The 71,743-nt window shown below is 43.0% G+C and overlaps 4 protein-coding genes and 1 long non-coding RNA gene across 7 annotated transcripts; 3 read left to right on the forward strand and 2 right to left on the reverse strand.

Moving 5' to 3' along the window:
- Positions 1-23,813: 23,813 nt before the first annotated feature.
- On the reverse strand, positions 23,814-24,891 carry LOC127342344 (uncharacterized). The gene is made up of 2 exons (XM_051368278.2): positions 24,717-24,891; positions 23,814-24,615 (listed from the first exon to the last, which is right to left on the reverse strand). The coding sequence occupies exons 1-2, from the start codon at positions 24,722-24,724 to the stop codon at positions 24,027-24,029; spliced, it is 597 nt and encodes a 198-aa protein (XP_051224238.1). The 5' UTR covers positions 24,725-24,891; the 3' UTR covers positions 23,814-24,026.
- A 3,086-nt stretch (positions 24,892-27,977) lies between these two features.
- LOC127342348 (peroxiredoxin-2F, mitochondrial) lies at positions 27,978-31,714 on the forward strand. The gene is made up of 5 exons (XM_051368286.2): positions 27,978-28,228; positions 28,340-28,369; positions 29,247-29,405; positions 30,077-30,171; positions 31,429-31,714. The coding sequence occupies exons 1-5, from the start codon at positions 28,034-28,036 to the stop codon at positions 31,532-31,534; spliced, it is 585 nt and encodes a 194-aa protein (XP_051224246.1). The 5' UTR covers positions 27,978-28,033; the 3' UTR covers positions 31,535-31,714.
- Positions 31,715-31,746: 32 nt separating this feature from the next.
- On the forward strand, positions 31,747-34,293 carry LOC127342347 (uncharacterized). The gene is made up of 6 exons (XM_051368283.1): positions 31,747-32,475; positions 32,584-32,802; positions 32,887-33,177; positions 33,559-33,720; positions 33,825-33,908; positions 34,039-34,293. The coding sequence occupies exons 1-6, from the start codon at positions 32,446-32,448 to the stop codon at positions 34,144-34,146; spliced, it is 894 nt and encodes a 297-aa protein (XP_051224243.1). The 5' UTR covers positions 31,747-32,445; the 3' UTR covers positions 34,147-34,293.
- A 6,556-nt stretch (positions 34,294-40,849) lies between these two features.
- Positions 40,850-43,117, reverse strand: LOC127342350 (uncharacterized). Its single transcript, XR_007876590.2, has 3 exons — positions 42,497-43,117; positions 41,701-41,914; positions 40,850-41,277 (listed from the first exon to the last, which is right to left on the reverse strand). It is a non-coding gene; the product is annotated as an uncharacterized lncRNA (long non-coding RNA).
- Positions 43,118-45,295: 2,178 nt separating this feature from the next.
- Positions 45,296-47,869, forward strand: LOC127342345 (uncharacterized). Of its 3 annotated transcripts, XM_051368280.1 has the most exons (6): positions 45,296-45,384; positions 45,459-45,668; positions 45,881-46,177; positions 46,373-46,534; positions 47,367-47,450; positions 47,592-47,869. In XM_051368280.1, exons 1-6 carry the CDS (start codon positions 45,355-45,357, stop codon positions 47,697-47,699), a joined length of 891 nt encoding a protein of 296 aa, XP_051224240.1. In that variant the 5' UTR covers positions 45,296-45,354; the 3' UTR covers positions 47,700-47,869. The 3 variants fall into 3 exon arrangements, with proteins under 3 accessions (XP_051224240.1, XP_051224242.1, XP_051224239.1); XM_051368282.2 differs by lacking the exon at positions 45,296-45,384 and having other exon boundaries at positions 45,392-45,738; positions 47,367-47,495; XM_051368279.2 differs by lacking the exon at positions 45,296-45,384 and having other exon boundaries at positions 45,394-45,738.
- The last annotated feature ends 23,874 nt before the right edge of the window (positions 47,870-71,743 follow it).

A 71,743-nucleotide genomic window follows, 5' to 3' on the forward strand; every position in this document is an offset into this window, starting at 1 on the left:
TCTAACAATGAAGGTTCTACTTCCTCTAGTACTTGTGTTGTTACTAACCATGTAGAGGAAATCAAAGAGCTCAAGGCTCAAGTCACTTCTTTGAAGAATGACTTGGTAAAGAGTCATGAAGGGAAATGCAAACTTGACACGATGTTAAGTGTGCAACAATTCCCCAATGATAAGAGTGGACTTGGATTCAAATCCAACAACAAGAACAAGTCCAACAACAACAACAAGAAGAAGAAGAAGGGCCAAGTACAAGTCAAAGACCCGGCCAAGATTGTTTGCTTCAAGTGCAAAATTGAAGGGCATCATGTTAGATCTTGCCCTTTGAAGAAGAAGCAAAAAGGGAAGCGGCCTCAAGCTCAAACTCATATTCAACCTCAAGTTGAAGAAATGCCACTTCCCAAGAAGAATCAAGCCAATGCTCCTATTGTGGAGAAATCTAGTGAGAAGAAGGAGAAGAAAAGAACTTGCTACATATGCCGCGAGAAGGGCCACATCTCCTCCTTTTGCACTATTGGTACCTCATCCAACTCTATCACCGTTGATGATGTTTATTCTCTTCGTAAGGATGATGGTGGCAATGTATTTGCCAAATTTGTTGGTGCTCAAAGTGGTGTCAAGAAAAGAACCATTTGGGTTGCCAAGCCTATTGTGACTAACCTCTTAGGACCCAACTTAGTTGGGGACCAACAATCCAAAACTTGATCAATAGGTGCTTGTTGGAGGGCATTGGAGACTTGGCTACATCATGAAGAATTAAGGGATCTTCATCATTTATATTATATCAAGCCAAGTCTTTTGATTATCTTGCTACTATCATATATTCAATGTTCCTCCTTGCGGTAACATGTTCTCAACTCATTTATATTGAAAGTTACTCGCCCCTTTGCATGTGTTAGTTTTTGTTCCTAACATGTGTTTGTATATGTTGTGATTCCTATTTGATTTTCTTGAGAAATCAAGTCTATGCATGTTGGGTTGCACACCATGTATTTTTGTTTGTGTATGAGCCACTTTGCATCTTGTTGTATCTTATATGGCTCTTATGAGCGATTAATGGACTATCCCATTTTGGGGGAGTGATATTTCTTTGGGAATTTCATGATCCTAACAATGTGTGTACATGAGGAATATCACTTAGAATTGATATTGCAAGATTATCTAGTCTCTATGTGGTATGTCATCTTCATGAGAAATTCAAATTCTAATGTCCATTAATATCTCTAGTTGGATCTTATTTTGCCTCTTGTGAAAATAAAATTCCTTATCACATTATGGGGGAGTAATAAGCTTTGTGCATATTACAAGCCTAGAAAATGTGAACATTTGAGGTTGTGTCACATAGAATTGATACCATAATTTATCTCTCTCCTATGTGGCATGTTTGCTCAAACAAGCTCCAATTTGCTTAAATGGCTTCATTGCTAATATATTTGTGGATCTTATTTGTGAAAGTTTTTCTTGGCATGGTTTTTCACAACGTGTCCCTCAATATATTTTTGGAAAACCATGTGCTTCAAGTCATACTATTAATTGCTTTGCATGTTGGATGAATACTATTAATTGCTTTGCATGTTGGTATGAATACTATTAATTGCCTTGCATGTTGGTATGACTAAATGAAGCTATAAGGAAACTATCTTTGCATGATGGTTAACTCTTATATTTTACCATTTGCTTTGATCGTTGTAAATATGATCTTATGTTTACTTACAAACTACCACCGGGAAATATTTCCTAATACCTCTTGTCCTAGGACAATTGGTAATCATTTATGAGGTAGATATTTATTGATCATATCTACATTGGCTCTTGTGTTTAAATTGCCTTATTTATTGCCATGAATTTGTTGTGCTTTTACTCCCATGTGTCTTCCTTGCATCTTATAAATCTAATTTGTCTATTCAAACTTTCTTAGCATTTTTGTAGATATAGGTAGCGTGATGATCCTAGTTTTGTGCATTTTGTATTCATATGCAAAATCCTAGATAATGCACTAATCTTGGGGGAGCTCTCCTATATTTGTTATAATGCTTGATATCTCTTGAGCATTATCAAAATTTGGTTTTGGGAGACATAAATTTTCTTTTTGGTACTTTGTTCCATCTTAAAAAGTTTCGAGGGTTTGGTTTATTTGTTGGAACCTTGCTCTCTTGGGAGTTGGTTATCTCATTCCTTTGTGTTTAGGTTTAATTAGCTTCTTATAATGAGATAATTCTTTGAAGTAAATCTTGTGTTGATTTGATTCTTTGATATAGTTTGGACAACCATTGTCTCTTGATTTATTTTGTGTTTTGTCCAAATTGTATCTCCATTTGGTCCTTGAAAGTATTGTGCATGCATATTTAATATATGTATATCTTATGGCATGTGTCACTTTCATTGATCCAATATATAGGGTAAACTCCATCAAATCCTAATTTGGCTAAGATATGCATGAAATTCAGTTTCATATCTATATGCACATAGAATTGTGGAGTTTGTCCTATATGTTGTAGTGTGTCTAACTACTTCGGACCCAATTAGTTTGGGGACCATTTTGTACTTACCTTTGTGTTAGGTACAATGGATATGCATTGGATGCTTGTCTCACTCTTGGAAAGAAGTGGTGACTCAATGGTAACTTGAGGCAAGCTAGGATGGTCAACGAACACATATCTACTACATCCACACCAATGCTATCTTGGTAACAAGTATCTTCTCATGCATACTTTTTTTGTATCCAACCTTATGGTTGCATCTTGGCATGAATCTCTTGATTTGCAAATGTTGTGCTTCTTGCAAAAGTCTTAATGAAACCTCTTTATTGTGAATATGAGTAATTTGAGATGAGTGCATTTGTTGGGAAGTATTTTAAATCATGCTCATGATTCATCCATCCCAACTATGCCTATCTAGCAATTTTATTGCATATCAATTCCTCAAGGCTCTCACATGTGCAATATAGATGAAAGTGCAAATTTAGCTACTTCTTTTGGTATCCTCGTTTGTGATACTTGTTGCCTTTCTCAAATGCATCCCAACTATCTTCTATCCCTTGTTGATATTTGTGATGTATTTTAGTTGTTTGTGGTTGAAGTTCATGAATGTACAATAAGATAAAATTGAGCCTTTGGCCATGCTATTAAGCAAAAATTCTTATTGGTATATTGCATGACTTCGTCTTGGATATCATACTATTTTTCTTGCGTATCTATTTTGTGTGTGCATGTTTCTTTGTGGATAAATATCTTTGTGATATTGCCCAATTAGAGAAACTTATACACATAAGAGATGATACATCTCCTTTTGATATCTTATTTATTTATTGCGTGTTGATTGGTCATGCTAAGCAATATAATTCATTGAAGACTATGATGATGCTTTTTGCTCATCCTTGTAATAGTCTTATAATATGCTTTATCATGCCTTTCACATATTCTCTTGGTTGAGCCTATTATTATGGTGCATGTTACTTGTTTCTCAACCATTTGTTTGTTGCAAGTGTTAAGCTTAATTTTATATCTATGATCTATTGCAAATATTTGTGTTTTAAATGGTAATGAGGGAGTGAGGATTCCATGTTATGCATATTGTATTAAAATACAACATTTTAATTTATACATATACCTTGGGGAGCTTCCTCATTTTATTTAAGGCACTATTTTGTGGTAATCATTAGAGTTTGATTCACTTGGTATCTTTTGTTTTTTTAATGATATTATGGGAGTGATGATTCCATGTTTGTGCACTTTATACTCCAATGCAAATTGTCTAGTTTTGTGCACAAACCTTGGGGAACTTCCTCATATTATGTAGAGAAATCTTCTTGATCTTATCATAATATCTATCTTTCTTTTGGTATCTTCTTTGTGGTTCATTTGGTTGCTTGCTTCATTTGTTGAAGCTTCTTGACTTTGTTATCTTTTTGCAATCTTTGATCCTATCTATAGTGTGATTCCTTACGAATATTCTTCATTGGATACGTGCATTTGATTCCACTCAAATTATGAGAAATGCACACGCTATGGAGGAACTCTCGCTATATTGGCCTTCTAAATTTTTCACCCATTTCGGCAATTGGTGCCAATGGGGGAGAAGTTTGGAGGGTTTAAGGGAATTTGGTTATGTCTTTGCTTTGTGCTTAAGCATGTGCCTTTATTGCATTGCATCTTGTTGCTTTGCATAGTTGAATATTTAGAGGAAACTCCACTAGGTTTTGAATGCCAATATATGCAATGAAAGTCAAGATCATTCACACATGCATATACTATGGGGGAGTTTGATCTATATATTCAACTTGTTTGTTACTTAAATTCCTTATATAAACCCTCTCAAAGAGATTGTCATCAATTACCAAAATGGGGGAGATTGAAAGTGCATGGAGCCCCCATGTGTGGTTTTGGTAATTAATGACAATCCCTATGGACTAATGTTTGCGTTGAGTTATATTTGTAGGAGTTGTCCATAGGCAATGCTTGAACCATATGTTGGCTTCAAGTTTGCAATAAGAAGAAATTGATGAAGGATATCAAGTGTCAAGTATGTCTTGAAGATGAAGATGAAGTGAGCCCTCAAGTTATCTCAAGACATCAACATGATGAAGAATGAAGAAATGAAGTGCAAGTTCAAGATGAGCCAACTCGAAGAGATCATATGCTTGAAGCTTGCCATCCATATGGTGTTCATGGATATGTGAAGATGCACCGAAGAAGTAGCTCTCCCATAGTGGAGTATGGGGGAGCATTTCGGATGACTTCATCAAGCAAGCACAATCAAGAAAGGCGTTCCATCTTGTTGCGGTTAAGACCGTCATCATCAAGCTCAAGTGGAATGCGCAAGGTTAAGGTTTGCTCTTGATAGGGTTTCTTTCTCACCGGTCTCATGGTGTAGTTGGAGACCGGTTTATAGTTTAGTTGCCGTACTATCAAGGGGGCTCTCGAGTGAGTAACTTGATCGTATCCTTCGGAGAGCTCAAACCTTTGCATCCTTGCATCATCTTTCTTGGTTGTTATTTGGATCTTATCCATGTGATGTTTTAGAGCTTGTGATTATTCTCATGACAAGCTCTAGTTCATCAAGAATGGTTTTTTGTTTGGGCAACTTGTTGCATTTTCGAGGTTGGAGGTTTTACCGGTATGTCTTTCTTAGATGGGTCAAACCTTTCATCATTTGTTTCTATACTCCTTTGCTGGACTATGATGGTTCCCTGCATGATCTTGTAGAGCTTGTTACTAGCTTCGAAACGAGTCCAAGATCATCAAAATCGGAGTCCAGATACTCAAGTTATGCTTTCTCTAAGTTTGCCCAAAAAGAGGAGTTTGGGCTGAGCGGTAGTACCGCCCGAGCACGAGCGGTAGTACCGCCCGTGCACGAGCGGTAGTACCGCCCGAGGTACCGCCCGTGGTACCGGAAATAGGCCATGCCTCACAGTATGTTTCCAGGGTATTGGGACATGCGGCCGGTACCGCGGCCGGTGGTACTGCTCCGGCCCGGCCGGAGGTAACGCTCAGCCACGGCCGGAGGTACCGCTCCCCCTCCGCGCGCTCAGCACACACGGGCGGTAGTACCGCCCCTTGCTGGCCGGTACTACCGGCCACAAGTCGACTGGCCAGCCCCAACGGGCAGATTTTGGGGTCTCCTTATGTAAGCCTTATTTCCTCTCTCTCTCTCTCTTGGCACTTCTTCTTCAACCTTTGGCTCTCCACCATTGTTGCATCTTGAGAGCTCCTCCTCTCCCCCAATCCCTCCATGATTCTTGCTCAAATTTGAGGAAAAGAGAGAGGTGGTCTAGATCTATATTTGCACCAATCAAATTCCCCTCTTTGTGAGGGAATCTCTAGATCTAGATCTTGGAGAGAAATTTTGTGTTCCTCTTCTTATATTGTTCTTCCTCTCTTATTCCCCCAATAGCTTTAGTAGCTTTGTTGGAATTTGAGAGTGGAGGATTTGGGCATCTTTGTGGTGTTCTTGCCATTGCATTTGGTGCATAGGTTTGAGTTCTCCACGGTGATTCGTGGAAGTGAAAGCAAGAAGGTTTTTACTCTTGGGTTCTTGGAACCCTAGACGGATTCTAGGCCTTTGTGGCGATTTGTTGGGAGCCTCCAATTAAGTTGTGGATGTGTGCCCCAAACTTTGTGTAAGGCCCGGTTTCCGCCTCGAAGGAAATCCCTTAGTGGAACCGTGACCTAGGCCTTTGTGGCGAGGGTCACCGGAGATTTAGGTGAGGCGCCTTCGTGGCGTTCGGTGTGTGGTGTGAGTACCGCATCTTGGGGTGAGGCCTTTGTGGCGTTGGTGTGCATCGAGCAACCACACCTCAAGGTGAGCCTCTTGTGGCGTTCGGGAGCACTAAGCAACCGCACCTGTCCACCGGAGATTAGAACTCGCAAGAGTGTGAACTCCGGGATAAATCATCGTCTCCCGCGTGCCTTGGTTATCTCTATACCCGAGCTCTTTACTTATGCACTTTACCTTGTGATAGCCATCATGCTTGAAGTTATATATATCTTGCTATCACATACTTGCTTGTATTGCTTAGCATAAGTTGTTGGTGTACATAGGTGAACCTTTGCTTAGAATAAGTTGTTGGTGCACATAGGTGAACAATAGTATATAGGTTTTGGGCTTGACAAAGTAAACGCTAGTTTTATTCCGCATTTGTTAAGCCCATCTTGTGCTAGAGCTTTTCATTTTGAAAACATAGAAACAATTTTGTCAACGGTAGTAATAAATCATATGTGTTATGTATAAGATATCCTATAAGTTGCAAGCCTCATGCATAGTATACCAATAGTGCTCGCACCTTGTCCTAATTAGCTTGGATTAACACGGATTATCATTGCATAGCATATGTTTCAACCAAGTGTCACAAAGGGGTACTTCTATGCCGCCTGTATAGAGGTCTAAGGGGAGAAAGTTCGCATTGGATTTCTCGCTTTTGATTATTCTCAACTTAGACATCCATACCGGGACAACATAGACAACAGATAATGGACTCCTCTTTAATGCATAAGTGTTCAACAACAGTTAATATTCTCATAAGAGATTGAGGATTTGTGTCCAAACTGAAACTTCCACCATGATTCATGGCTTTAGTTAGCGGCCCAATGTTCTTCTCTAACAATATGCATACTCAAACCATTTGATCATGAAAATCACCCTTACTTCAGACAAGACGAACATGCATAGCAACTCACATGATATTCAACAAAGGTAAAAGTTGATGGCGTCCCCAGAAACATGGTTACCGCTCAACAAGCAACTTATTAAGAAATAAGACACATAAGTACATATTCTTCACCATAATAGTTTTTAATGCTATTTTCCCATGAGCTATGTATTGTAAAGGCAAAGAATAGAATTTTAAAGGTAGCACTAAAGTAATTTACTTTGGACTGGCAGAGAAATACCATGTGGTAGGTAGGTATAGTGGACACAAATGGCATAGTTTTTGGTTCAAGGATTAGGGTGCACGAGAAGAATCCCTCTCAATACAAGGCTAGGCTAGCAAGGTTGTTTGAAGCAAACTCAAGTATAAAACGGTGCAACAAGACTCACATATGAACATATTGTAAGTATTATAAGACTTTACATCGTCTCCTTGTTGTTCAAACACCTCAAACAGAAAATATCTAGACTTAGAGAGACCAATCATGCAAACCAAAATTTAACAAGCTCTATGTAATTCTTCATTAATAGGTGCAAAGTACATGATGCAAGAGCTTAAACATGATCTATATGAGCACAACAATTGCCAAGTATCAAATTATTCAAGACATTATACCATTTACCACATGCGGCATTTTCCGTTTCCAACCATATATCAATGAACGAAGTAGTTCAACCTTCGCAATAAACATTAAAAATAAAGCTAAGAACACATGTGTTCATATGCAACAGCGGAGCGTGTCTCTCTCCCACACAAAGAATGCTAGGATCCGATTTTATTCAAACAAAACAAAAATAAAAGCAAACAGACGCTCCAAGCAAAGTACATAAGATGTGACTGAATAAAAATATAGTTTCACTAGAGGTGACCTGATAAGTTGTCGATGAAGAAGGGGATGCCTTGGGCATCCCCAAGCTTAGATGCTTGAGTCTTCTTGAAATATGCAGGGATGAACCACGGGGGAATCCCCAAGCTTAGACTTTTCACTCTTCTTGATCATATTGTATCATCATCCTCTCTTGACCCTTGAAAACTTCCTCCACACCAAACTCGAAACAAACTCATTAGAGGGTTAGTGCATAATTCATATATTCAGAGGTGACATAATCATTCTTAACACTTCTGGACATTGCACAAAGCTACTGAAAGTTAATGGAACAAAGAAATCCATCAAACATAGCAAAACAGGCAATGCGAAATAAAAGGTAGAATCTGTCAAAACAGAACAGTCCGTAAAGACGAATTTTTATGGGGCACTTAACTTGCTCAGATGAAAATGCTCAAATTGAATGAAAGTTGCGTACATATCTGAGGATCACGCACGTAAATTGGCATATTTTTCTGAGTTACCTACAGAGAACCCTGCCCAAATTCGTGACAGCAAGAAATCTGTTTCTGCGCAGTAATCCAAATCTAGTATTGACTTTACTATCAAAGACTTTACTTGGCACAACAATGCAATAAAATAAAGATAAGGAGAGGTTGCTACAGTAATACCAACTTCCAAGACTCAAATATAAAACAAAAGTGCAGAAGTAAAATAATGGGTTGTCTCCCATAAGCGCTTTTCTTTAACGCCTTTCAGCTAGGCGCAGAAAGTGTGAATCAAGTGTTATCAAGAGATGAAGCATCGACATTATTACCTCGGGCTTTACGCCTACCCTTCTTACTCTTTTTCTTACTCTTTGGTTTAGGGAATACATGGCCGCCTCCCGGTGTAGAGGTGAATTTTAGGGTGCCTTTTCCCACATCTATGATTGCTCCCAATAGTTTCAGCAGGGATCTTCCAAGTGTGATTTGTCCTGTTCCTACACATTCAATAACAAGATAATCAGTGGATACCGTTCTTCCAAGAATGGTTGTGAACACACCCTTAGCTATTCCCTCAGGAATTATAACAGAGTTATCAGTGAGAGTTATTCCTTCTCCTCCTTCAGTAAGTCCCCAAAGTGTCAAAGATTCATAAATACTCTTAGGCATAAGGCAAAATTCAGACGTAATATCACAACGGGCATAAAAAAATTCACCACCAATAGTAACTTTAATAGTAGGGTCCCACATTGAAGGTTCAGAGTTTACTAAAACATGATCAAGGCGCTCACGAATCTGACTATACCTTTCTTTCAAGCAAGATGTATTTGTCTCAAGAGTGTTTAATCTATTATAAATGCTAATAAGAACTGAATCAAAGTTATTAGCTGAACTATGTGATGCAACCAATTTTTTTTATGGCATTAAAAGTTTGATCACCATTGCAATGAAGGAAATCTCCTCCCACTACAGCATCTAAGGCATATCTATAGCGAATCATAAGCCCAAAATAAAAATTACTAAGGAGCAGACTTAGAGTCATTTGAGGTTCAGCTTTATGATAAGAATCAAAAATTCTAGACCAAGAATCTTTAAAACTCTCCTCATCCCCTTGTTTAAAAGTAAAGATTAATTCCTCAGGTGAAGAAGTAACAGGTTCAGAGCTAGACATGATATCAAAACAAAGTAAATGCAAGTAACTAATTTTTTGTGTTTTTAATATAGAGAACGCAAACAAGATAGTAAATAAAGTAAAGCTAGCAACTAATTTTTTTGTGTTTTGTTTTAGTGCAGCAAACAAAGTAGTAAATAAAATAAAGCAAGACAAAAACAAAGTAAAGAGATTGGAAGTGGAGACTCCCCTTGCAGCGTGTCTTGATCTCCCCGGCAATGGCGTCAGAAAATTAGCTTGATGCGTGCAGTTAACACATGTCCGTTGGGAACCCCAAGAGGAAGGTGTGATGCGTACAGTAGCAAGTTTTCCCTCAGTAAGAAACCAAGGTTTATCGAACCAGTAGGAGCCAAGAAGCACGTTGAAGGTTGATGGCGGCGAAGTGTAGTGCGGCGCAACACCAGGGATTCCGGCGCCAACGTGGATACTGCACAACACAATCAAAGTACTTTGCCCCAACGTAACAGTGAGATTGTCAATCTCACCGGCTTGCTGTAAACAAAGGATTAATTGTATAGTGTGGAAGATGATGTTTGTTTGCGAAGAACAGTAAAGAACAATTGCAGTAGATTGTATTTCAGATGTAAAGAATGGGCCGGGGTCCACAGTTCACTAAGATAAATAGCATGTTGGGTGAACAAATTACAGTTGGGCAATTGACAAATAAAGAAGGCATAACAATGCACATACATATATCATGATGAGTACTATGAGATTTAATCAGGGCATTACAACAAAGTACATAGACCGCTATCCAGCATGCATCTATGCCTAAATAGTCCACTTTCAGGTTATCATCCGAACCCCTTCCGGTATTAAGTTGTAAACAACAGACAATTGCATTAAGTATGGTGCGTAATGTAATCAACACAAATATCCTTAGACAAAGCATCGATGTTTTATCCCTAGTAGCAACAGCACATCCACAACCTTAGAACTTTCTGTCACTATCCCAGATTTAATGGAGGCATGAACCCACTATCGAGCATAAATACTCCCTCTTGGAGTTACAAGTATCAACTTGGCCAGAGCCTCTACTAGCAACGGAGAGCATGCAAGAACATAAACAACATATATGATAGATTGATAATCAACTTGACATAGTATTCAATATTCATCGGATCCCAACAAACACAACATGTAGCATTACAAATATATGATCTTGATCATGATAGGCAGCTCACAAGATCTAACATGATGGCACAACGAGGAGAAGACAACCATCTAGCTACTGCTATGGACCCATAGTCCAGGGGTGAACTACTCACACATCGATCCGGAGGCGATCATGGCGATGAAGAGCCCTCCGGGAGATGATTCCCCTCTCTGGCAGGGTGCCGGAGGCGATCTCCTGAATCCCCCGAGATGGGATTGGCGGTGGTGGCGTCTCTGGAAGGTTTTCCGTATCGTGGCTCTCGGTACAGAGGGTTTCGCGATGAAGGCTTTAAGTAGGCGGAAGGGCGGAGTCGGAGGAGTCACGGGGGCCCCACACGCTAGGGCCGCGCGGGCCCCCCTTAGGCTGCGCCGCCCTAGTGTGGCGGCGCCCCGTGGCCCCACTTCGTTTCTCCCTCGGTCTTCTAGAAGCTTCGTGGAAAAATAAGCCCCTGGGCGTTGATTTCGTCCAATTCCGAGAATATTTCCTTACTAGGATTTCTGAAACCAAAAACAGCAGAAAACAGCAACTGGCTCTTCGGCATCTCGTTAATAGGTTAGTGCCGGAAAATGCATAATAATGACATATAATGTGTATAAAACATGTGAGTATCATCATAAAAGTAGCATGGAACATAAGAAATTATGGATATGTTTTAGACGTATCAAACGCCCGTCATCCATCCCTGTGCCTACAGTATTTTAATCCTGCTGTTTACTATAATCACTACTGCTGTCTTTGTTACTCTGCTGCTGTTATTTCACTACTGCTACTGCTATAAAGCTGACATTATCGATAAACTCTTGCGAGCAAGTCTGTTTCCAGGTGCAGCTGAATTGACAACTCCGCTGTTAAGGCTTTCAAGTATTCTTTGTCTCCCCTTGTGTCGAATCAATAAATTGGGTTTTACTTCCCGCGAAGACTGTTGCGATCCCCTATACTTGTGGGTCATCAGGACTATTTTCTGGCGCCGTTGCCGGGGAGCATAGCTTTATTTGGAAGTTCACTTGGATTGATATTGTTCGCTGCAAATTCTCCATCATGGGTAAACCTCGCGATACTAAAGTCGCCAGATTACCATCCACTACAAGAAAAGGTACAACTCTGAGTACCTCTGCTGCTCTTGATTCACCATCTGTGATAAGCAAACTTGTTTCACCACCACAAGCTTCACATGCTGGTACTTCTGCTAGATCTGAAAGTTCCTCTTATAATTTTGATGATGCTTCTACTGTACTTGATAATGATGGTTCGTTGGGATCTTTTCTAGATGCTACAATTGCTAGGTCTAGACAAATTGAAAATACTGAAACTCCTAATGAAAATGCTGCTACACCTGTTAATTCACCTGAGTCTGTTGAATACTCTAGTGATGATCCTGATGAAGATTATGTGGAACTTGATGATGATTTTATTGATCAATGCAATGCTACTACTGATGCAAGAAAAATTAAAAAGCTTCTTGCACAACATACCGTTAGATATAAGCTATCTCCTGATCCTAAATTTGCCACATCTCCTATAAACATTAAGGATAAGGATTATGATTTTTCTCTTGATCTATCTCATATATCTATTGTTGAGAAAACACCTTTTTGTGGTACTGAAAAAGAAAGTGTTGTAGAACACATGATTGAGCTATCTACTTTGAGTAGCTTGTTTTCTGATGATGTTAAGAAGCGTACTTATTTTGTTGCTAAAATTTTCCCTTTCTCATTAAAGGATGATGCTAAAACTTGGTATAATAGTTTGCCACCTGATTCTATTAATAGTCCAAAAGAATTGCTTGATGTTTTCTTCCGGAAATACTTTCCTGCTAGTGCTCAACATATTGCTTTGCAGAGAATTTATAATTTTGATCAGGAAGATGGAGAGAAATTGCCTGAGGCTTGGGCGAGATTTTGCTCTCTTATTAGAGCTCGGCCTGAACATGATTTGGAAAAGCATGATTTACTTGATATATTTTATAGTGGATTAACCATTGAGTCTAGGGCATACCTGGATAGTTGTGCTGGTTGTGTTTTCAGGAAAAGAACTCCAGACGACGCTGAAGAATTATTGGCTAGAATAGGCCGGAATCATGATGATTGGTCTACACCTGAACCAACCCCGACACCAATATTGAAGAAGAGGGGTTTAATTAAATTAAATGATGAAGATATGAGGGAAGCCAAGAAGTCTCTTAAGGAGAAAGGTATTAAATCCGAAGATGTGAAGAATTTACCTCCCATAGAAGATTTATGCAAGATAACTCCCCCTTCATCCATGATTGAGGTACACTCTCTTGAACGCTTTACTAGGGAAGATATTCCGTATTCAAAACCTCCTGCTCAATGCTTAGATGAGTTTGATAATTATATTGTTAAGCAAAATAATTTTAATATGAGAATAGAGAATCATTTAATGGAAAATTCTCGAGCTATTAGTGAATTGCATGGTATTGTGGAGAGAACCTCCAATGATGTTAAGATGCTTGTTAAACACTTTCATATGGTTCAAACTCAAATTGATCAACTCACTAAAGTGCAAAATGACTTGTTAAAAAACAATTCTAAAGAAAAACACGCTTATGAAGTAACAACTAGAGGCGGTGTCTCTACCCAGGATCCTCTATATCCTGAAGGGCATCCCAAAAGAGTTGAACAAGATTCTCAACGAACTGAAACTAGTGCTCCATCTAAGAAAAAGAAAAAGAAACATAAAACTGTTGTAGAATCCTCTGAGCCTGTTAATGATCCTAATAGTATTTCTATATCTGATGCTGAAACTGAAAGTGGTAATGAACATGATAAAGATAACGATAAGAATGATGCTTCTGATAAAGAAGAGGTTGAAGAAGAACCCGAAAATCATGCTAAAAATAAAAAGTATACCAAAGAAGATTTTATTGCTAAGAAACATGGTAATGAAAGTGAACCTTGGGTTCAAAAGCAAATGCCTTTTCCTGCTAAGAAACTAAAATCAAAGGAAGAGGAACACTATAATAAATTTTGTGATTGGATGAAACCCTTGTTTTTTCAAATCCCTTTGACTGATGCTATTAAATTGCCTCCTTATTCAAAGTATATGAAAGATATTGTCACTAACAAAAGGAAAATTCCTAATGAGGAGATTTCCACTATGCTTGCTAATTACTCTTTCAATGGCAAGGTTCCAAAGAAGCTTGGCGATCCAGGTATACCAACTATTCCTTGTTCTATTAAGAATAATTATGTTAGAACTGCTCTATGTGATTTGGGAGCGGGTGTTAGTGTTATGCCTTTTTCTCTTTATAAGAGACTTTATTTAGATAAGTTGATACTGACTGATATATCTTTGCAAATGGCTGATAAATCTACTGCTATTCCTATTGGCATATGTGAGGATGTTCCTGTTCAAGTTACTCAGAACTTCTTAATATTAACTCATTTTGTTGTGTTGGAAATGCCTGAAGATGATAATATGTCTATTATTCTTGGGAGACCTTTTCTTAACACCGTAGGGGCTGTTATTGATTGCAATAAAGGAAAAGTTACTTTCAATGTCGATGACAAGGAGCATAGTGTTTATTTTCCCAAGAAGATCGATAAAATATGTGGAGTTAATACAATTTCTAATTTGAGATCTATCAAAGTGGGAGATATTGATTGTCCAATATATGAGCCTAAAGAAGAATATCAAACTCTTGTGATTGGATCCGTATCAATACAATACAAGGTAACATGATTGATTTGAGGTTTAATTCTTCTTATGTTATGTAAAATTTATTTGGTGGCAAGACTTGATCACCCTTGTTAACAAGTATATTTTATATGCATAGAAGAGCTAAACAACATTTCTTTCTTCCTCCATTTACTTTACTTGCTGTAGCACTACTTATTTTGCAATATGCTTTAGTTGTTTAGAGGTTTGCAAATCTTTTTCTGCCCAGTAATAATAAATTTAATACCCAGAAATGTGCGTTTTTCAAAGTTTTCAAAAATTCACAAAAATTATACCGTTGGTCTTATTTTTCGAAGAGGCACCTGGGAACACCTGGGGATGACCAGTGGGGCACCCCAGGGTGGCACCCCACATGCCGGCGCGTCCTGGAAGGGGGGAGCGCCACCCTGTTGTGTGGGGCCCTCCTTGCCCCACTTCATCATCTTTTCCACTCATTGCACTCTCTCTCCCAAAAAAACTCGCACTAGCTTTCTCTCACTCGCGTTTCTGCTCAAGAGCTCAAGATTTCTCGATCTCTTTGCTCAGCCCAGATTTCTGTCTGAAATTTGGTGCATTTGCTCTCCGGTATGTGACTCCTCCGATTATCCAAGTAGAATTTTGTTTGGTTGAGTATATCTTGAATATTTTGCTGCTGTAGGTAACATGTTTAGTGAGCTTGCATGCTTGTTCTAAGTGGTAAAAATTAGTTTTGATGCATGTTTAGTACTCTAGCAAGTTCCTATAGTAGTTTCCCTCAATTATATGTCACCAAATCAAATTTTATATTGTTTGTTGAAAAATTTCAGAAAAGGAAGATGGATAACCATAACTTTGGAGAAGTGTTTGAAAGAGAGACGACAAGCACGGGGAGGCCCTCAAGGTCATCCACTCGGATTAGGCGATCCTATAATGAGGATGTCATTGCACCGAGCTTCGAAACCGAAGAGGACAATGGAGTCCCTAACGCCTCATCTTTTCCATGTTATGACTTTTTGAGTAATGCAGGGCTGCTGGATGATTTCTTGGTCCTCGTCGGTAATGCGGGCTTAACCGCCTACATGGAGGATGAGAGGGATCAATACTACATGCTTACTAAAACCTTTGTTGAGAGCTTTCAGTTCAACAACAAACACTTCCAACCATCGGTTTCATTCAGGATTTATGATGATCCTATTACTATGAAGTTGAAAGATTTTTGTACTGCATTGGATATTGCCCCTGTAGGTACATCAAAGAAGATCCAGAGCAATCCCAAGGAATTGCTGGAGCTCTATCGAGGAATCACCAATGATGATTGTCGCACCATTCAACGCGGCAAGATAAGAAACATTCAACTCCCTGCTATTAAGTATTTTGCTTATTACCTTGCTACTAGCATTCTTGGTAGGGAGAACACTAGCAATATTTCTAGTTGCCATCTTACTTTCTTAATTGCTGCACTCACTGGAGAGACACCTTATCATCTTGGTGCTCTTGTTGCCCGCCGCTTGTCTAACAAGGGGCCTATTTATGGAGGAATTATTGCATCGCGCATTTTAGCACATCTAGAGCTTCCTCTTGACCCTACTGATGTAAAAATAACTCCTATAAGGCTTGATATTGCTGCTATGAAGAGTCATCAATTTGTTACAGCTGACTCTAGTTTAGATAATATTGTCTATAGAATGTTGTTTGCTGACGGGGAAGAGAGGGAAGTTCCATTGCCGCAGCCAGATTTGTTCAGTATTCACAGGGAACCAAGGTCGCGCTCTAAGGAGGAGGTGGATGAGCAGCTGAAGATACATGGCTTCCACCAGCAGCATGACTCCGAGGACGCCGAGCCCTCCTACGACTACACCGTCACGTATCCGGGTGCTTCTTCCAGCACATACCCGGATCCATCTTCATCGTACTACGGAGGTGCTACTTCATGGGCACCATGGGATTGATCTCCACTTAGGCCAAAAGCCTAAGCTTGGGGGGAGGTATACCGGCATCACTCATTATTTGCATATTATGGTTGCTGGATACTTGTACATACTTGTTTAGCTTCTTAGAGTGGTTTTCTAATAAGAGGGAGATGATATTTGGGGAAGTGCTGCCTGAAAACAGATTCTGGACTGATACCCAAAAAAATCTCAAAAACAGCCAGAACGTTATTTTGCGAAGCCAATTTTTGTGCATGTTCCCCAGGTTGTTATCTAACTTTCATAAGTTGAACACTTTTCGAGATGGGCAGCGGAAGAATTTCTTAAAAATCGATTACTTTACTGCTGTCAAGTTTGGCAGATTTCTGCTGCTTTGTGTTTATGTGACTCTTCTAGTTTTCATTTTCTTGTTTTTGCTTTGTTTCTTTCCTAAAACACAAAAAGACCAAAAATATTTCTGTTGTTTCTCTTTACCATTTGCTTATTTTGGTTTCTAGCTTTCATTTTTGTTTTATTTGCTATCATTGGTTTGCTATAAGAAAATCCAAAAAGATTTTGCTTTGTTTGCTTGTTTCCTTTTCTTCTTGTTTCCAATTCGAAAACACCAAAAATATTTGCTGTTCTTCTTTGGTTTTGTAAAGTTCATTATGGAGTTCAGTGGTCTTCGGCGGTTGGAGCTTGGTTTTCACTCCATATTATTCAAGCTACACAAGTGAAAAGGCAATAATGACGATCTACAACAATCCGATTGTGGTGAGAGGCTGGTATGAACTCTATTTGTTTTCATTTTTGTACATATACTCATCCATGTGAGCATGCTTAGTTGGTTCATGTGAGGTATATGTCATTTAAGAAAGTCTAGTAGTTCATGATCTCTCATGTTTAGCTCCAATTTATTAATATGAGTAGCATGTCATAAATATTTGCTTACATTGCTTTATTCATAGATAGATATGACATTGTGGTATCCTCCTCTGAATAATTCACTTGAATCAACTTGGCACATGCTCGCGCATGCATATGACTGAACAAAAGTCAATTAAGCCTCGATGATTTACTTTACCTCAGAGTTCTTGTATCACTTTTATGCCTCCGTTAATTTATTTTGTCGCAAGCATGATTATGACAGTTACTGCTCTCTTGATTGTCGCTTCCCAGTCTATTGCTAGCCTTCACTTGTACTGAGCGGGAACACTGCTCGTGCTTCCAAACCCCTGAAAACCAAGTTATTCTAGAGTGTCCACCATAAATACCTATGAATGGAATTTCAAACCATCCCAAGTAAATTCTCATGTGCTACCTTTAAAAAGCTTCAAAATGCTTCTCAATTTGTGTTAATGTTTTATAGCTCATGAGGAAGTATGTGGTGTTTATCTTTCAATCTTGTCATTTACTCCTGACAGACTTTCATAATGGACTAGTGGCACATCCGCTTATCCAATAATTTTGCAAAAAGAACTGGCAACGGGGTTCCCAGCCCCAATTAATTAACTTTCATTAATAATTCTCTTCACATGCTTTGCCCTGATTTATCAGTAAGCAACTTAAATTGCAAATAGACACTCCTCCATGGTATGAGAATGTTGGAAGGCACCCAAAGATTCGGTTAGCCATGGCTTGTGTAAGCAAAGGTTGGGGGGAGTGTCATCCATAATGAAACTAAAATACATGTGTAAACAAAAGAGAAGAGGGATGATCTACCTTGCTGGTAGAGATAACGTCCTTCATGGGAGCCGCTCTTGAAAGTCTGGTTGATGAGGTAGTTAGAGTACCCATTACCATTCGTTGACAACAACAAACACCTCTCAAAATAATTTTACTCCTGTTTTACAAATGAAAAGCTCTAGCACATGTTAATCCCTGCTTCCCTCTGCGAAGGGCCAATCTTTTACTTTTATGTTGAGTCACCATCCTTTCTTTGAGCACTTTCTTGGGAGCACGACTGTCATTCTTAGTATAATATGCTTGTCCCAAAATGTGATTAACTGTGGTATAACTTTGATGCTTTTATCTTTGATAATCTCTTCTTCCAGTCTTTCCATGAACTTCGAAGGTGCCCGAGCATTTATGTTTTGCTGTACAAATACGGGAAAGCGAGATACCACTTTATCATATCCTTTTATGAACATTGCAATCCTACTGATAGACATGATTCATGATGCTTATTGTTGATTTGTTGGTACCTTTTCCATGATTGACATAGCTATTGGATGATTTTATTTGCATGTATCTTATTATGAATTGCTTAAGTACTTGCCATATCATGAGAATATTTACATCATATGAACAAATGTGTTCGTGAAAGTTCTTTTATCGCACTCAGTTGTTAACTGGATTGCTTGAGGACAAGCAATAAGCTAAGCTTGGGGGGAGTTGATACGTCCAAAACGTATCTACTTTCCCGAACACTTTTGCTATTGTTTTGCCTCTAATTTGTGTATTTTGGATACAACTAACACGGACTAACGCTGTTTTCAGCAGAATTGCTCTGGTGTCTCATTTTTGTGCAGAAATCCAACTTTCAGGAAAATCCCCAGAATTTATGTCGAAGGTCTTATTTTTCCAGAAGAATTACGGAGCCAGAGGGGCAAGCTAGGTGGAGGCCCGAGGCCCCCACACACCAGGCCGGCGCGGCCCAGGAAGGGGGCGCGCCGCCCTACTGTGTGGCCGCCTCGGCTGGCCTCTGATGCCCCTCTCTGGACTACTTAAGGGTTTCGATCTAAAAACGCGAGACGAGAAGTCGAAGTCGCCAGAAACCATCCAGTACGCCGCCACCGTCGCAAAACTCCGTCTCGGGACCAGAAACTCCGTTCTGGCACCTCGCCGGGACGGGGAATTGGAGGCGATCATCGCCATCATCACCACCGACGCCTCTCCATCGACCAGCCATGTTTCCCCCATCCATGTGTGAGTAATTCCCCCGCTGTAGGCTGAAGGGTATGGTAGGGATTGGATGAGATTGGTCATGTAATAGCATAAGATTGTTAGGGCATAGTGCCTAGTATCCGTAATTGGTACTTTTATGATATTGTTGCAACTTGTTATGCTTAATGCTTGTCACTAGGGCCCGAGTGCCATGATCTCAGATCTAAACATGTTATTGTTTCATGATGATATTCATTGCTTTATGATCTTACCTGCAAGTTGTATACACGTATTGTTGTCCGGAACCCGAGGCCCCAACGTGACAGAAATTGGGACAACCGAAGGGGAAGGCGGTGATATGAGGATCACATGTGTTCACGGAGTGTTAATGCTTTGCTCCGGTGCTCTATTAAAAGGAGTACCTTAATTTCCAGTAGATTCCCTAGAGGCCCGGCTGCCACCGGTTGGTAGGACAAAAGATGTTGTGCAAGTTTCTCATTGCGAGCACGTACGACTATATATGGAACACATGCCTATTGATTGATTAGTACTTGGATACCGTTTTATTATTATCTGCAAATGCCCTGCTTTGATTGTTACATGAGTTTCTCTCATCCATGCAACGTCCGTCATCCATCCCTATGCCTACAGTATTTTAATCCTGCTGTTTACTATAATCACTACTGCTGTCTTTGTTACTCTGCTGCTGTTATTTCACTACTGCTACTGCTATAAAACTGTTACTACTGATAAACTCTTGCGAGCAAGTCTGTTTCCAGGTGCAGCTGAATTGACAACTCCGCTGTTAAGGCTTTCAAGTATTCTTTGTCTCCCCTTGTGTCGAATCAATAAATTGGGTTTTACTTCCCGCGAAGACTGTTGCGATCCCCTATACTTGTGGGTCATCACATCCCTTGTGAGTAAGTCACATGCTTTCAAGCTAATTAGATGACATTCCACCGATAGGGTCCAGAGTACATCTATTCATAATTTGGATGGACAAATCCCACTATTGTTCCACGTGCTTCAACCTATACTTTCTGAATTCTTAATGCCACCTTTATAACCACCCATTTACGAAGTAGTGTTTGATGTCATCAAAGCATCCATCCGGTGTAGGTGATTAACATGATCTCATGGTCGAAGGATTAGGTTACTATGTATCTTTAAGCTTGTAGCAAAACGAACTTAATGATTTGATCATATGCTACGCTTACTATGGGTGTGTGTCCATCACATAATTCACCTAATGATATGATCTTGTTATTAATAACATCCAATGTTCATGATCAGTAAATCATGATCATCTATTAATCAACAAGCTAGTTTAACAAGAGGCTTACTAGGGACTATTTTATGTTTACACAACACACAAGTATTAATGTTTCTGGTTAATACAATTATAGCATGGGATGCAAACATTTATCATAAACACAAATATATAATAATAACCATTTTATTATTGCCTCTTGGGCATATCTCCAACACTCTGGGCCCAATAAACTTCTTCTTGCTCGAGCAGTTTCTCTAGTTCAGCAGCTAGCTCTTTCTCTCTCAAGATATTTTCCTCTATTAACTCACTACGAGTTAGTTCTTCAAACTCCTTCCTGACTGATTTAATTTTATTCTGTGGTTTCTTCAAAATAGTTTGATCCCATTTATGCAGACTGTCATGAACTAAAGCTAATCTTCGCGCCAAACTATTTTGAATCTGGTGGGCCGAGGCTTGCTAGGCATTTTCCACAATGTCCTCGAAGTTTTTTTCTTCAACCATCTGGCTTCAAAACGCAACACCGATGGGCCTCTCACCTCCTGGGCTTGATCTTCACCGAAACTCGGTAAAATGGGCCTATGATCAGATCGACTGTAATCAAGATTCTGAACTAAAGCATCAGGAAATTTTCAGTCTTATGTCGTAGGGACAGAACCACTTGCTTCTTCCAAAGCAACAGAAGTCCATCCTTACGGCCATCACTTATCACCACTTCCTTATGATCCATGTCTAGTCTCCTTCGTAGACACTCCGCAGGCCACTCCTCCAGATGTGTCTCCGTCAAGAAAATAACACCCGCACAGTGACGCTTCTGAATATTTACAAGCGACGTAACAACCGTGGTTTTTTTTGGAGACCACGACCATTGTAACTTAAGATTTTCATTGCTCCCGGACAACCTCCCTCCCGGGGGCCGCCGATAAATTGTTTGTAGAATTTTCGCTTCCACTTGGAACTTCATCCACCTTGGTCCTTTTTGGAGGTTGCACCTTCCTCGGTGTACCATTTGGATTTATACCATCTTCACTGTTTGTGTTGTGAAATAAGACAACCATATCAGACACTTTGCCTCCCGGGCCGGCGAGGAGCAACCTCTCTCCCACCGTGGCTTGTTCATCAAAATTGAGGCGTTTCCGAGTGTTCGCTATCCCATCTTCTTTATTCAATTCATTGGTATTAGTTTTCCCTGCACCTTCATCCCTCCACCCCTGGTTACCCCATGTAGAAGAAAAATGATCACCCATTCTACCTCTCCCCCTACCCATAAAAGGGGCACGCCCTGGCCCTTCACTGCGTCCACCTCCTCTTCCTTTGCCCAGACCACGACCACCTGCAGCTAACAAGAAATCACCCCATCCAAATTTTGTTTCATCATGAACCCCACCTCCACATTCCTCATGCCAATGTCCGAGCTGACCACAATTGTTACAGAAGGTCGGAAGTTTTTCATACTTTACTTGATAGCAATCCTTCTGTTTCTCCTTTGTCATTGATACTAATCTTGTGAGCTTCTTGTTTACATCTACCCGTACTTGAATTCTGACAAAATCACCCACATACCCAGCAGGGAGTTTGATCCGCACTTCCTTGATCTCGCCCATATTCATGCAATTCCCCGAATAACATGATCTTTCAAGAGCATATCAGGTAATTTTAGGACCTACGCCCAAACCATAATTTTTATCCAAAACAACAGATCTAGGGTTCATGAACCCGTCATACTCCTCCATTATTACCGCTTGACTCCTAAAGACCCATTATCCTTGATGCATTGCATTGTTCCAATCACCGAGACAAGCAAATTGGACAATAAACAAGTTATCTTCAATGTTCCTCCACACGACTTCCTTAGCCGGGTTCCAAGCTGATCGCATATCTGTGTATAGCGTGCTAGGGCTAAACCCCCGCTGAGTATGAACCTTTGCGATCTCTACCACTTTGCTTCCGTCGCGTGATCTTTCACCTCATCCTCCCATACGAAGCCAGCATCCTCCTCTTCTTCCAAATTCAACCTACGTAGCAGTTCCTCCACCGGGGCCCAAGAAAAGCCTTTGGAGCCCCCGTATCTTCTTCCATCTCTGGGATCTCTCCCGTTTTCTTTGTCTGATCCTTCTCCATCTCCTTCGTGGGATCCTTCTCCGAAGCCATGGTTCAGAAATCTGATCGGTAAACGTAGAAAAAACTCTCGACGGCGCGCGCCGCCGTTGGAGGACAGAGAAACCCTAGGTTTTTCGCTAGGGGAAAGCCACGGGGCCACGTAGCATGAATGTTCGTATTTGCACTGTTATTTGTTATTTGTATGTCATGTAAGTTGCAAATAGATTGCAAGCCACGGGGCCACGTAGCATGAATGTTCGTATTTGCACTGTTATTTGTTATTTGTGTGTCATGTAAGTTGCAAATAGATTGCAGCTAAGTTTTTTCCAATTGAGTTGCAACTGAGTAAACCGCTGACCCCCCTATATCGACTTATGACTTATATTGACAGGAGGTTAAAGTCGTCGTGATTGTATTGAAACTAGGGTTTACAATGGTGCGTCGTTTGACAAAGATTCTAGTGCCCTCCCCGGTGGCTCCTCCTAGCCCTTATATAGTGGGCTAGGTCTCAGTGTCCAATCCCAGGTCGGTTAGATATTACCGGTCTGGTAATACTTGTATATTCTTATCTAGTTTCTAGGCTTCGACTTCTCTTGGGCTTCGTAGGCCTTATGGACTCCTTCGTGAATCCGCACTAGAGATACTAATACCGAGTATCCAATATGATAGTATACCCATGTCAGACAGTGATACGATTTATGCTACGTGCGCCCCAAAGGGACGCGGCGTCTCTCTCCCGTGCACCATGCATGCAGCGGGGCCATTCTATTTCGCTCGATCCAGACTGTCCCGGTAAAAACGGTGGAATCGGCTGTTCTCTTTGAGCGTGCCCTAGGCTGCTCAAAGCATGATGCGAGCAACCAATCAGACCAATTTCGTGCCTGTCTGTAGGCTACCAAATGTGTCCCTAGAGTATCACTCGGCTGTTACATGTAGTGGCAGCAGGCATAACCGACACTGGCTATCAGGCTTGGGAAGCGGCCACAAGTTCTTCTGGGTTGTGGAGCACCGGGATGGACAGAGATGTCCACCACGGGCAGCTCAGCAAGCTGCTGCATCTTCCAACGGGGCATGGTGGCAAAGGGTTGGGTGGAGAAAGAAGAGGTCAGGTCTTGGGGCAAGAACACACATCGACCGTTTTGGATACTGGCATGGACAGCAGGACAGGGTTCAGGGAACAATGGGTGACCGTCATCTGACACTGTTCATCATCATCGCGAATTCTCGTGGTCTGATCAAGCTCTAAACGGCACGCAGATGCAACAATACATTGTGTACATACACATCAGAAAGTAGTGTAGATGCTAAAACATCTGAGCACTTAACTGAAAGCTAAAAACAATAAAGCTAGACAGTGGCAACTGGCAAGCAAGATCCGTGGAACCTGAATTCTAGTACTGTATGAAGAAACAAGATCCATGGGATTAGTGAGTGAAAGTGTAGAAGACGGTGCCGATGTAGAGGGCGAGGGCGGTGGAGACGAGCCCGACCAGCCCCGCGGCGGCCTTGGCAGCAGCACGGTTGCTGGTGCACCCCAGCGTGCCGAGCCGGATCTGCACGACCATCACCATGGACACCATCAAGAACACGCAGCCGACGACGGAGCCCACGGCGGAGGCCAGCATCCCGAGCCGGACCAGGCGGGCGTCGATGTGGGCGTGCGTGGCCTGGGGGTCCTTGGAGTTGATGAGGTTGAGCGCGACCTTGAGGCCCTGCGCGACCAGGCTGGAGAAGAGGAAGGAGGAGAAGGCGACCACCTCCAGGACCAGCAGGGACCGCGCCACCTCGGGCCCGGTGTCGCAGGACGGGTCGCCCGCCAGGCTGCGGAGCTCGCCGGGGGTCGCCAGGGAGAGGCCCACGAAGACGGCCACGGTGAAGAGCGAGTTCACGTTCACCACCCCGTCCAGCGCCGTCACGTGCACGCTCGTCGTCCTCGCCGACAGCGCCGCCGGAAGCTTCCACTCGTACCCGTGCTGCTGCCCGCCGCCATTGCCGTTGCTGTGTTCGTCGGATCTGGGAGGATTGCAAGCAAACAAATGGAGTTCTTGATTGGTGCAACCGATGCAAACATCTGGTTTTTTCTGATATGCGAAGTTGAATCTGAGAGGACTTACTCATCCATGGGAGATGGGGAGGAGATTGGATCGGATGCTTGCTTCTTCCGATGCTGATATCTGCAGATCGAGTTCCTTTTGCTGGTTGGGGAATATGGTATCAACAAAGGGAGGGGGAGAGTTTAGGGGAAGAAAATGCGGGCAGCCCAAAAGCTGAGTGGGAATACAGGGAACATGGTGCACTACGCGTACCGATAATAATCTAGGTGATAAAAAATACACTACATATCTAAAATATTCCATACATTCCATATTAGTTGTATGTGTATTAAATCAGCGACTACTAATATTAGACGGTAGAGGTAGTAGTATTAGAAAACTACGATATAAACTTTGTATCATGCAAAAAATACATATATACAAGTAGTGAAAGAACGTGATAAAAACATTATTAGTATAAATTGAATCTTTCAAGGCGGTCCGTCGCACATAGAAAGCCTTTCCCGAAGCCGTGTGTTAGAACTCGCTAAACCGTCCACGTAGTTAGATGTCATCCCACATGAATCACACTGGAGTTATGGTATGCAATGTTTTTGCGGTGATTGTTTTATGTTCACCGTTTCGTTTTCTTTGCATCACCTCAAACATTATTTGATTACTACCGGTGTGAATCTTTTGGTTGTAATATATTCCTGCCGTTTTATGAAACTTTCAAAATGTGGACTCTTAAAATGCTCACGCCATTTATGATCGCCTATAAAATGCCTCACACAATCTTCCCATCGGCTGCGTATCACATCGGCACCATGCCTCGCTGCAAATCCACTCTCGGTTACATCGACCTCGCGTTGTGTAATGCGGAGGAGGAACGTTGCTCACCTCCTGGTGTTGGGGAAGCATCATCGATCTTGCGGGATATGATTAGGAGGAGAGCTCGTTCCAGCGGATAAGCTAGATGGGATGCAGGAGGACTTGCAGGAACATATGATGGTGGATGAGTCCATCCCATCCGTGCAGCGTGAGGAAGCCGAGATGCATCACGAGCTGGAGGTGTCCATCGCGGCGTGAGGAGGTAGTGGTGGAGGAGTTCTTTGATTCTCTCCGCGATGACCGGCTACGTGCATGGTTACGCTCCAAGAAGAAATATAAGAAGGTTGGCCGCGTAGCAGGCTGTCTGCAGTTTCTTAGTCAGCAGGTTCGACGAGATTGCGGAGACTATCGCGACAACACGCAAGTTCGCCTAAGAAGCTCGGGAATTGGGCGTGTGGTCGGGTACCAATAACCCTTTCGACGATGACGCCGATGCATCATGCAACGGAATATGTCTCTCTCCGGCATGCTCTCCACCTTAACATTCGCAAGTATTTATTGTTGGAAATATGCCCTAAAGATAAGTATATAATGAAGATATCTCCCGCGATATTTATATGCTTTTTTTGTACCATCCTTGAACATCATCGCTGGCATATGCCATCACTATATTGTACGATTATTGTTCTGATGGTTCCTAATAAAAAAGGTTATGAGACACATATCTTTAACTAGTATAGGTGTCAGTTAACAACTATTTTTCACAAGTTATGGGTATGGTAATGCCAATCCAATAGTAATAAAGAGTTAAATGTTTACTTGATTTCGAAAAACTATATCAAACTGAAGAAAGAGACCAGGCTACCAACAAGGTTGATAAACTCTCGCCTTGAGTTTGACAACATGTATCTTCAGACAAATTATCAACGTTCTCGTCGGAATGGCTTTGCATCACTCGAAAGTTGGTACACACCACCAACTAACTATCGTTTTAATAAGATAGACGTGTTCTTTGGTAAGCTGTCCTATGTCAAGTGAACTTGCAGATCATGCACTCAAGCCGAACGGAATTCAAAACTGAACCGTTATGTAAGTCCGCTTTCAATTTTTCAGGTTTTTCGACAATTCTTTGGAGTATTAATAACACCTCCGGAATCTAGCACTCTGTCTCTTCCGATGTATGCATTTGTTTATCTACTGTTACTAGTTTGTTTCTGTCAGAAGATCCTTCGATCGCTCCTCCCTAACTAGCGCTATCTATGTTTCTAAATATTCTACATTTGAAGTTTTAAATTTTAACTTTCAAAATATTTATACTCTCTTCATCTCAAGATGTAAGACACGCTTTTCTCCGCACCATCTTTGATGCATGATTTGACCAGTAATATATACCCAAATTATAGGGATTGAAAATGCATAAATTGTATCATTTAATTTTTCTTATAAAACTCTCTCATTTCATGTCTTGAAATTAAAATTTTAAATATATTATATGTAGTATAAATTATAACTAAAATTTTAAATTGTCCACCGGAGTAGTAATTTAGAAATGAAGGTTGTAGTATCGACAGAATGGGCGAGAAGTAAATGAGCGTTAAGGGTCCTGAAAATAGTTTGCAGAATTTTACAATTTTGCCACACTTTCCTTAATTAAAATTTATCTTAATTGCGATTTGGCCCTCCGGCCGGGTAATCCCGAAACAGAGCGAGTACCCCGCGGCCTGTCTCAAGTCTGAGCTCCGCTGCGGCAGCAAGACGCCAAGACCTGGTGCCAACGCGGGCGGCAGCGCGGGCGGTACCGCCCGCCGCCGGGCGAGAGAGGGGCGGGAGTGGGGCGGGACGGAGCGCGGGGCGCCATGGGCCGGCGCCGGCGGTACCGCCCGCCGCCGCCGACTCCCGCCCGCGTTGGCGGCGGCAATGGGCGACAGCCGGGAAGCGATAAGGCGCGCGGCGCTTGATGGCGAAGCGGGCGAGAGAGAGAGAGGGGTGGCGGAATCGCCGGCGAGCGGCGGAGACCGGCGGCGCAGCCGTCGGCTTGGCTGCGTGCTGGAGGAAGAAGAGAAAGGGGGTTTTGCAGAAAACCCCCTAGACTTTAGGATTTGCTTAGGAAAAATAAAAACATGGTAGGATTAAGCATTTTGGGGTGTTTTGAGCCAAATTTTGAGGGGCTTTTTGCACACAAATTTAAATAGAGCAAACAACCACATTGGCAACATTGTTGCAAACCTTTTTAGTGCAAATTTTTATGTAATTTTTTTTATGATTTAATCGGTAACAATTTTAGTTCAATAAAATAATTTCCTTGTATTATTTTTAATGTTGTAATCTCAAAAAGAAATGATGTCGAGGAGAGAGAAATGGTGATGTGGAGGAGAGAGAAGTGAGAGTGGGGACTATAGCCCGTGCATTGGCACCGTGGGGTGAGAGTGGGGTGAGAGTGGGGTGAGAGTGAGAGAAAAGCTGACGTGGCGGGGCGGGAGTCGGGCGGTGCATTGGCACCAGCCTATCCAGCGAACGCAATTACCTGCTCCCATTTTCTGTGGCTTTTGGCGGCTGCACAGAGAGCGATGGCGTCAGCACTGCTCAGGAGGGCGAGAGGCTCGCCGGCGGCGGCGGCGCTGTGGGCTGCGTCGAGGGGCTTCGCGTCCGTGGGCTCCGACATCGTGTCGGCGGCGCCCGGCGTGTCGCTGCAGAAGGCGCGGTCCTGGGACGAGGGTGTCGCCACCAAGTTCTCCACCACCCCTCTCAAGGACATCTTCCATGTACGCTCGCTGCTTCAGTATACTCTCCCCATGTTTCCTCCTCCCGCTACCAGCGCAGCGCCGCGCTTCGTCCTCTAACCCCCTTCCGCGTTTCATTTTGTATGGTTACAGGGGAAGAAAGTGGTCATCTTCGGATTGCCGGTAAGATCTCTCTTTCCCTTCCCCTACAAAATTCGTCGTTGCGGCTTGCTTCGGTTCATGTATGCTCGACTATTTTAGATCTCCGACGAATCACAGTGTGGGTACATTTGACGCTAATTGCTAATAGTCTGAATCTGTGTTAGGCGATTATGGATTCTTGTATTCTCTGTTGCTCATTAGTAGAAGATTGATGGCGAAACGGTAGGCAGAGATTTGGCTGGTGTTGATATCTTAAGTGAATTCTATCATTGCTTAGTTGGAAAATGAATGCTGCACATGAAGTTGTGTGCTTGGCATTTTAGTGTCCAGTGATGAGATGTTACTTTTATATTTGGGATTTTGAAGTGGAATATCTCTGATTCTACTTACTAGACATGATCTTTAATCTCCCGTTCCTAGGATAAAACTATCAGTTTCATTTGTCTTGTATTATTGGACAGTAAAAAGGTGCCGCAGCTAATTGAGGAACTGAGTGTAATCTGGCAATAGTATTACACAAACTTCGTGTTCGGTATCCACAGCCACATTGATATTTGATTGATCTTAAATAATTGGCTCCCGCTTTCAGATGACAATGACTTGGACGATATTAAAGTGATCCACTTGAGAACGTAAGCCAGGCATAATTAGAGTCCCTTTAGCCTTAAGCCTGCATGAATGCTTCCCCTGTTACGCCTTCCAATTGCGCAATGGTATTGATAATTTTGTATACCTAGGCGATTTATGGCTACAGCCATTAAGATTATAAACTTGCTCCGTTAATAGCATTCTGACTTTTCCATCTCATTGGTAATTAGTATGTTGTAGGCTCACTCTCTCCTGGAATGGTTTAATTGTTGCTCATACAGTTGACAGTTATCTTTCTGATATATTTCAGGGTGCATATACAGGAGTATGTTCGCAGTCACATGTCCCTAGTTACAAGAACAACATCGATAAACTGAAAGCAAAAGGGATCGACTCTGTTATCTGTGTAGCTGTTAATGACCCATACGTGCTGAATGGATGGGCAGAAAAGTTACAGGCAAAAGATGCAGTGAGTAACTACTCTATCTTTTTATATGTCAATGTAGGTTTGGCGCGGAATAATTAATGTAGAACAGGTATCGTAGTGTGCATATTCAAGTATTGTGTACTGACATGAGATAGGATTATATGCCTTCATGTTTGGTGGTGCCTGTTTTGTTTTCCTCCACAACATACTACTTCATGGTACTATACTCCCTTGCTAGTCTACTGCAGTAATACTAAATGAGTCTACTACAGTAATACTAAATGATCAATAACAGTCATGCATGAAATTGTTATCTTGTATTTTTAAGCACCTGTTCCACTCCTTGGTATGTCAGTCCTGAGCTTTATTGTGTGAATCTCTTTAAGAGTGCTCATTCTAAACCTTGTATTGAGATTTTTCATGATGTGTTGCAAAACTACCTAGTGCATGTTCAACTAAACATATCTTTTTAGGTGAATTTCTATATGTTGTTCTTAATGACTTCAATATGGATTTAAGGCATTAAGGGCCAGTAATGTGTTCAAATTGACGTGTATCAGCCTACATGGTTATTGCAAGTTCGCAACATAGACGTTCTGAGTCTTCTAGCCCATGCATTTTCATGCTGTTTATGCTAAACTTTCTCACGAATCAAGATCATGCAAACATTTAGTATACTTTAACCATTCCGACTTATGGAATATTGTTATCAGATTGAGTTTTACGGTGACCTTGACGGGAGTTTCCACAAAAGCTTGGATTTGGAAATAGATCTCTCCGCGGCTTTGCTTGGCCGTCGCTCCCACAGGTAATTCTATTTTTGCCAACTCTTGTTTGATTCCTAAGTATGTATTAAAGCATGATATACATATATTCAGTACTCAGAACTCTACCTTTTATATACCGTGCAAGGTTAGTTGATTTTCAAGTTTTATAGGATATGCGTTTATTTACAGAATTTGATGTGGAGTTAAATGTAGAACCGCGCATGCTTCGAAAGGATGTTCTCTTAATTCTGGAAGACATTTTTCAGCATTTTGTAACTTGCCTTAAGTCGCTACATCGACTATGCCAGTTTTCTCTTGTTTTGTTAGTCCCAAAAGCAGTGATCACCAATTTATCTAGGGAAAATGATAGATTTTGATACTTTGATGATTGGGTGACATTGAGTTTTGTTAATTTTCTTGTTCAACACTGTTGAACTGCCACTACTATAAATCCCAATGAGAAATCGTGCATGAATGAGTGCAAAGAAAAACTACATGAGAGCCAGGACTTTCTTTATATTCCCATGAATTGTGCTGTACAGTAATTCTCAGAATCGTCCGCCTTGGAGTGAAGGCCTAATACCCTTAGGTGAATCACTTGCACCCATTTTTGAAGTACAACATGCTATAGCTATATTAAATTGCAAATAAACAAGTTAGCGAGTTGCATATGTCAAGCTTCATGCACTAGCCAACGCAACCAAAAGTCCGAATTGATGGAAAGGGCTAGGCAATCCACTTGCACATATCAACACCCTTCCTCACGTGTGACCGGGAGAAGAGAAGAGAAGGTCAACAAGTGGAATGAAGAATAGCACATGTATGAATGATCGTATACGCGGCACTGCAGCAGACATAGTAGTGGGCATATATTGCGAAAGCCAGGACTCGAACTCAAGACCTGATACCATGTCAAGCTTCATGCACTAGCCAGCGCAACCAAAAGTTCGAACTGATGGAAAGGGCTAGGCAATTCACTTACATATCAACAACATACATGGATAAGTGTGGAGGTGTACATATTACTAGTTTGTTTTTGGCAAATTGGAACATGCTCCAGCAGAGTCCGGTTGTTTCACATCTCTGTAGCTATTTTTGTTGAAGGGCTTATCCATCATGCGTTGAGATGGTTGGTTGCCTGAAATGTTACTAAGACCACTTCACTTATGCACCATCTGGCAAATATTGTGCTCTTCACCAGGCCTGAAATACTACCTCATCTTTGAACTCATGTTGTAACAATTACTGCTTTAAGAATGCACCTTGTCTCGTTTCTCACCAAGCACCGTTGTTACTAGGTGGTCAGCCTTTGTCGATGACGGGAAGATCAAGGCTTTCAATGTCGAGACGGCACCTTCCGAATTCAAGGTTTCTGGTGCCGAGGTGATCTTGGACCAAATCTAATCCAATCAGTGAAACCTGTTTCTGTTTGTCTTTTGCTCATGCAGCAGCATACATGATACACTATTTGGCGTGCCGAATAAATGAGAACTCGAACACCTGTGTAAGATTGCTATCTGTTGTGCTACTTACAGGATGGTCATTATGCTGTTGCAAATCTTTGGTAGTGATGGTTTCTTGTCACATATCTGATTTTTGATGTTTGATGATGATAGACCATTGGTTGGAGCTGTTGTTCATGTGCTGGAATCCTCACAGGAGGGGTGCTATTTTGTCCTCTCGCTGCCACCTTGGTTGAAGCGGCCAAACAGGACTTGGACCATAACATAATAGGAAAAAAACAGTGTGTAGGTGGTTGGTGTTGGTGATTATGGCCTTGGTTTTCAATTGGAGCCGGTCCATGTTTTGAGATTGACTGGAAATTTTCGGCATGTTATGCGTTTTATTTTCTGGAAAAGACATCTGGTTAAAAAATCCGTCTGGCAACAAGATGTCATTGAACTTGAACGTTCTGAATGAGAAGGAGCAATTGGCTCGAAAAAAACTGGAAACATATCAGCTCTGACGAAGCCAATTGCAAGCAAGTCAAGCAATCCTAAATTGGTTGAACCTAGTATACTAACTTTGGTAGGTAAGATCTCGCCATTGCAGTTCCAAGTTTCCAACCTGCCAGTGACTCCCTCACCTGTTGCTTGCAGTGACTCCAAATGCCTGGTCCAGAAGTTGATTAGGAAGGAAAGCCTCCAAGTTCCCTATCGTCAGTGCTGATTAATATTGCTCTACCAACCGACGTCATCAGCAGCTGATGACTAGCACTAACACTATACTACACTAGTGTCCTATAAAAACGTGCTTGGATTCACATCCGTTCCGACAAAGCTCACTCCCACAAGATTTCAAACTGCTTCGCGGAAATGGCCAAGAAAAGCATCCAATACGTCGTGGTCAGTGCTCCTTGGCTGCTCGCTTGCTTGCTGCCTCCATGTCGCTCTCTTACTGGCTCCAATGGGAAGCGACGTTGACGTCGGCGCCGCCGTGTTTCCTCCTCGCAGGTGGACGCCTTCACGGCCGAGCCGTTCAAGGGCAACCCCGCCGCGGTGTGCCTCCTCGAGGATGATGCCTCGGCGCCCACGGGGGACGCGCGCTGGATGCAGTCCGTCGCCGTCGAGTTCAACCTCTCCCAGACCGCCTTCCTCTCCCGCGACTCTTCCTGCCCGGCCGACGCCGCCACCCCGCGGTTCCACCTCCGCTGGTTCACCTCCGTCACCGAGGTACTCACCTCCGCTGGTTCCACTTCTCTGATTCGCACCGTTTCTTGCAACTATGCTCCATCCGCGCTGTCGTTTCAATTTCAGGTTGCGCTCTGCGGGCACGCCACGCTGGCGTCCGCGCACTTCCTCTTCACCTCCGTCCTCGCGGAGCACCACGGCGTGGTCGAGTTCGCGACCAAGTCCGGAATCCTGACTGCCAAGAAGGTGCCCGCACCGGAGACGGAGGAGCAGGGGAAGCTCTTCATTGAGCTCGACTTCCCCTCCAGTGACTTTGTGGGCTGCGGTTCGGCCGACGAGCTGCCGTCGATCCCGGACACGCTCAACGGCGCCTCCGTCGTCAGTGTTCACAAATCGGTGGCCACCACCGACTTCATTGTACGTGCTGCTTCACACCTTATCTCCTTGCTTTTCTTTTCTTTTGCCTTCATAACAACATTTTAGCAAATCGTTTCCTGCCTTAAATTAAATAAATCATCTTGCTACACTGCTACTACTATAACCATTCTCCTAGGCCGAACAACTCTTCTCTTTGATGACTGAAGAACTATTGCTCACTCGAGCCTAACAAATTGTTCAATGTAATCTGGCTATATGTCAGCGTGATATAAATTGTTCAATGTAACTAAAGACGGAGAAGTTGAGTGACAAGAGGGAAACAACGATTGCCAAGTTTTTTTTTTTGTGTAGAATATAGTTGAAGCTGAACATGTTCACTTGCCACTGTGACTGATCACAAGAATTTCTCATGGCTTTCAGGTGGAACTTTCATCTGGAAAAGAGGTTGCCGATGTCCTTCCTAACATCGAAGAAATCAAAAAATGTGGCGGCAGAGGTGTGATTATTACAGGACCGGCACCTGCTGGATCTGGTTATGACTTCTTCACGCGTTTCTTCTGCCCCAAGTGGGGGATAGATGAGGTGATGACATAATCCTTCTCCTAAGTTGAAAACATGTAAATAGTGACTCGTTTGATTTTCAATTTCTTACATAAACCATAACCTCTTTTTTGCTATTTTTGCAGGATCCTGTCTGTGGCAGTGCACATTGTGTTTTGGCACCCTACTGGGCTAAAAAGTTGGGCAAACAAAAACTGGTAGCGTTTCAGGTAAATATATTTCCTTACGAATGAACTATGATTCAGTAGCTCTTTTATGTTGGAAGACTTGATGCTAGAATTCCCTCAATCTACCAAACTGTGTGGTTGATTATCTTTTATAATGTTGGTCGATCACCAGGTATCTCCAAGGAGTGGAGTGCTATACCTGGAGCTGGATGCTGCGAATCACAGAGTGCGACTTCAGGGAGAGGCCGTTACTGTCATGGCTGGGACACTCTTCGCGTAGCCATCCACTCCAGGCACAACAGTTCATGGACTCTTGATGTGAACTACATTGAAATAAAAATATAATTGCTGCATATATATGCTAGTTTAACTCTAAATCGATCAGTTTTACGGGAATAAAAACACTTGCTGAGCAGAGTGCTGGCCACTTGAGATTGAGCTTTTCTGGATTAACTGAACAATGTCAGGCAAAATAAACCTGGAGACGTAACTGAAGCAAGCGTGGATTTAACTGAAACATCATAGCATTAGAATGATCAACCTGTGAGTTTCTTTACGTGTAAAATATATTAGTCATCAGGCTGTGACAGACGAGACTGCTGAATAAACCTGACGGGCGGCAAACGAAACACATGAAGAACATTCAAAAACCAATTTACGTTGTCAGTTGAAGGGAGAACGCAAATGTTTTCTCGATGTAAAAAGAAGATGCAAAAAGAATAAGAAGAAGAGAGAACACATATCTGGTAGGGTATGCTTTGGTAGCAATCTAAACAAACCCCTAGTCCTTGGCAAGGAGCTGGTCCCCTAGAATTACGTAGTGACACCTAGGTTCATGAGTACCTGATAAATTGCCAGCCCTAAAATCCGTACTCAACGATTCCAAAAAAAAAATCTGAACAATTTCTTTTGCATGTAGAGGATGCATGTATGTATGTGGGTGATTTCTTTCATACTCAAATTATTAAATATGTAGCTTAGGTAAAAATGACAAGTTTCAAATAAATAATATGAAGGAAACTCCCTCCTCCCGAAAGTTCTATAACTTAGTGATCAGATAACTATATAACTTAGTATTGGAGTAAGTTTAATTAGATTCAGGAGTATCCATGTTTAAAAAATTCGCTCTACCGGTCCCCTGCGATCTTTGTTGTGTGGTGCCCATACACGCGGCAAGGATGTTGTGTTTCGTGCTACAAAAAATAGATGTTGTGTTTCGTCAGTTTAACACTGCTGTTCCGTTAGCTGTAGGCCAAAGTTTAGTTTCGACATGTTTTACTCTCGGACTAGTTCAGTTAGGAAATAATACCAAGTCAGCGTGTGGTCTGTCCACGCCATGGTCTTTGTTGTTCCGTTCGTCATGTAGTGTGAGGTCGTTGGCTCTGATCTCGTCGTGGGAAGGCACGAACAAACGAATCGTTGCGGCTTAGTAGGGATGTTGAGGGGAATTAGAGCATCTCTACCGGTGACTCTTAAATAGACACCGGCGGGGGGTGCTGGTATAGCCATATGAGGATGCTGGTCTTGCATCTTCTATTTGGGGATGGTGTTTTCACGCTGGCGCCCCAAATCAGCGATCCCGATAGATTTTTTTTAGATAAACTAAATATTTTCTTGTAGTTTCTATTTTTTAATAGTTTTATTTTGATCCTGAAATCTACTTCATCTCTAGCCTACTACCTACTGACCACCCGACTCTATGGAGGTGGATGATCGTCCGCTACTGGGCCGCCTGCTCTCTTCGCTACTCCTCCGTCGTCGATCCCCCGCTGCTCTCTCCGTCACGAACATCATGTAGGCAGCTCTATCTGTTGCCGCCGTCTTGACGCAGTTGCTGCTCCAGCTCTTCCCGCCATCGACGGTGCTCCATATCCTGCCTTCGAAGCCGCAACTGCATCTCCGCCAAGTGCCGCCGCTCGTAGACATCATCCTGACGCTGCTGCTCCTTTCGCATCTCCCGCTGCAGTGCAAGCTGCTTCCATCCCTGCTGCCGGCGCACCTCGCACCGGTGCTGCCACTCCGCCTCTCGGTGATGCCGCCCTACCTCCAACAGCTGCCGCTCGTCCGCGGCAAATGCATCTATGGTCGCTGCTAGCGCCGCCTCCTCTCATGCCTCGTACTCTGCAAGCTGCGGGTCCTCCTCCGCAACTTCTACGGCCGCCTCTATAGGATTGAGATCCATGTCTAACTAAAGGTGAATACTATCTATCGGGGTCCGATGGGAAGCCAAACATCGGAACTCTCCGGCACCGTCGATCGCGTCTTGAATCGAACGGGCTTGGCCTTGCATCAGGGTTTTTTTTTTTCAATCGACGCCACCATTAATAGAGCGATACGTCCGGATACTCCTCCCCTAATCAACGCACTGATCTAATCCCATCCCCTCACTGATTTGCTTCCTCCGCACTCCCGGATAAACCGTGCCGCTCGCATCCGTTCGCCGTCTCCCTCCCCTCCGCAGCTCGCACGGCTCGTAGTGGATCTTCCATGGCGCCACATCCTTCACTTGATCCTCTCGTGCGCCTGCAGGCATGAAGCTCCCACGCGATGAGGCGTTAAAGAGGCAGAACTGAGGGGCAGCCGGAGGAAGTAGGTGTCTACTGAAATCTGGAGGCTGCTTCCATCAAACGAGTGGCTCATTGGCAGACTCCACTGCTTACGGGAGCCCACTAGATCCATGAAAAAGATTCAGCAAGGTGATGCTCCAAATTTGTATTTTTTATTTCTGAAATTTTATGTGCATCAAATACACCTAGTCCCGTATATACATGTTTGTTTAATCAATTTTAGAAGCCAATTCATGTAACCTAGATGTGGTCATATCTTGCATCTGCTAGGTTTTAGGGCTGTGTTTATTAATATTAGTGATGTTCATGTTTTGGAAGCTAATTTTTTTGCTTGGATGCACTGCTCATGTTGTGCTCGATTTCAATTTCAATTTATGCTTCGAGTTTACCATGTTTCTCGTTAAATATACACTGATGCTGATAAATTGGCGTATGTCAAGCTTTTCAAATATGTTTGCTTCTACATAGATTGTAAGAAGCTCGTATAAACAAAGTTGATGCTTCTGTTTTTAATCCGTGCATATTAATATGAATATGTTCTTCTGAAGCATTATACTTCCCTGACCATTTTGGCCGCACAATCACAAAAATAGCGACAAACATTGCTATGATTTAATTTTCATATTTTTCTGCCTACAAGGTCATCGTTATGCTTCATTACCTTCAAGTTGATGCTTCTTTCTAACCGACCTAGCTTGGAGCTGCTCTGACCTTACTGCGGCAGCCAATTTGATCTTTCTGTGGGGGCAATGATCTGATCATACAGTGTGGCTGGCCGGCACCAATGTCCACTTGAATTGATTGATAGGGGTGCGCAACATCTGCACCTACTAGCGTGCAAAGGAATTATTGCTATATTTGTACATGATTTCTTGGGTGTTGGATCACTGCTATGATGCTGGTTTTTATTGAAATTATTAGGTGGATGATATCAACATTATTAGGACTACACTCTACCTCCAGACCATAGCCAAGTTGTCAATGAATTTTACCCTGACAGTCGGTGGCAGGAGGACCAACAACGGAAGCAAGGGAGCCTTTGGGGTTAAGGCTTTCTCGACAATTGTCACCACACACCAAAGGAAATGAATCGAGTATTTGTAACACATTGTTGGTTAACATACAATGCATGTAGAAAATATATCTTATTTAAGAATGAAGCTAATCAGTAACATGTATGAAATATGTGATATGAAAATGAGAAGCTATGTATTTTGATGACTTGAAGGAAGCAAATGTGTATGGTGTCCAAAATATATCAACTGATCATGGAAGCAATAGTCTATACAAAACTTTGTTTGATATGTTTCAAAAAATTATTTTTATTTAGAAGCAAAATTCAGTTGTAATGGAAGCCAAATTCCTAGTTTACTTAGAAACAAATGGTTATTATTATCCTTGATGGAAACAATTATTTATGTTAGTGGAAGCACTTTGTCTTGCCGATAGATAAGTATTTTCATTTGGAATATTTTCTTTAATTCAGTATAAACAATTATTCATTTTGTTGAACCTTTTCTCTAGTTGAAAGAAATATATATCTATTTTGCTGGAAGCATTTATCTAGTCGACAAAAACAATATTTTTGATGCAATTCAAATAGATTATTCCATTGAATCAAAATTCCTTAACGACATAAGCAAAATATCTGGTTGACATGAACATAAATTTTCCTACAAATACATAATTTCCAATTAGAAATAAATTTGTTAAATATGAATGCAAATTTAATTACAACTAAAGCATATTTGTATACCATAGAAAATGAAATGAAAATTTGGTTGCAAAATAATTTACCACAGTAACTCCAGACATGTTTCACAACCATCCAACTAACTCCCGAACTTATGGGGATTGGGTGTGATCCTTGCAAGTACTAAGACTAATCATAGTGGGGAGTAACATAAAGTAGTAAGATGCACATGTTACTACTCGATGTTACTACCTTCATAGTGCAAAGTAACATTTGTGTGGTGTCATGTAACTAGTATTTATTATATTGTAGACTCATATTGCCTTGAAAAGTGTGATGTTATGATAACATAGCTAGTTACCACCTCAATCTCTTTCATCATTTATTATCATGCCATGTCACCAAAATATCTTGAGATGTGTGATGTTACTACCTATATTACTCCCAATATGAGCAGTCTAATAGGAAGCAAATCAAGGAAGCTAGCCTACAACAGAGCACATTCACATGCATCAATCAGACGCTCCACGGAAATTCCATCGTGCGGCGCCGGACTAGTCCGATAAAACGCTAGGACCGGTGTCCGATTCCTAGCGGTGCCCCTAACTAAACCCTATGGAAAGAGTAACTCACTTTGATTGCAGTAAATGGTTTTTTCACGATGTCTAACCTAATGTCATTTTTAATAAAATTTGCATACAAGATTCTTAAGGATTGTTTTAAAAAAACCCACAAGAACTCAATTCTAAACAATTCTTATAAAAAATCAAAGGAGGTTTAGATTAATTAGCATGGAATTCAACAACATGCCTTGACTTTATCTTGTAGTAGAATATCCTGGCGGATCTTATTCTAAAAAAATCCTGGCGGATGATGTAACGGCTTGCGGGGTGTGCTCCGGTGTCCCCTCCTAAGCTCCACGTTTTCGAAAAGTTGGAGCTGCTCCAAAAAAAAATTGAATCTGTGGAGTTACTCCAGCTTTTAGTACAAATATATGGAGTTGGTTCCATGGAACAAAAAAATACGGAGCAGCTGTTTATTTACATCCCACTGCCACCGATAACTGACCAAAACGTTACACACGTCTTATCTTTCTCCCCTCCTCGCCCAGAATCTTCCCCGATTTGACTTCACCGCGACGTGATTCACGCCTGCTCCCACCGAATCGAGGCCGCTGGTGAACGAATCAATGTACCTTCAGCCAGATCCTGACGGCAAGATCCTGACGGCTGCAACAACAAGCTACAACTCGATTTGCACGGTACATTGATTCGTTCGCCGACGACCTCGATTCGGTGGCAGCAGGCGTGAATCGCGGTCGTGGTGAAGTCAAATCGGGAAAGAGTCTGGGCGAGGAGGGATAGAAAGATAAGACGTGTGTAACGTTTTGGTCACTTATCGGTGGCAGTAGGATATAAATAAACAACTGCTCCGTATTTTTCTGTTTCACGGAACCAACTCCATATATTTGTACCAAAAGCTGGAGTAACTCCACTGATCCAAAAAAAAAAAAAAGCTGGAGCAGCTCCAACTTTTCGAAAACGTGGAGCTTAGGGGGGACACCGGAGCACTCACCACGGCTTGCTAGGTAATGAGCCCAATTTACTGTCAAAATCTTACGACGTGCAGTTTTGTTATGCGAATCACGTTCGGTTGTTAATTTGGTGACGATAAGAACGTGTTCATCGGTACCCGGGTGGGAATGCTAACATCTCGATTTCGTCATTGCTGATTATACCCATCCACAATCGTCAGCAGCTACTCATATATATATATATATATATATATATATATATATATATATATATATATATATATATATATATCGACGCGGATTTGCTACCATGGTGGCTAGCTATACACCCCTCCATGGCCATTGGATATAGTGTGCAAAAAAATCAAGGGATCAAGATTCCTATTGCTTACAATGGAATCAACTAACGGATTGTGATGAGATGTTTGAAGCCGTTTGCATGCTGGCATGATTGCTAGCTGTCTGATGCAACATGGGCGGTAATGCAAAACAATCTACGTTTGAGAATACAGTTCTCGATGCATAGCATAGAGCATGGTATTGCTGTTGAAACTACGTTTGAGAGTACAGTTCTCAATGCATTCGTTTTGACATGCTGCATCTGATTACTTGTGTCGATTTTTCCATGGTATTGCATAGCAATGAGCATGTAATTGTTGTTGAAACTACGTTTGAAAGTACAGTTCTCAATGCATTCGTTTTGACATGCTGCATCTGATTGCTAGATGTGAACACAAAATTGGCATAGCAACGAGGATGAGCAATTATCATCGAATCTGCGTTTGAAACAACAGTTCTACCCGGCGTTCGTTTGACGTGCTGAAACTCTGGCGCCCTTTCCTTGTCACGCGCATATTAGAGATGAAAATTGCAACTGAACCGACCATTTAGCTGGAGGTTCATTTTTTTGCGGGTACATGGTCAAATCAATGCCGCTGGCCGATTCCAGTGTTCATTCAGATGGTAATTCCTACAGTAGATAGATTCGTCAATTGACCTGACGGGTGCAGTGGTCTCTTCCATGAAAACAACATTTCGTCTAGTCCATGAAAACTGCAGATGCGATGGTCTGTTTACACAAATAAATTGTAGTATATTGCTACCACCTGGAACCCATCTAGCTTGTTTAGAATGCATGATTAAAAAAATTCCCAAACAGAAAGAAATTGTAGTATCCAGATGGCATGACTTCACTGAATCAAGTTACAAACATTAATACACAGATATGACTCTTTGCATGTTGTACAACAATTTCAGCAGAAATTCATCTATGAATGCCTTACAAGAATTTTTGCAGCAATCTGAAGAGAAATGGTGCATGCACGGGAATGATTTTGTTCCATAAGTTTCCAGAAATTTTATAAATTAGAACTGCATGCAGAAATAAAACTAGTCAATTTGTCTCTAATTCTTATATGGTAGCTGTTCTGGTCTTCTTCTCCGGCTCCTGCGCGCCACCGACGCTTTGGGATACCACCGCGCAGCACCTCAAGTGTACCAGAGAATCGCTGTTTTCTCTTACTGGTGCCAGGCAACACATTTAAACATGACCTTTACAACAGAAAGGTATCCATTGCAGACCCACCTTCTTGGCTTCTTTTGACTTGGCAAAGAGTCCTGCCGTTTCAAAAGATTTTCACATATATAAGGGTACAAAAAGGAACCTGGCAAACAAACATAGCCTACTCCTTTCCAAAATTGTTTATAAGATGAGAAGATGCAAAAGCCTTAGAATAGCACCGACATATGTATACATGCAACAGATACTAACTTACGGGAGTGTAAGAGTTGATACACAAAGCAACTAATTTTCACGCTTGGAGCAATATATGTAACATCTAACTCTAATGCAGACCATTGCTCTTTGAATTACCGAGTGAACATGTGTTACTTTGAGCACTCTAGAGCAGAAAGTGAAATTAGGCAGGAAAAAACACTCGAGTACTACAGACGAAGATCATAAACAATGATACAAGTTAAGTATCATCCTAGACTCGTTTTTCATCTGAAGGAATGAAGGGAAACTCTGAAGCTCATTACCTGTGCAAGATACACAGCGCATGCCTTATTTGACAAAGGTGCCTGATCAAAGCAATGAACGGAGCCCCACGACGTGTTATAAGGTGCCTTCCCAATCTGCTCCCCTCGCTGTCATCGGTCTGACCAAGTCACCGTCTGTCTGGAGCACTTCCCTCGCTGCCGTCACATGTCAGTCCAGCCAAACCATCATCTTCATTCTATAAATCTCGCCTTTCTTCAAATATTAAGCAGAAAAAACAAGTTAACTCCCCATGTTCATTATGCCCCAATACTGACAGAGGAAGAAAAAGCCCCAATGAATTTGGTAGCAGATCAAATTAAAAATACCAATATGTGCCATGGCAAACAAAAGTACCGCTCCAAATAAGAAACCATGTTATTAACAGGCAACATTAGAATAAGAAGAGCCAACCACCCAAACAGAAGGAGCCTGTTCATTGGCATGAAAACGGTGATGGGTGCCCTCTTCAAAATCGGTGCCTTCATTACTATATCTAAAAATCATTCGGTGCCTCTAACATACTAGAGGAGCTCAGTACATTCAAAAACGGTGCTCGTTATAACACCAAATGGTGTTCATTTTAATACTACAAAATTCGAAGTATAGACTTGAAATTGCTCTTCTGTCATTGAAAAAATGGAATAAAAAGAGCCAGTGGAGGACAATGGGGTGCAGGAGCAGCAGGCCGAAGCCAATCGAGCTGCTCGCGCTCTACAAACCACAGAGCAGCCTCAAATCCCTGCTCAATTGGCTCCTTTTTTGTTCACATGATTTTACACAAGTTAGGAGACGTACCTTGGATGGAAGGTGGACCAGAGGGCGCTTGCAGTAGGGCTCGTCAGCATCGCGATATCCTCTGCTCCATTCACGCCATCATCCCAGAGATCCAGGTTCCGTGCTACCGCATCTGCCCGGGAGATCTGGGACGAAACCGGCAGGAACTTCTACAGAATATCAGCCGGGCCTCCGGGAAGAAGCCGGAACAGGGACGCACTGGGGTAGCTTCCTTGAATCTGAGTCCGTCCACAAGGCGACGAGCCACTCGGTCTGCGCATTGCGGCTAGGGAAAGTCTTTTAATGGAGAACCTGCAGCGAACATACTTGATAATCAGGGAACATGGATTAACAGGGCAGTGTGGCCCGCGCCGTGCAGGTGGGCGGCCGCCCTCGCTCGTTCCGTGGAGTGGGCGGCCAAGCCGCTCCGCCGCCGGCACCTTTCTTGGCCACCCCGCCGACTACCCGAGGGGTACATCTTCGCATCCCCGCTCCAGCCATCTCCCCGCATCCGCCGACAAGGATGTCAGTGACCAGTGGAAGCAATACTTGTGGGGGAGTCCGGGGGACGGCGCCATTGGCAGCGCTTGTGGGAAAGAAAGCAAGGCGGGTCAGTCTGGGTGGAGAAAAAAGGGTGGGATGGGTACTGGCTACCGAAAGAGAAACGGTGTTATGGGTACATGTCGATTTGTATTTCGTAGTGCTGTACGGTTTGCATAGCGATATTTTTTTACATTGATAACCGAGCAGCATATGTATTGCAAAGTGTATTGTACCTAATGGTGTGGATTCAAAATTTGAAAAAGTGTGCTCCTGGACAGATGTGACATAGACGGTGTTAGAATGATCTGTTTGCAAACTGTGCTCTCAAGTGTACATGTGGTATCATATCCTGTATATCCAACGGTTGGTGGGGTGTGCACAGCTAGCCACCATGGTAGCCCACTATTTTGCATATATATATATATATATATATATATATATATATATATATATATATATATATATATATATATATATATTACCACTCGAGCAAATCGGCAAGAAGCATCAGCTACCGCCGCCGCCTGCCTTCGTGGAAATGGGCAAGAAAGCTATCCGATGCGCCGTGGTCAGTACTCGATTACTCGGTACTCGTCGGCATATATATATATATATATATATATATATATATATATATATATATATATATATATATATATATATATATATATATATATATATGCCCGCGCGATGCTGCGCCTCTCTGGAATAATTTTCTTCATGTGTAGTAGGCATAATACACATAAAAATTCAGTCAAATAAGCAACATAGTATTTGGAAAACAAGCATTATCCAGTTTGAGATGGGTTTGTAAACTACGAAAAGGGAACATATGTGCCATTGTAAAGCATGACACCAAGTATATCAGCAGAACTACATAGACTTGCATGTAAAAGGAAAATGCAGTAAACAACTTGTCCACATGTTTAATCCAGCTCACTGTAATTTTCTCAGCTGCACTGGTTCCTAAATTGTTTTGAAAGGAGGTGCAAGCAAATAATGCCGACAGTGTCAGATTTTGCTAATAACCCAGTCAGCAATCGCTTGGATCGGCAGCCTGGCTGATTGTGGCGGCTTACTGCTTGCATCACCAGGGAAAATCTCTAGTGAACCTAAGTATGCTACAGTAGTAGTAGAACCTGATAACAACGGGATAAAGATGAAAGTAATGTGGCACTCAGTGACTCAAGGATCCCCCCTCAAGCACAGGTCCGTTGCTGTATTCCCGATTCCCACCTCCTGAAGAAGCAGTTCCGGTCGCCTCTGGCACGCCCTCCTCCTCCTCAATAAGCAGCACCAGCCAATCTCCCCCGGCCTCCCGCTTCCTCTGGCTGTTGGCTAATAAACACGTGGAGAGGCAGGCCATGGGCTGCCCGGGAGACTTTCCGTGGAGGTCGCATCATCGATGCATCCGCGACGGGAACTGAGCAGAGACCGCAGACACTACACTGAAAGGGCGGGCTAGGGGCTTCGCCAGCAGATCTCGCCGTGGAGGGTCAGGCCTCACCGGGAGTCTCGCAGTGGAGGGCGTGGCACCAACACATCGGCCATGGAGATCTAGAGATCCCTGTTTCAACCGGCGCGGTGGCGCAAGGTGGAAGTCGTGCGTGCGGGTCTCAGCTGGAGGTTATTATTTCTCCGGTCAACGTTTTTTTTTTTTTTTTTGCATAGAGTAAGGACGCACGCAGTTTTCATCCGGTTTTGCTCCCGATGCGGGAGGCGAACGAAGTGGTTTTTTCTGACGGACGATGGTTTATTTACGTACGGACACCACCGATCCGCGTTTAATAGTTAAGAGATATATATATATATATATATCGAAAAACCAGTTCTGAACTTGGGTGTAGATGCACCTGATTGATGAAAAAAATAAAAAAAAATAGTAAAAAAATTTAAAAAAATCTGAAATTTTTGGACAATGAACATAAACAAGTGTCCTAACTGCACACCAAAAATCTCCGAGAAAATACATATATATTGGTCTGTGCAAAAAAGACAAAGTGAGGTGTTGTTTGGAACATCTAGATTTGTTTCTTACATCACTCCGATTTGTCTTTTTTTGCACAGACCACTACATATGACTTTTTCTGGAGATTTGTGGTGTGCAGATAGAACACTTGTTCATGTTCATTGTCCAAAAATTTCAGATTTTTTTGAATTTTTTTACTATTTTTTCTGAATTTTTTATTAAAACAAGAGCATCTACACCCGAGTTCAGAAATGCCTTGTCCTATATATATATATATATATATATATATATATATATATATATATATATTACCACTCGAGCAAATCGGCAGCAGCATCAGCTACCGCCGCCGCCTGCCTTCGTGGAAATGGGCAAGAAAGCTATCCGATGCGCCGTGGTCAGTACTCAGTACTCAGTACTCGTCGGCGGGACGGTGACGTTGACGTTGACCTTGCCGTGGCCTCGTCGCAGGTGGATGCCTTCGCGGCCGAGCCATTCAAGGGCAACCCCGCAGCGGTATGCCTCCTCGAAGACGAGGACGTCGCAGCGGACGAGCGGTGGATGCAGTCCGTCGCCGCCGAGTTCAACCTTTCAGATACAGCGTTCCTCGTCCGCGACTCCACCCGGCCAGCCGGCACCGCCGCGCGGTTCCACCTCCGATGGTTCACTCCCGTCACTGAGGTATCCTAGCTCCCCATTCGTCCCCTCCACGAATCTCAGAGCCGCCTTTTACTACCAGCATCGGTCTCAAGTCCTGAATCCGTCCCGTCGATTTGCACAATATCTCGCCCTTGACTCGTCTGCACTAACTGTCGAATTATATGGTGCCCACCCATCTCCATCTGCTTGAGCATTTGCTGCATGCAGTTCTGCTCATGCGTTGCGGTTTTCAGGTCAACCTCTGCGGGCACGCGACGCTGGCCTCGGCGCACTTCCTCTTCAAGAATGTTCTTGCCGAGCATGGCATGGTGGAGTTCATGACCAGGTCCGGGATTCTAACTGCCAAGAAAGTTACTACGCCAGGGAGTGTCTCAGAAGAGGAGCAGGGGAAGCTGTTTATTGAGCTGGATTTCCCCATGGACAGTTTTGTGGGCTGCAACACCGCCGACGATATGCCTCTGATCCCCGAGACCCTAAACGGCGCATCAGTTGTCAGTATTCACAAATCGAAGGCCGACGGTGACCTCATTGTACCGTCTCTAAACTTTTTTTTGCTTGCATATTTACTTTCGAGAATCAGCTTTGTCATCTTAAAATAAAGCATGCTGGTGCAGCTGTGACCATTTTTTAAGCTGGGCAACTATGTCTCTTCGCTTATTACTCACTTAGGCCACTTTTACTTCAGAAACATTAACTGGCAATTAAAAACCTTATATGGCTTTCAGGTAGAACTTTCGTCAGCAAAAGAGGTTGCCGATATCGTTCCTAGCATTGACGAAATAAAACGTTTGGACAACAGGGGTCTTATTGTTACAGGACCGGCACCTGCTGGATCTGGATATGACTTCTTCACACGTTTCTTCTGCCCAAAATTTGGGATAGATGAGGTGATATCCTTTCTTAATCCGAAGTTGTACATAAAATTTCGAAGCGTGTTTTAACTTACACGTCATTGACCATTTCTTGTACCAATATACTATGTTGATAACTATAAGAAAGTCCTGTATGATTACCTCTCCAAAGTCCCCGCACCTAATTCTGTGCAGGTTTCACATATGTTGCATCTTCCAGTTCTGAACTATGGATACCAGTCTTGTAGAATTTTCTACTTCGAGAATGTTCTAAACGTTTGTTCATCCTAGCCATAAATGATTTTTTCCATACGGCCTGTGTTCCACTATGGATCACAAGATAACGGAACAACAGCGTAAGTTTCAGTAGTTCGAAACTGAAAACTAGAGAAAACAGAAAAGCCCCGCGCAGCACTACTGCTAGCAGTGTTTTAGCCAGCGGCAGATATATACAATGAGCACCATCTAAACGAAACAAAAGGAACTGGATCAAACGAACACACATAACAAAGAAACAAATAAATATCATCATGAGTTATTTTGTTTTGTTAGAACCAATCTACCTTGTTCATATGGACTAGATTATAAGGAGCCGGGCTTCTTTGACAACCAAAACGAGTATGTACCCTATATCCTAAACCTCTGTGCAAGTTTATGTATCAGTACTTTATTAGTGTTAACTGGGTAGTTGTAATCGTTACCTTGCAACTTTGGCAGATTTCTTGTACTACATAGGACTAGTTGAAAACTAAGTATATATAGAAGAAATCTCTTTCATTTAAATCTGTAAACACCTGTTGGCTTATCGATACTCTCCATGTAATACAGCTGCATGTTTTGGCACCCTCTGATCGCAATATTTTGACAGGACCCTGTTACTGGCAGTATTCATTGTGTTTTGGCACCCTATTGGGGTAGAAAGCTGGAGAAGCAAAAGTTGGCGGCATATCAAGTATGTGCTTAGCTATGTTTTCAGAAAATTAGTTAACATTTGAAGGTATATGCTTTATTTTAATAACAAAGAAGCTACAACATGTGCTCGACCAGCTAAACCATCATGTTGGTTTTCCTTTGTATGTCCATGTATCGTCAGGCATCTCCAAGGGGTGGAACACTATACCTGGAACTAGACAACGCAAATGGGAGAGTCCAAATCAAGGGAGAAGCTGTTACTGTGATGGATGGGACACTCCTAGCCTAGATTGCATGCCGTTGTCATCGATGTGTTTGTTTATGCAATTATGCTTCCAAGGACAATTGTTCATATAGTTGTAGTATGACCTTCGATGTTGGCAACAACATTTGTTGTGTCGTATGCTGGTTTAACAATAAACAGGATGAGCTATAGAAAATTCTGAGCTCTTTTGACAACCTGACCAATGTCCGGCAAGTGCAAGCTCACTTACAACATTATTACTATGAGTATTTTATCGTGCGGTTGGGGTATTATCCGCTCGATTGAGAGAAAGAATGCAACGAATGAGATCAGCGCTTCTATGGTCAGACCGTGACTTCAGAAGTTTGTGGTTCTGTATGTGGAGTTTTATCGCCTGTGATTCTTAGGGGTGACATGTGAACATGGTTGTGCTTTAGGACACCAGGTTCCCCATTTTAAGAAGAAATACACATTTTTGTATGTACCGAAGGGGTTTCTCCAGCTTCATTAACGGAACTTAAGGTAGATAAAAGATAAAGTTCGAATACATCACGGCATCCAGATGATGTATCAGTCAAGCAGGAACCCGCAAACAAAAATTAGAACAAGAAACAAACGAGTCAACTACCTCAACCTAGTCTAAGCAAGGCCTAAATACAGTCATTGCTGATAAATCTAAACCACCGTCTATTTTTGACATGTTGGCGCCAAGCCTTTAGTTCGATTGAAGACGTCACATGCCACCATCTTCAGCAGCTCAATTCCTTGTTGCATCGCCATTTTGCACCCTTATTTTTCTGCAATTCATTCCAACTATCAATCCAACAACGAGGGCTAAGCCCGCAAAATTTGTCTTAAAATGGGCCCTATCGTACTAGAAAATAGTACCAATAAAAAATGCATAATATCACACATTGTTCGCGAGTTGCTAATAGTTTAAAATCACTGGGCCTCAGTCCATTCAATTCACTTGTTAGTTCATTAAAGATAAAGAAAGAGAAAGGCTCTCTACAATATGCATCGTGACCAAGGCAACAAGGACGACCAAGGCAACAAGGACGCGTTTGGTATCCTGGACTTTCCTTGGCTCGCATTGGGGGCACAGTTTTTGTGTCGTTTGGTTTTGTGGGTTTCTCCACGTTGTTCTTAAAGCAACGTTTTGTCTGGAGGGACGGCCGAATCGGCTGTTTTCAGCGGGCATGTCTCGTTCTTTTCTCGTGCGCTCCAGCGATGCAATATTTGCACGTGGACTAGCTTACGCTCACTCTCCCTTAAACTGCTCCACACAACCTCTCTTCTAATCAATACAACCATACTCTAAATCAAAATAAGATGTATATGAAAAAGATGTGTGTCGATGATATGAATCAATTTCGACAATCGGTTTTGTAAGGGTACATTGCTCCTAAGTGTGTTTTTGGTAATTAATGACAATCTTCTATTGACTAATGTTTTTGTTGTGTTTATATTAAGAAATATTCCATAAGTATTTCTTGAAGTTCATATGTTGAATTCAAGTGTGGATGCCATGAATATAATAGTATACCTTTATTATTGGCATCAAGATCATCGATTTGAAGAGAAGAATATGATATGATCAAGAAGAAGAAATGAAGATGGATTTCTTGTGTGGAACTCAAGTTAGCCATGATCTAGCTTATGTGTTAAATAATGAATGATCAAGATATTATGATTGCGCATGAAGAGATACAGGGTTGACCAAGACTAAGAGCGAATATTAAATTCAAGATTGATCAACACATGAAGCATAAACAATGTACCACATTGGATCATGTGATCTTGTGGTACGGTAAGTGTAAGGGTATTTCACCCTTATCCATTATTTTGGTAACGATGACACCGTGCTAAAGTATTTGGCCTAATATGTTTATAAGTACAATCTCAGGTATTAGGCAATGAGGCGTAAATGGTGTATCAAAGGAACAAGAAGGCTAAAGGTGACCCCCCATTTCAACAACAAGCAAAAAGGGGCTACAGGAGAAATCCGGTCACCTGCCCGGTCCAACCGGGCCAGCAACCGGCCAGTCCGGCGTGGTGGCCGGTCAACCGGGCGGCAACCGGGCTCCAAAGGAGGAACCAGCAGATCCGGTTTGCGCCCGGTCAACCGGGCTCTCGACCGGCGTGTCCGGTGCTCCGTCCGGTCCACCGAGCGGCAACCGGGCGCCAACCGGCCGCCAACCGGAGGAGCTCCAGGACCAGCAAAAGGAGTCCGGTCACTGGCCCGGTCAGACCGGCCTCTCAGCCGGGCTGTCCGGTCTGTGGCCCGGTCGACCGGGTTTGTCGAGGAAAAGCTGAGGTGGCAAGTGGCAAACGGCCATATTTCGAAGAACACTATAAATAGCCCTTCTCCTACCTCTAGACAGTTAGGCACTACACTACAAGCTGTTCTTGAGCTCTCTCTCTCATACTCCATTGCTAGAAACACCAAAAGCCTCAGATCTCCCTCCTCCTCCACTCAAACTCAAATCCCTCCGGGGAATCACTAGAGGAGGACCCGATCTACCGTTCTACCAAGCCAAATCTCATTCCCCCTTGTATTCATTGAGAAGCTTGCTTCCTAGGGTTCCTTGGAAACCTTAGGTAGGCAAGAGGAGTCCGGAAGCATCCGGGCTGTGGATTTGCTCCGGGCAAGATTGTGAAGGTTTGGAGGCTACCTCAAAGTCTACCACAAGTGAGTGAGCTATTCCTTCGTGGGATAGGCTCCGGAGAATAGGGTGAGCCTTCGTGGCGCGGGGAATCCTTCGTGGGACCTCCACTCCTCCAAACGTGACGTACCTTGTTGCAAAGCAAGGGAACACGGGAATACATCCTCGTCTCCGCGTGCTATCGGTTATCTCTAACCGAACTCCTTACTTGTAATTTAACTGCCTGTGAGAGCCTTCGTGCTCGAGTTAGTTGTATCCTCATATAGGTTGCTTCACCTAGTTTGCATTAGGCTCATCTTTATATTCCGCAAAGCCTAATATTGCAAAGAAAGAATTAAAATTTGTAGAAACCTATTCACCCCCCCCCTCTAGGTTTACCATCTCTATACTTTCAATTGGTATCAGAGCCTGGACTCTTATTAAGGGCTTCACCGCCTTAAGAGTGAGATGGATAAACTCTTCGAGGGTCTAGATGAAGACTCTAACCTTTCGGTTAAAGAGATGAAATCTAGATTCTTGGCATATGAGGCCGAGAAGAAGAAAAAGGAGGATGAGCTACAAAACCAAATGGCAGAAATGACTGCCATGCTTAAGAACCTAACTGCGGGTGGAACTTCTAGTGGGGCTTCGGTCTCTAAGGAGTCCTACCATGATGTTAACTATAACTATCCTAGAAACACTTCACCCATGCCTCATATAAACCATAGTGGGACCGTTCCCCATTACGATGGAACTCACTTTCCACATTGGAAATCTGCTATGGAATCTCATATTCGCAGCTGCAGTGTGGAGCTATGGGAGCTCATTGTTCATGGACATCGGGAGCCACAAGATCCCACTCGGTTGACCTCCACCGAGTTCTACAACCGTCAACTCAATGCATCCGCACGTGACAAGATTAGAAGTGGCATCAACCGCAAGCTTCTTGATCAAGTCGATGACATTGTCTCCGCTAAAGAGTTGTGGGATCGGATCGTAGTACTACAAGAGGGAACCGATTTGATCCAATCAGCTCTCTATGAGACCGCAAAGCAAGAGGCCTACCAATTCATGATTCGAGATGGAGAATCCATATTTGATGCCTATGCTAGGCTTGGTGCTTTGAAAGTAAGGGTCAAGGGACTTGGTGTTGAGAAGTACAATGACGGATTTGAGATGAACGAAGCCTTCATAAAATCCAAGGTCATTGCTATGATTGCCGTCAAACAAGAAGACACCAACCTTGGACTCAACTTGCAAATCATGACCAAGAGTGCCGATCTCAACTCCGATGATCTAGTCTCCTATGTGGCCGCCAATGAAAGCATGGCCAAAGCCGGAAAGAGGCTCAAGGCAATGAACCGTGTTGATGAAGCCTCACACAACCATGAAGCGTCACACAACCTTGCTCTCAAAGCTAGAGCCGACCATGAAAGCAAAGAAGACTATGAGATTGAAGAAGATGAAGAGATGACTTCAACTAGTGACATTGCTACCGACTTTGCTTTCTTTGCCAAGAAGTACAAGGCAAAGTTCCCAATGCTCCTCAATGACAAGAAGAAGAAGAGAACTTGCTACAATTGTGATGAAGATAACCACTTTGCAAATGAGTGCCCTTATGAGAAAAGGGTAGACAAGCCAAAGTTCATCAAAGGGGTCAAGCCAAGATTGAAGCCGAACCCAATCAACGATCGGTACAAGAAGAACAAGGGAAGAGCTTTTGTTGGGGCCGAGTACTTGTCCGATGAAGAAGAGGAAGATGAGGAGAAGGAGGCCGGAGTGGCCGGTTTAGCATACTCTAAGCCCGGGTCACTCTTCACATATGACTACTCCAAAGATTACTCCACGGAGAATGATGTTGGCTCTTCCTTCATGGCAAGAACGACTCAAGATGATGACTCCGATGACTCTCTCTCCTCTCCAATCATTGGCTCTTGTCTTATGGCAAGGGAAACCAAGGTAATGGAACCTCCACCTTCCCTATCTAGTGTTCTTGATGATGAAAACGAAGATCAAGAAGAATTAACTATGCTTAAGGAACTATATGATGTTAGATGCACCCTTCGTGGTGAAGCTCTTGTCAAGTTTGATTTCTTGATGGACTCACTCAAAGAAAAGGATGAGTCCATTGAGGAATTAGAATATCAATTGAATGAGAAGGAACAGAGATTCAATCTCCTAAGACAAGAGCTAAAAACCGAAAGGTGCATATCTCAAGGCCTTAAGCAACAAATTGAAACTTATGAACTTGATAAAGTTAAGGACCTAGAAACTATTGATAGGGCTCAATTATTGACCCAAGAGCTCAATTCTTCAAAGGAGGAACTTGAAGTTGCTCATGCTTCTCTCACTAGGGATCTTGACCACCTTGAAAGAGCTAACAAGCTTGTCAAGGATGAGCTCAAGAAACTTGGAGAGAATCATGATCTACTTCAAGAATCCTACAAAAAGGCTCTTGGATCAATGAAGGATCCCATTGATGTTGAAAAGCTTGCTTGTTCCTCCATTTCCTTTACTAGTGAGCATGCTAAACTTGTTGAGGAACATGTTCGTTTACAAGAGGAACTTTCTTTGCATGTTGAGACCAATGCATATCTTGAGTCCTTGGTGACCAAATATGGTCTTGACTATCATCCTAATGAATCTTCTTGTGAGCAAGCATCTATTCTTGAGGAAAATGTTAGGCTAACAAAGGAACTTGCAAAGTTCACCACCGCCAAGAACAAGATGGGATTGGATGACCTCTTGAGTAAGCAAAGGTCAAACAATCAAAAGTATGGACTTGGATATACTCCCAAGTTCCACAAGAAGAACAACTACAAGAAGGAGAAACCCGCTCAAGATAAGAACAAGAAGGTCACTAACAATGGCAAAGCCTCAAAGGGCAAAGCCACTAGTGGTGCCCGCACGGGGCCAAACGATCACTATGCATTATTTGTTGATTATTATGGTGATGTCTATGCTAACTATGTTGGCCCTCCTAATGGCTATGCTTATAGAGAGTACTCAATTTGGGTACCAAAAGATATTGTTGCCATTGCAAAGGAACCCATTAATCGATGGGTTCCTAAATCCTCTACTTGATTTTGTAGGGGTATTCCTCGGTGGTCCAAAATGGGTGTTTGATAGTGGATGCACCAATCATATGACCGGAGGAAAAGGTGTGCTTGATCAATTCATTGAAGATATCCACAAGAAGTCAAGCATTACCTTTGGTGACAACTCAAAGGGAAAGGTACTTGGGTATGGCAAGGTAGCAATCTCTAAGGACTTGTGCCTTGAGACGGTTATGCTTGTTGAACACCTTGGCTATAACTTACTTTCTATATATCATCTTGCCGATGCCGGGTACAATTCATATTTCACTAAATATTATGTGCAAGTCTTTAGGAGTGACAATCTCAAATTGGTCCTTGTTGGATTTGTGGAGAACAACCTTTATGTGGTTGACCTCTCGAAAGAGAGCCCCTCCTTCTCCACATGTCTAATGGCGGCCAAGCATGACGAAGGATGGTTGTGGCATCGCCGCCTTGGTCATGTTAACATGAGGAATCTTAAACAACTCCTAAAGGGTGAGCATATTGTGGGACTAACCGGTGTTTCTTTTGAGAAAGATCGTGTTTGTAGTGCATGTGTAGCCGGAAAGCAACTCAAGAAGAAGCATCCCATCAAGAGTATTGTTACCACATCTAGGCCTTTGGAGCTCCTTCATTTGGACCTCTTTGGGCCATCACACTATGATACTCTTGGTGGAAGCAAGTATGGACTTGTCATTGTTGATGATTACTCAAGATACTCTTGGGTCTTTCTCCTTAAGTCTAAGGACGAGACCCATAGAGAGTTCATCACCTTCACCAAGAAAGCTCAACGTATGTATGAATCCGAGATCAAGGCAATTAGGACCGACAATGGCACCGAGTTCAAGAACTACACTATGCAAGAGTTTGTGGATGATGAGGGCATCAAGCATGAGTTTTCGGCGCCATACACCCCTCAACAAAACGGTGTTGTTGAAAGGAAGAACCGGACTATCATTGAGATGGCAAGAACCATGTTGAGTGAATTCAACTCACCCCACAACTTTTGGGGAGAAGCCATCTCTACGGCCGTCCACTACTCCAACCGGCTCTTCCTCCGTCCCCTCCACAACAAAACCCCATACGAGCTACTTACCGGTAACAAGCCTAATGTCATGTATATTCGTGTCTTTGGATGCAAATGCCTTGTTAAGAACAACAAAGGAAAGCTCGGTAAATTTGAAACTAGAACCATAGAGGGTATATTTGTTGGATATGCGGAGAACTCTCACGCCTATAGATACTACAACCGGTCCTCCGGGACTATTGAAGTATCTTGTGACGTGGTGTTCTTGGAGGATAATGGCTCCCAAGTGGAGCAAGTTGTTCCATGTGTTGCAGGTAATGATGTTGATCCATCTAGTGCCATCAAGCATATGGGCATTGGACACATCCGGCCCATGGAGGTTCATAATGATGATCAAGATGATGGAGTAGATGTCTCAAGCACGCCACAAGTAGAGCCTAGCTCAACTCAAGCCGAACCATCAAGTGCAACTCAAGAACCACCCTCCACTCAAGATGAGCCTCAATCCGAAGAACAAGAAGAAGATCCTCATTCCATGGAGCAAGATCATGATGACGATCAAGAAACATCCTCAACTCATGATCAAGCTCAAGTGGTCCCTCATGATCAAGTACTAGCAAGAGATGAATTCATTGATCATGAAGGAACCATTCGGAAGATCAAGGCCGCCACAAGGGCAAGTGACATGAAAGTGGATCAAGTTCTTGGTAGCATCTCAAGAGGAGTGGTAACTCGTAGACACCATGCATTACTTATCACTTATTGTCAACATCATGCTTTTGTGTCTAGTTTTGAACCACTTAAGGTACATGAAGCCTTGGTCGATCCGGATTGGGTAATTGCCATGCAAGAAGAATTGGAGTGTTTCACTCGGAATGAAGTATGGTCTCTAGTTGAGAGACCCAAGGATCATCGCATCAATGTCATTGGGACCAAATGGGTATTCAAGAACAAGCAAGATGAGAATGGCATTGTTATACGAAACAAAGCAAGGTTAGTGGCGCAAGGGTTTGCCCAAATAGAAGGTATGGATTTTGAGGATACCTTTGCGCCGGTAGCCCGTCTTGAAGCTATTCGTCTTTTGCTTGCATTTGCATCTTTCCACAATTTCAAATTATATCAAATGGATGTGAAAAGTGCATTTTTGAATGGTCCCCTAAAAGAAACCGCATATGTGGCTCAACCCCCGGGTTTCGAAGACCCATGCCGACCCAACCACGTGTATTTACTCCATAAGGCACTCTATGGTCTCAAGCAAGCTCCACGTGCTTGGTATGAGTTCCTTAGGGATTTCTTACTACATGATGGGTTTTGCATGGGTACGGTCGATTCCACCCTTTTCACCAAGCGGGTTAAAGGGGGTGGCCTCTTTATCTGTCAAATATATGTTGATGATATTATTTTTGGTGGAACTAACCCCAATCATAACAAAGCTTTTGAGCTATTGATGACTAGGAAATTTGAGATGTCCATGATGGGAGAGTTGAAGTTCTTTCTAGGCTTCCAAGTGAGGCAACTTGCAAAAGGCACCTTCATCTCTCAAGAAAAGTATGTGAAGGACATGCTCAAGAAATTCAACATGACCAATGCAAGTCCAATGAAGACACCCATGCCCGTAAAGGGGCAACTTGGTTCATGTGATGGTGAGAAGGATGTGGACATAAAGGTATACCGCTCCATGATAGGATCCTTGCTCTACCTTTGTGCCTCTAGGCCGGATATCATGCTAAGTATAGGGATGTGTGCTCGTTTTCAATCCGCTCCCAAGGAGAGCCATTTAGTGGCGGTCAAACGGATACTAAGATACCTTGTTCTCACTCCTACTCTCGGGCTATGGTATCCAAAGGGGTCAACCTTTGAACTCATTGGCTATTCGGATTCCGATTGGGCCGGTGATAAGGTTGATCGGAAGTCTACCTCCGGGGCTTGCCAATTTATTGGCCGGTCATTGGTGAGTTGGTCATCCAAGAAACAAAACTCCACCGCCCTATCCACCGCCGAAGCCGAATACATATCCGCGGCATCTTGTTGCACTCAATTGTTATGGATGAAGCAAACCTTGAAAGACTATGGTGTGTCTCTTGGTACGGTGCCTCTTCTTTGTGACAATGAAAGTGCAATAAAGATCGCCAACAACCCGGTTCAACATTGTCGTACCAAACATATTGACATTCGCCATCACTTCCTACGTGATCATGTTGCCAATAAGGATATTGATCTCACTCATGTGGGAACAACCTACCAATTGGCGGATATTTTCACTAAGCCTTTGGATGAAGCCCGCTTTGTTAACTTGAGAGGAGAACTTGGTATTCTTGATCCTAAAAACTTGGATTGATTACCTTCTTGCACTATATTCTTGCATTTATCTTGCTATCTAGCTTAGAGGCATAGCACATATGGGGATAGTCATCTTACCATGTCTTGGTATGATGCATACCTATGTGTGCAACATAAATAGACCCAATGTCATTATATGGACCCAAGCATGTCTCTTCGAGGTCTCATGACATTTGCGCTTTCACATAGGGGGAGTAATCCCCCGCCCCTCATTGAGCCTTCATTACCACTTGATTTGACTAAATAAGGCCAAATGATCTTATTGCAAAAAAAAAACTATTTCAAACTCACTTATGATTCTTGATATACACTTCGAATCATGCCCATTGTTGCTATTCACATCTTGTTTGGATTTTCTCTCCAATGGGTATGCCTAGAGAACTTTGTGTTTCCAACCCCATGTCTATGCTCATCTCATCATCATCTATCTATCTATATGTACATGTCATCATTTGAGCACTTTCACACACTTACACACAGCATAGGGGCAAAAACGAGGCAAAATTCGACAATTCTGGGCTGGCCGGTCGCTGGCCCGGTCGGACCGGGTCCCTGACCGGATGGTCCGGTGGACCGGGCGGCAACCGGGGTCTGGGCCGGGCCAGCCGGTCACCAGCCCGGTCTGACCGGATATCTGACCGGTCGCGCAGCCCACTATATATTGGGAAGAGATACCCCTTGGGGTCTTCTTCCCCATTGCTCCCCAATCCCCAACCTCCATGGCCGGCGCCCTCAACACCTCCACCAAGATCTAGGCACTTCCCACCACAAGAACTTCCCCAAACTTCACCACACCATAGATCGGGTCCATTGGAACATCTCCACCGAAGGATTTGGTCCCTCTCCAACTAGCTTGGGAATTTTTGGAGTTCTTGGTTTTCAAGCCCTACCTTGTGTTCTTCTTGTTCCCTTGATCAAGGAGGACAATGTCTTCGGGTAATGTACTCTCCTTTCCTCCCTAAGTTCTAGTCCTCCTCACACATTGCAAGTTCTTGCCAAAATTTGAGGAAATCTTAGGGTTAGGTTTAGGGTTTGCAAGTCCTCATGCCTTTAGAGTGTCTCTACACACAAAGCACATTCTTCACTCTATTGCTATAGCATGTACTCAAGTTTTTCGAGTTTTTGCATGAATTTGTGGTAGAAATCTGGGCACAACATCACAAATCGACAGACCCGGTTTCCAGCCCGGTCGACCGGCCGCTCAACCGGCCGGCCCGGTGTGTGGCCCGGTCAACCGGTCGCAAACCGGATCGTCCGGTCTGCTGCCCGGTTTGACCGGCCTGTGCGCCGGGTTGCCCAGTTTTCGCACAAACTCATCACTACACTTGAATATATGCTATGCTTTTTGGATTCTCTCTTATTGATGACATGTACACTTACCCCACTGCTATCCTTGCTATATTTTTCTCATTCACAGGAAGTTGGAGTGGTGAGCCACCACGTGGCAATGTTGCCAAGCGAGGTAGGATGGCTGATCCTCCCCGCCGTTCTAGTAGCCGTGCACCCCCCCAAGCTCAGCAAGGTACTGACACTGGCAGCTCAGCTCGGGGCAGAACCAAGTCTGTTGCTACCAAGCGCAAGGACAAGAATGTTGTCCAAGAGGATGATGAGGTAGTACCAACCATCAATGTTGGGGCTGCAAATCGTCTTGAGTGGCAGGAGTGGAGGACACTGAATCCGTATCGCTTTGAGAAGCCAACTTACACTCGTTCGGACAAGGCATTCTGGACCAACACACAGGCAGCCCTCTGGGAGGGTTTCTATGATTCTCATGAGTTTATGAAGCATGGTAATATTGTATCACCCAAGGCTATCAATCCTGAAGAACTGGCCTTGCATGAAGCCACCAAGTATCGGTTTGTGGTTCAAACCTTGAGGAGTCTGGGATTGTATGACCTTGTGTGCCTCAAGCCTGATGATACTCAAGATGATCCTATCTTTTGTCCCCTCCTTGTCCGTCAGTTTCACTGCACTGTCTTCTTCCATGATGATGAAGACCGCACCCTCACTTGGATGACCGGCAAGACAAAGTACTCATGCTCCTACTCTCAGTTCCGTGCAGCCATGGGTTGTGGTGATGACAGTGATCCAGGGTACAAGATTCATTCACGGTCCAGGCTCACTAGGGGTGACATCTCTTTCTGCTATCCTCCAAACCCTACTCCTGGACCTCCCACCATCTCTGGGATGTACTACTCCTATTTGGTACTTGCCAAGCTATTCCGGGAGAACCTCATCAGCAAGTCTGGAGACCACAGTGAAGTCCGGAACTATCACCTCAACTTGATGTACTATTGTCATCCTGACAGGGTGAGGAAGATTGATGGCTGTGATCTTATCTACTGTGAACTGAAGAGGGCAATTATGGACCGCATGACTCCCAACTACGCCCAATATGTTCAGCGGCTCATCAACTACATTGTTCCTGCTCCTCGGAACGTTATTGGTGAGAAAGTCATCATGGATCCATTCAGGTTCCCCATTCAGGAGGCCACTCGTTCAGACGTTCCCTCCATGATGCCCACCACTGAGCGCCGCTCCAAGGCACACCATGATCATGATGCTAGCTCCAGTCACTCTCGGCGCTCCCAGCATGGGGCCGCTCGTTTCTTCACATGCATGTTCCAAATGTGCAAGAGAAGCCATGATGTTGCCCATCAGACCCTTACTATGGTCCAAGAGACACGGAGGCGCCAGACTGAATTCATGGCCTCAAGGAACCACTCTGTTCCTCCTCCTGGCCCTGAGATGGAGCCTGTTATAGCACCTCAGTGGGAGATGCCTCCTCTTACCGATGAGATGCTCCAGAACTTCGACTACTCTGTGTACGCTCATGGTGCTCTCCCTAGGCCTGCTCGTGCTCCTCCTGCTGACTCTGCTGATGATGATGAGGGTGATGATGGTGCTGGTGATGGTGGTGCCGGTGATGATGATGCACGCGAGAGCTCCTCCTCGCTTGGGTTTGGTCACTACTGATGGGTGCGATAGCATCTCTCCTCTTTTCTTCGCCTTTTTGGTGTTCCGATGCCAAAGGGGGAGAAGAGAGTAGAGTCTAGACCACGAGTCTAGACCGAGTCTAGACCACGGGGTTCTTTGATCGCCACAAGCCATGGGAGTTGCTTTATTTGGATTTTATATGGCTTGTGCTAGATTACTTTGAGTTTTCCAAGAACCATTTGCTATTCGTGTATGGATATGTATGGATGACTATTATGTGTGCTACTCCATGTTAGGATGATTATGCTATGCTTATATATCTTGATATGCACATCTCCATACCATGCTTGTTTCCTAAAGATATTGGGGGAGCTTCTCATGTTTCTCAAATGGTGCACTTTGCATTCAAACGCAAATTCTCCAAGTGCACACATTATGGGGGAGCTTTCGTAATATCTTATATGGAATCAAGGTTTAGAGCTTATCATAATATCTATTTGTGACTCTAGCTCGGTTTGTCATCGTATACCAAAAAGGGGGAGATTGTAAGGGTATTTCACCCTTATCCATTATTTTGGTAACGATGACACCGTGCTAAAGTATTTGGCCTAATATGTTTATAAGTACAATCTCAGGTATTAGGCAATGAGGCGTAAATGGTGTATCAAAGGAACAAGAAGGCTAAAGGTGACCCCCCATTTCAACAACAAGCAAAAAGGGGCTACAGGAGAAATCCGGTCACCTGCCCGGTCCAACCGGGCCAGCAACCGGCCAGTCCGGCGTGGTGGCCGGTCAACCGGGCGGCAACCGGGCTCCAAAGGAGGAACCAGCAGATCCGGTTTGCGCCCGGTCAACCGGGCTCTCGACCGGCGTGTCCGGTGCTCCGTCCGGTCCACCGGGCGGCAACCGGGCGCCAACCGGCCGCCAACCGGAGGAGCTCCAGGACCAGCAAAAGGTGTCCGGTCACTGGCCCGGTCAGACCGGCCTCTCAGCCGGGCTGTCCGGTCTGTGGCCCGGTCGACCGGGTTTGTCGAGGAAAAGCTGAGGTGGCAAGTGGCAAACGGCCATATTTCGAAGAACACTATAAATAGCCCTTCTCCTACCTCTAGACAGTTAGGCACTACACTACAAGCTGTTCTTGAGCTCTCTCTCTCATACTCCATTGCTAGAAACACCAAAAGCCTCAGATCTCCCTCCTCCTCCACTCAAACTCAAATCCCTCCGGGGAATCACTAGAGGAGGACCCGATCTACCGTTCTACCAAGCCAAATCTCATTCCCCCTTGTATTCATTGAGAAGCTTGCTTCCTAGGGTTCCTTGGAAACCTTAGGTAGGCAAGAGGAGTCCGGAAGCATCCGGGCTGTGGATTTGCTCCGGGCAAGATTGTGAAGGTTTGGAGGCTACCTCAAAGTCTACCACAAGTGAGTGAGCTATTCCTTCGTGGGATAGGCTCCGGAGAATAGGGTGAGCCTTCGTGGCGCGGGGAATCCTTCGTGGGACCTCCACTCCTCCAAACGTGACGTACCTTGTTGCAAAGCAAGGGAACACGGGAATACATCCTCGTCTCCGCGTGCTATCGGTTATCTCTAACCGAACTCCTTACTTGTAATTTAACTGCCTGTGAGAGCCTTCGTGCTCGAGTTAGTTGTATCCTCATATAGGTTGCTTCACCTAGTTTGCATTAGGCTCATCTTTATATTCCGCAAAGCCTAATATTGCAAAGAAAGAATTAAAATTTGTAGAAACCTATTCACCCCCCCCTCTAGGTTTACCATCTCTATACTTTCAGTAAGCCTTGTCAACTATGCTTCATGAGCTAACCCACCATATAAGTGCATTTATGTTGTCTATGTGGGTTAGGTATCTTGCCATGAGCATGCATCAAGAGCATGTTCTCATATAGCCCATGATTGAATGGCATCAAGCTTGGATGTCATGAAGGTTGAGAAGGGCAAGTTGAATATGAGCATATCGAATACATCATGCTTGAAGCTTGCCGTCCATTTGGTGATAATGGACATGTGAAGATGTGCCTCAATGGAGTTATCCTATAATGGTGTATGGTATGTGAGTCTTCACGAAGCAACAACGATCAAGTGAGGCATTCCGGCTTGAGTGGAGCTTGAAGCGTTGTCGTCAAGATTAAGCGGAGTACGCAAGGCATAGGTATGGCCTTACTAGGTTTTCCTTTTACCGGTATCAAGGTGGTTGTTGGAGACCGGGTTATAGGATATATAGCCGCACTATCAAGAGGGACTTTCGGTTGAGTAACTTGATCACATCATCTTAGGGAGCTCAATCCTTTGCATACTTTGCATCCCTAATCTTGTTGTTTCTTGGTGTTTCTATGTGTGAGGTTCTTAAGCTTGTTGCTAGCTTTTCAACAAGCCCAAGTTCATCGAAAATGGATTCCGTATGCATCTTCTATTGCGTTTTCGAGTTTGGACGTCTGTTGGGAGGTTCCCTCTCTAAAAACATTCTGTGAGGAGTTTCAATATGTGCTCAATCGAAGTTCAAGAACTACGTGAGAAGAGTTTTTAGTTCTCGAAGAAAAATGTTCATTTGAGCAAAGTCGAGCAATCAGGCATAGAGCCCAGCAGGACCGACCCACTCACCGGGTAGGTCGGCGCCCAGCCCGGCCTGCCGAGTGCTGCAGCCAATTAGGTCGGCATCTGGCCCGGCCCACCGGGTGTGGCGCCAAGTGGCTTGACCTCCTGGCCAGTCCGGCATCTGGCCCGGCCTGCCAGGTGGCCCACCCCTGGCTCGACCCTGCCAATTTGTACGTCGGGTGGCCCAACTTTGCCATCAACCGGTCAGTTTTCTTCTTGGACTATATATATATTCCTTCTTCCTCCTTGAGCAGGTAAGGTCAACCATTCCATTTGCTCTCTCTCTCTCTCTCTCTCTCTCTCTCTCTCTCTCCTAATCCATTGTTAAACCTCAAAAGCTTGCTACCTCTCAATCCCTCCTATGATTCTCGCATATTCTTGAGAAATTTGAAAGATTAGATCTAGATCTACAACTACACTAATTTATTCCTCCTCTTTGTGAGGGAAACTCTTGAGATCTAGATATTGGAGTCATTTATTGATTTTCTACACTGTTCTTCTTCTCTAATTTCTCCCTAACACTTGTTGTTTTGGTGGGATTTGAGTGTGAGGGATTTGAACATCTTTGGTGTTCTTGCTTTGCATCATTGCATAGTGTTGAGCTCTCCAATACGAATAGTTTGAGTGATAGACTGTGAGCTTGTTATTCTGGGAGGGGTGACCTCCTAGTTGGTTTGGCGGTTGGTGCTCCGATGACCTCTTCGTGAAAGATTGTGAACATGCCCGGCTTCTTCTTCGTAAAACTTCTGAAGTGATTGTGGAGCTTGCCATCTCCGAGTGGACACTACTAGAAAACAGGCAATCAGTGGCGCACCTGTTTTTGCCATCAGTGGCGCACTAGTGGTGCGCCACTGTTATCACGCCACTGCTAACAATTAGCAGCCATTGCTATTTGGCTTAGCATTGGCGCACCAGGTAGTGCGCCACTACTAGCTTCATGGTGCGCCACTCCTAAACGTCTGAGGTGCGCCACTGGACAGAAGTGCGCCAGTACTAAAATTTGAAATTTCTAGATCTGGATCTGGATCTGGATCTGGCACATTTTGTTTCGATTTTTTTTGGCTCGTTAGTTTTTCTCGTTCTTGTTGCTAGAATTATTTGTGCAATGTTCATTCTCATTTTTCTTATCCTAGCCGCCGGTAAGGATGGATGAGAGAGGTAGGAGAGGTGAGGAGAGGTGAATTGAGGTGAGGAGATGGAGGATGTAGGAGAGGATGAACAAGAGGACAAAGGCCAGAGGTAATGGAGGCTAGAGGGTCGTCGGAGGGTCGTCGGAGAGTAAGGTCACCGGAGGTCACCATAGTGGAGGAGCTCGCCGGAAAGTAAGGTCAACGGAGGTCGACATAGTGGAGGAGGTCGCCGGAGTGAAAGGAGAAGTAGAAGAAAATGATGAAAGGGAGGAGGAGAGGAGAGGAGGAGAGCAGGAGGAGGAGAGGAGAATGAGAGCAGGAGAATGTGTGGAGGAGGAGGGAGGAGGGAGTAAGTGGCCGGCTCCTCCCATTTTGAATCCCATTTTGAAATTCGTGGGCGGGAAGCTTAGCAGTGGCGCACCAAGGCATGGGTGCGCCACCGTTAGTTATTTTCTATTTTTTTCCCAAAATCTAAAACCTGAAAAAGTCCTGTTTCTGTTTTGAATTTGACGAATCCATTTTTTCTCCAAACGGCCGTAGGCGGTTGAATTTGAATAGGAAATTTCGCGTAGATCGATTTTGATATAAAAAAGTTTTTCATCGGAGGTCGTATGCAACCAGAAAACCCGTTTTACCGAAAGATGACGCCATTTTGCATAATATATTGAAATTCATTTTTTCAAATTTTGATGAAAGCTAGATTACATAATACTTGGGCAGTTCAAAGGATTTTATTTTTTAAATTTTCTATCTATTTCTTTTATTTTTTTCCAAACTCGAAAAGGCGAAATGTTTGGGCACCACTTAGCAGTGGCGCACCAAGCATGGTGCGCCACTACTAAGTGATGCCCAAACATGTCCATCATCCCCTTTACATAACAATGGCGCACCATGTAGAGGTGCGCCATGATACGTCTCCGACGTATCGATAATTTCTTATGTTCCATGCCACATTATTGATGATATCTACATGTTTTATACATACTTTATATCATATTTATGCATTTTCCGGCACTAACCTATTAACGAGATGCCGAAGAGCCGATTCTTTGTTTTCTGCATTTTGGTTTCAGAAATCCTAGTAAGGAAATATTCTCGGAATTGGACGAAATCAACGCCCAGGGGCCTATTTTCACACGAAGCTTCCAGAAGACCGAAGGAGTCACGAAGTGGGGCCACGGGGCGCCGACACACTAAGGCGGCGCGACCAAGGGGGGGCCCGCGCCGCCCTACTGTGTGGCCCCCCTGTCAGGCCCCCTGACCTATCTCCTCCGCCTACTTAAAGCCTTCGTCGCGTAACCCCCAGTACCGAGAGCCACGATACGGAAAACCTTCCAGAGACACTGCCGTCGCCAATCCCATCTCGGGGGATTCAGGAGATCGCCTCCGGCACCCTGCCGGAGAGGGGAATCATCTCCCGGAGGACTCTTCACCGCCATGGTCGCCTCCGGAGTGATGAGTGAGTAGTTCACCCCTGGACTATGGGTCCATAGCAGTAGCTAGATGGTCGTCTTCTCCTAATTGTGCTTCATTGTCGGGTCTTGTGAGCTGCCTAACATGATCAAGATCATCTATCTGTAATGCTATATGTTGTGTTTGTTGGGATCCGATGGATAGAGAATACTATGCTATGTTGATTATCAATCTATTATCTATGTGTTGTTTATGATCTTGCATGCTCTCCGTTATTAGTAGAGGCTCTGGCCAAGTTTTTGCTAGTAACTCCAAGAGGGAGTATTTATGCTCGATAGTGGGTTCATGCCTCCATTAAATCTGGGACAATGACAGAAAGTTCTAAGGTTGTGGATGTGTTGTTGCCACTAGGGATAAAACATCGATGCTATGTCCGAGGATGTAGTTGTTGATTACATTACGCACCATACTTAATGCAATTGTCTGTTGTTTTCAACTTAATATTGGAAGGAGTTCGGATGATAACCTGAAGGTGGACTTTTTAGGCATATATGCATGCTGGATAGCGGTCTATGTACTTTGTCGTAATGTCCAATTAAATCTCACAATACTCATCATATCATGTATGTGCATGGTCATGCCCTCTTTATTTGTCAATTGCCCAACTGTAATTTATTCACCCAACATGCTATTTATCTTATGGGAGAGACACCTCTAGTGAACTATGGACCCCGGTCCATTCTTTTACATCGAATACAATCTACTGCAATACTCGTTCTACTGTTCTCTGCAAACATCATCATCCACACTATACATCTAATCCTTTGTTACAGCAAGCCGGTGAGATTGACAACCTCACTGTTACGTTGGGACAAAGTACTTTGGTTGTGTTGTGCAGGTTCCACGTTGGCGCCGGAATCCCTGGTGTTGCGCCGCACTACACTCCGCCGCCATCAACCTTCAACGTGCTTCTTGGCTCCTACTGGTTCGATAAACCTTGGTTTCTTACTGAGGGAAAAACTTGCAGCTGTACGCATCACACCTTCCTCTTGGGGTTCCCAACGGTCGCGTGCTGTACGCGTATCAAGACTGTTTTCTGGCGCCGTTGCTGGGGAGATCAAGACACGCTGCAAGGGGAGTCTCCACCTCCAATCTCTTTACTTTGTTTTTGTCTTGCTTTACTTTATTTACTATTTTGTTTGCTGCATTATATCAAAATACAAAAAAATTAGTTGCTAGTTTTACTTTATTTGCTATCTTGTTTGCTATATTAAAAACACAAAAAAATTAGTTACTTGCATTTTACTTAGTTTCTTGCATTTTACTTCTGTTACCATGTCTAGTTCTGCACCTGTTACTTCCTCACCTGAGGAATTAGTCTTCACTTTTAAACAAGGGAATGAGGAGAGTTTTAAAGATGCTTGGTCCAGAATTTTTGATTCTTATCGTAAAGCTGAACCTCAAATGACTCTAAGTTTGCTCCTTAGTAACTTTTATTTTGGGCTTATGATTCGCTATAGATATGCCTTGGATGCTGTAGTGGGAGGAGATTTCCTTCATTGCAATGGGGATCAAGCTTTTAATGCGATAAAGAAATTGGTTGCATCACATGATTCAGCTAATAACCTTGATTCGGCTCTTATTAGCATTTATACTAGATTAAACAGTCTCGAGACAAGTGCATCTCGCTTGCACGAAAATTATAGCTATGTTCGTAATCGTCTTGATCAAGTTTTAGTGAACTCCGAACCTTCATTATGGGATCCTACTATTAAAGTTGTTATCGGTGATCAAACTTTTCATGCCAATTGTGATATTATGTCTGAATTTTGCCTTATGCCTAAGAGTATTTATGAATCTTTGACACTTTGGGGACTCGTTGAAGGGGGAGAAGGAATAACTCTTATTGATAACTCTGTTATAATCCCTAAGGGAATAGCCGCGGGTGTGCATACAACCATTCTTGGAAGAACAATATCCATTGATTATCTTGTTATTGAATGTGTAGGAACAGGACAAATCACACTCGGAAGATCCCTGCTGAAGCTATTGGGAGCAGTCATAGATGTGGGAGAAGGCACCCTAAAATTCACCTCTACACCGGGGGGTAGACATGTATTCCCTAAATCAAAGAGTAAGAAAAAGAACAAGAAAGGTAAGTGTAAAGCCCAAGGTAATGTTGATGCACCATCTTTTGATAACACTTGATACACACTTTCTGCGCCTAGCTGAAATGCGTTAAAGAATAGCGCTTATGGGAGACAACCCATGTTTTTACTTCAGTACCTTTATTTTATATTTGAGTCTTGGAAGTTGTTACTACTGTAGAAACCTCTCCTTATCTTAGTTTTGTTGCATTGTTGTGCCAAGTAAAGTCGTTGATAGTAAAGTTCATACTAGATTTGGATTACTGCGCAGAAACAGATTTCTTTGCTGTCATGAATATAGGCCTAATTCTCTGTAGGTAACTCAGAAAATTATGCCAATTTACGTGAGTGATCCTCAGATATGTACGCAATTTTCATTCAATTTGAGCATTTTCATTTGAGCAAGTCTGGTGCCTCAATGAAATTCGTCTTTACGAACTGTTCTGTTTTGACAGATTCTGTCTTTTATTTCACATTGCCTGTTTTGCTATGCTTGATGGATTTCTTTGTTCCATTAACTTTCAGTAGCTTTGTGCAATGTCCAGAAGTGTTAAGAATGATTATGTCACCTCTGAACATGTAAATTTTAATTGTGCACTAACCCTCTAATGAGTTGTTTTGAGTTTGGTGTGGAGGAAGTTTTCAAGGGTCAAGAGAGGGAGATGATACAATATGATCAAGGAGAGTGAAAGCTCTAAGCTTGGGGATGCCCCGGTGGTTCACCCCTGCATATTTCAAGAAGACTCAAGCGTCTAAGCTTGGGGATGCCCAAGGCATCCCCTTCTTCATCGACAACATTATCAGGTTCCTCTAGTGAAACTATATTTTTATTCCATCACATCTTATGTACTTTGCTTGGAGCGTCGGTTTGTTTTTGTTTTTGTTTTGTTTGAATAAAATGGATCCTAGCATTCATTGTGTGGGAGAGAGACACGCTCCGCTGTTGCATATGGACAAATATGTCCTTAGGCTTTACTCATAATGTTCATGGCGAAGGTTGAATCTTCTTCGTTAAATTGTTATATGGTTGGAAACGGGAAATGCTACATGTGGTAATTGGTAAAATGTCTTGGATAATTTGATACTTGGCAATTGTTGTGCTCATGTTTAAGCTCTTGCATCATATGCTTTGCACCCATTAATGAAGAAATACATAGAGCTTGCTAAAATTTGGTTTGCATAATTGGTCTCTCTAAGGTCTAGATAATTTCTAGTAAGAGTTTGAACAACAAGGAAGACGGTGTAGAGTCTTATAATGTTTACAATATGTCTTTTATGTGAGTTTTGCTGCACCGCTTCATCCTTGTGTTTGTTTCCAATAACCTTGCTAGCCTAAACCTTGTATCGAGAGGGAATACTTCTCATGCATCCAAAATCCTTGAGCCAACCACTATGTCATTTGTGTCCACCATACCTACCTACTACATGGTATTTCTCCGCCATTCCAAAGTAAATTGCTTGAGTGTTACCTTTAAATTTCTATCCTCTATCTTTGCAATATATAGCTCATGGGACAAATAGCCTAAAAACTATTGTGGTATTGAATATGTACTTATGCACTTTATCTCTTATTAAGTTGCTTGTTGTGCGATAACCATGTTCCTGGGGACGCCATCAACTACTCTTTGTTGAATATCATGTGAGTTGCTATGCATGTCCGTCTTGTCTGAAGTAAGGGAGATTTACCGCTAGAATGGTTAGAGCATGCATAATGTTAGAGAAGAACATTGGGCCGCTAACTAAAGCCATGATCCATGGTGGAAGTTTCAGTTTTGGACAAATATCCTCAATCTCATATGAGAAAATTAACTGTTGTTGAATGCTTATGCATAAAAAAGGAGTCCATTATCTGTTATCTATGTTGTCCCGGTATGGATGTCTAAGTTGAGAATAATCAAAAGCGAGAAATCCAATGCGAGCTTTCTCCTTAGACCTTTGTACAGGCGGCATAGAGGTACCCATTTGTGACACTTGGTTAAAACATATGTATTGCGATGATAATCCAGGTAATCCGAGCTAATTAGGACAAGGTGCGGGCACTATTAGTATACTATGCATGAGGCTTGCAACTTGTAGGATATAATTTACATAACACATATGCTTTATTACTACTGTTGACAAAATTGTTTCTTGTTTTCAAAACCAAAGCTCTAGCACAAATATAGCAATCAATGCTTTCCTCTACGAAGGGCCTTTCTTTTACTTTTATGTTGAGTCAGTTCACCTATATCTCTCTGATGTCTACGTTCCCCCTCCTTTCCTGTAGACAGTGTTGGGCCTCCAAGAGCAGAGGTTTGTAGAACAACAGCAAGTTTTCCCTTAAGTGGATCACCCAAGGTTTATCGAACTCAGGGAGGAAGAGGTCAAAGATATCCCTCTCATGCAACCCTGCAACCACAAAGCAAGAGGTCTCTTGTGTCCCCAACACACCAAATAGGTGCACTAGTTCGGCGAAGAGATAGTGAAATACAGGTGGTATGAATATATATGAGCAGTAGCAACGGTGCCAGAAAATAGCTTGCTGGCGTGTAGTTAACAAGCAGTAGTAACGCAGCAGTAGTAACACAGTAAAACAGTAAACAAGCAGTGATAGCAGTATTTAGGAACAAGGCCTAGGGATTACACTTTCACTAGTGGACACTCTCAACATTGATCACATAACAGAATAGATAAATGCATACTCTACACTTTTGTTGGATGATGAACACATTGCGTAGGATTACACGAACCCTCAATGCCGGAGTTAACAAGCTCCACAATAATGCTCATATTTTAGTAACCTTTAGTGTAAGATAGATCAACATAACCAAATAGATCACATCAATACCATCATAGTAATAGTTAACTTCACAATCTACAAGAGATCATGATCATAGCCTACGACAAGAACCACATGGTGCACACACTAGTCACCTTTACACCAATGCAGGAGGAATAGAATACTTTAATAACATCACTAGAGTAGCACATAGATGAATTGTGATACAAAACTCATATGAATCTCAATCATGTAAAGCAGCTCATGAGATCATTGTATTGAGGTACATAGGAGAGAGATGAACCACATAGCTACCGGTACAGCCCCGAGCCTCGATGGAGAACTACTCCCTCCTCATGGGAGCAGCAGCGGTGATGAAGATGGCGGTGGAGATGGCAGCGGTGTCGATGGAGAAGCCTTCCGGGGGCACTTCCCCGCTCCGGCGGCGTGCCGGAACAGAGACCTGTCCCCGGATCTTGGCCTCGCGATGGCGGCGGCTCTAGAAGGTTTCTGTGGTTTTCGTCGAACGTATCAGGGTTTTCGATCCAGGGGCATTATATAGGCGAAGAGGCGGCGCAGGAGGGTCGAAGGGGTGCCCACACCATAGGGTGGCGCGGGCCACCCCCTGGCCGCACCGCCATGTGGTTTGGTGGGCCTGTGCCCCCTCCCTGGTAGCTCTCGGGTGTTCTGGATGCTTCCGGTGAAAATAGGAACTTGGGCGTTGATTTCGTCCGATTCCGAGAATATTTCGTTACTAGGATTTCTGAAACCAAAAACAGCAGAAAACAGGAACTGGCACTTCGGCATCTTGTTAATAGGTTAGTTCCAGAAAATGCACGAATATGACATAAAGTGTGCATAAAACATGTAGATAACATCAATAATGTGGCATGGAACATAAGAAATTATCGATACGTCGGAGACGTATCAGCATCCCCAAGCTTAGTTCTGCTCGTCCCGAGCAGGTAAAACGATAACACAGATAATTTCTGGAGTGACATGCCATCATAATCTTGATCATACTATTTGTAAAGCATATGTAGTGAATGCAGCGATCAAAACAATGTATATGACATGAGTAAACAAGTGAATCATATAGCAAAGACTTTTCATGAATAGCACTTCAAGACAAGCATCAATAAGTCTTGCATAAGAGTTAACTCATAAAGCAATAATTCAAAGTAAAGGCATTGAAGCAACACAAAGGAAGATTAAGTTTCAGCGGTTGCTTTCAACTTGTAACATGTATATCTCATGGATAATTGTCAACATAGAGTAATATAATAAGTGCAATAAGCAAATATGTAGGAATCAATGCACAGTTCACACAAGTGTTTGCTTCTTGAGGTGGAGAGAAATAGGTGAACTGACTCAACATTGAAAATAAAAGAATGGTCCTCCATAGAGGAAAAGCATCGATTGCTATATTTGTGCTAGAGCTTTGATTTTGAAAACATGAAACAATTTTGTCAACGGTAGTAATAAAGCATATGTATCATGTAAATTATATCTTACAAGTTGCAAGCCTCATGCATAGTATACTAATAGTGCCCGCACCTTGTCCTAATTAGCTTGGACTACCGGATCATCGCAATGCACATGTTTTAACCAAGTGTCACAAAGGGGTACCTCTATGCACTTTGTACAAAGGTCTAAGGAGAAAGCTCGCATTGGATTTCTCGCTATTGATTATTCTCAACTTAGACATCCATACCGGGACAACATAGACAACAGATAATGGACTCCTCTTTTATGCATAAGCATGTAACAACAATTAGTAATTTTCTCATATGAGATTGAGGATATATGTCCAAAACTGAAACTTCCACCATGGATCATGGCTTTAGTTAGCGGCCCAATGTTCTTCTCTAACAATATGCATGCTTAACCATAAGGTGGTAGATCTCTCTTACTTCAGACAAGACGAACATGCATAGAAACTCACATGAAATTCAACAATGAATAGTTGATGGCGTCCCCAGTGAACATGGTTATCGCACAACAAG

This window comes from Lolium perenne, chromosome 3 (assembly GCF_019359855.2).
Source record: "Lolium perenne isolate Kyuss_39 chromosome 3, Kyuss_2.0, whole genome shotgun sequence".
Lineage (NCBI taxonomy): Eukaryota > Viridiplantae > Streptophyta > Magnoliopsida > Poales > Poaceae > Lolium > Lolium perenne.

Bases quoted from the DNA above. Each gene is read 5' to 3' on its own strand.
- LOC127342345 (XM_051368279.2), top strand. From the start codon at position 45,463: ATGCCTTCGCGGCCGAGCCATTCAAGGGCAACCCCGCAGCGGTATGCC. The intron at 46,178-46,372 runs GTACCGTCTCTA...TATGGCTTTCAG, and splicing joins AGGCCGACGGTGACCTCATT to GTAGAACTTTCGTCAGCAAA. The intron at 46,535-47,366 runs GTGATATCCTTT...ATATTTTGACAG, and splicing joins CAAAATTTGGGATAGATGAG to GACCCTGTTACTGGCAGTAT.
- LOC127342347 (XM_051368283.1), top strand. From the start codon at position 32,446: ATGGCCAAGAAAAGCATCCAATACGTCGTG. The intron at 33,178-33,558 runs GTACGTGCTGCT...CATGGCTTTCAG, and splicing joins TGGCCACCACCGACTTCATT to GTGGAACTTTCATCTGGAAA. The intron at 33,721-33,824 runs GTGATGACATAA...CTATTTTTGCAG, and splicing joins CCAAGTGGGGGATAGATGAG to GATCCTGTCTGTGGCAGTGC.
- LOC127342348 (XM_051368286.2), top strand. From the start codon at position 28,034: ATGGCGTCAGCACTGCTCAGGAGGGCGAGAGGCTCGCCGGCGGCGGCG. The intron at 28,229-28,339 runs GTACGCTCGCTG...GTATGGTTACAG, and splicing joins CTCTCAAGGACATCTTCCAT to GGGAAGAAAGTGGTCATCTT. The intron at 30,172-31,428 runs GTAATTCTATTT...CGTTGTTACTAG, and splicing joins CTTGGCCGTCGCTCCCACAG to GTGGTCAGCCTTTGTCGATG.